General features: G+C 39.2%; 8 protein-coding genes across 9 annotated transcripts; 1 reads left to right on the top strand and 7 right to left on the bottom strand.

Annotated features, from left to right (window-relative positions):
* Positions 1-4,463: 4,463 nt before the first annotated feature.
* On the top strand, positions 4,464-7,907 carry LOC125227460. The gene is made up of 3 exons (XM_048131787.1): positions 4,464-4,775; positions 5,624-5,697; positions 7,515-7,907. Exons 1-3 carry the CDS (start codon positions 4,661-4,663, stop codon positions 7,725-7,727), a joined length of 402 nt encoding a protein of 133 aa, XP_047987744.1. The 5' UTR covers positions 4,464-4,660; the 3' UTR covers positions 7,728-7,907.
* Positions 7,908-26,196: 18,289 nt separating this feature from the next.
* On the bottom strand, positions 26,197-32,697 carry LOC125227329. 2 transcript variants are annotated; one of them, XM_048131620.1, is made up of 4 exons: positions 32,668-32,697; positions 28,525-28,736; positions 26,656-26,744; positions 26,197-26,409 (listed from the first exon to the last, which is right to left on the bottom strand). In XM_048131620.1, the coding sequence occupies exons 2-4, from the start codon at positions 28,604-28,606 to the stop codon at positions 26,203-26,205; spliced, it is 378 nt and encodes a 125-aa protein (XP_047987577.1). In that variant the 5' UTR covers positions 28,607-28,736; positions 32,668-32,697; the 3' UTR covers positions 26,197-26,202. The 2 variants fall into 2 exon arrangements, with proteins under 2 accessions (XP_047987577.1, XP_047987576.1); XM_048131619.1 differs by having other exon boundaries at positions 28,525-28,815; positions 32,668-32,687.
* Positions 31,448-33,376, bottom strand: LOC125227330. Its single transcript, XM_048131621.1, has 3 exons — positions 33,242-33,376; positions 33,036-33,112; positions 31,448-32,899 (listed from the first exon to the last, which is right to left on the bottom strand). The coding sequence occupies exons 1-3, from the start codon at positions 33,321-33,323 to the stop codon at positions 32,699-32,701; spliced, it is 360 nt and encodes a 119-aa protein (XP_047987578.1). The 5' UTR covers positions 33,324-33,376; the 3' UTR covers positions 31,448-32,698.
* A 7,201-nt stretch (positions 33,377-40,577) lies between these two features.
* Positions 40,578-41,616, bottom strand: LOC125227570. The gene is made up of 3 exons (XM_048131911.1): positions 41,454-41,616; positions 41,207-41,277; positions 40,578-40,880 (listed from the first exon to the last, which is right to left on the bottom strand). The coding sequence occupies exons 1-3, from the start codon at positions 41,554-41,556 to the stop codon at positions 40,659-40,661; spliced, it is 396 nt and encodes a 131-aa protein (XP_047987868.1). The 5' UTR covers positions 41,557-41,616; the 3' UTR covers positions 40,578-40,658.
* Positions 41,617-44,253: 2,637 nt separating this feature from the next.
* On the bottom strand, positions 44,254-46,291 carry LOC125227591. Its single transcript, XM_048131933.1, has 3 exons — positions 46,136-46,291; positions 45,524-45,594; positions 44,254-44,642 (listed from the first exon to the last, which is right to left on the bottom strand). The coding sequence occupies exons 1-3, from the start codon at positions 46,236-46,238 to the stop codon at positions 44,424-44,426; spliced, it is 393 nt and encodes a 130-aa protein (XP_047987890.1). The 5' UTR covers positions 46,239-46,291; the 3' UTR covers positions 44,254-44,423.
* A 1,461-nt stretch (positions 46,292-47,752) lies between these two features.
* LOC125227539 lies at positions 47,753-50,358 on the bottom strand. The gene is made up of 3 exons (XM_048131873.1): positions 50,202-50,358; positions 48,949-49,016; positions 47,753-47,988 (listed from the first exon to the last, which is right to left on the bottom strand). The coding sequence occupies exons 1-3, from the start codon at positions 50,296-50,298 to the stop codon at positions 47,794-47,796; spliced, it is 360 nt and encodes a 119-aa protein (XP_047987830.1). The 5' UTR covers positions 50,299-50,358; the 3' UTR covers positions 47,753-47,793.
* An 8,522-nt stretch (positions 50,359-58,880) lies between these two features.
* Positions 58,881-59,993, bottom strand: LOC125227536. Its single transcript, XM_048131872.1, has 3 exons — positions 59,872-59,993; positions 59,272-59,339; positions 58,881-59,153 (listed from the first exon to the last, which is right to left on the bottom strand). The coding sequence occupies exons 1-3, from the start codon at positions 59,966-59,968 to the stop codon at positions 58,959-58,961; spliced, it is 360 nt and encodes a 119-aa protein (XP_047987829.1). The 5' UTR covers positions 59,969-59,993; the 3' UTR covers positions 58,881-58,958.
* Positions 59,994-61,665: 1,672 nt separating this feature from the next.
* Positions 61,666-64,150, bottom strand: LOC125227620. Its single transcript, XM_048131975.1, has 3 exons — positions 63,999-64,150; positions 62,470-62,537; positions 61,666-61,912 (listed from the first exon to the last, which is right to left on the bottom strand). The coding sequence occupies exons 1-3, from the start codon at positions 64,090-64,092 to the stop codon at positions 61,694-61,696; spliced, it is 381 nt and encodes a 126-aa protein (XP_047987932.1). The 5' UTR covers positions 64,093-64,150; the 3' UTR covers positions 61,666-61,693.
* Between the last annotated feature and the right edge of the window lie 6,446 nt (positions 64,151-70,596).

The raw sequence follows: 70,596 nt of genomic DNA, 5'->3' as shown, positions 1-70,596 counted from the left end.
AAACATAATATCTTAAGTAAACAAATTGCTTTTTAAAATGGAGTATTTTTGTCACAACTTAATAAAAATCAGTACTGGAATTGGGCGGGGCATGTTGCCAGGCAGAGTGATGGCAGGTGGACCAAAATGTTCAATAGTGGTCGCTATCGGATGTAAGTAGCGCCTGGCATCCGTTGGCTCGTTGGGTGGACGCAATTCGAAAAACTGGATGAGATAACATACACTAGAGAAATTTCGTCGGATATCGCAGCGGGCGGGTTGTCTAGTGGTAAAGAAGTTAGCCGCGTAAGCTGAAGACCCGGGTTCGATTTCCGGCTGGGCCACCAGTGGGCCTTGTCGTTTTTTCTTTCGTGTATGATATCTATTTCAATTTAAAATTACTAATTAACATAATATTGCTCTATTAAAACTAACATTACTATAAAACTAAACCCTATTCACAAAACTCGTTCCGCGCCCTCTCAAGGTGCAAAGGTGCCCATCACACTCGATGCGTACGCTGAATTGCGATAGACAGTCTTTGCATCAAAAAAGACCCCGAACGAGAGTCATGGCCTCTCTCTCTAGTATGAAATGAGTCCAGTTGGGTGGTGCATCATGGTTTTTGTTTAACCTTTTTTTTTCTTTCTACCCATGTGTTTACAGAAGAAGTTTTTCTTAAAAAAATATGTGATAAAAAGTTGCTTTTCTGTTCCCATCTCTGTACAATGGGCGCCAGAGTGCAGTTAATGTAATTCTGCGCAGTAAATAAAAGAGATTGCATTAAGACCCCGCCGCGCCGCGCCGGTCAATCTCGGACATTTAATCCTTTGCAGTTAATGTACATTGTGTAACTACTTGATTGCGTCAATTGACTTTCAATACTTGTAATAGGTATTGTACAGTGAAACCTGGATAAGTGAGACTTCAATGGACGACAAACTTTATCTCACTTAAAGAGGTATTCCACTTATTCAGGGTCTCAGTTAGACAGGCATAATAAAATGTTTGTCTCATTTACAGAGGGTATCACTAATAGAGGCCAGAATAGAGGGTATGCCAGTTATAGAGGTGATAAATAAGGTGTTTTGCATATAGTTATTATTAATTGCATACTACTTAAAAGAAAAGGTAAATAAGCCTTGTATTTAAATAAAATATAATACTAACGTCATTGTGTCTTAAAACTTTTATAGAGGTATATTATGAAAGTATTTTTTTTTAATATTTTTATGTAAATTATCGAGATTTTAGTTTTAATTACTTAAAATAACCAAGAAAACCCTTAAACTCGTCTGAACACAAAAAGGATCAATCGCGTAATTTAAAGATAGGCTAAGAATTATAAAAAATATGGAAGTAGATTTTCAATGAAGTCCAAGTTACAGAGGTCATAGATTGACTGTGTCTCAGATACAGAGGTAATAATTTATATAATTCTTAACAAACAATTAAGTTCATATACATTTCAAATATAGTCTCAGTAACAGAGGTAAAATACACACTCTGTCTCACTAATAGCAAGGGCGGCTCACTCCGCGATTCTATCGCCGCGCTACAAGTACATGCCGGCGGCCGCGAGTTCGCGGCCTAGTCAGGGGTGGCGCGCGTTCTCACGGAACGCACGTTCGCACTTTCTAATGTTACTTTACGTCGCGAGTTTTTTTTAAGGTTCATATGCGATGTCCGCGTGTGGAATGGCTAATAATGCTTAGTTAAATAGATATCATGAATAAAATAAATACCATGGGACATGTTTACACAGATCTACTATTGATTAAGGCCCCGAAAAGATTCAATAAGGCTTGTGATATTGGAACTTAAACAAAAATTTATAAATACTATATATTTATACCTAGAAAGTACCCACGACTTGAATATAATAGTATAACATTTTATCTGAGTATTAAATCGTTTTAATCCGTAGGGAACCCTATCGCCGGGCGTCGCGCACGTGCGGCTCGTTTCTTTGTTAGAATTTTGTAGGCATTTAAAAAGGCGGCATGTCGTGAACATCAAAGCAGTGGGCCTTCTGTACTTGTACTATTATATATTCTGTGCTAATAGAGGGAAATGTGACCATAAAATCGAAAAGGCTAATCTCACTTATAGAGGTCTGTTTTGTCTCATTAATAGAGGTAAATCGGTGCGAAAGTGTCGGGACCACACCTTGGGTCCCAAATAAAGAGGTTTCTCACTTATCCAGGTCCCACTTAACCAGCCAGGCAATTATGGTCGCGCGATAAATGATAAAACATCTGGCCGTCCCTATCGCACATACTAATAGTGCGATAGGGACGGCCTGATATTTTATCGTCTATCGCGCGACCATGCTACCCGTGCAGGTTTCACTGTATTACAATATGGTTTTATAACAAGTCTCCTGTGTTGTTTGTAAACATGTCACTTGAAAATGTATTCCTCACCATGTTAACTATTTAGCGTTTTTAACAGTATAGTAGGTTCTCAACTTAAATAATAAATAATTAATAAATAAATATTATAGGACATTCTTACACAGATTGACTGAGAACCACGGTAAGCACAAGAAGGCTTGTATTGTGGGTACTCGGACAACGATATATATAATATACAAATACTTATATACAGAAAACGTCCATGACTCAGGAACAAATATCTGTGCTCATCACACAAATAAAAATACCCTTAGTCCGTTTTCGCATTATGCGATCCGATATCGGATGTCGGACGGATTTCAATAGAAAAAATCCAAGATGGCACCTGTAATGTATGGGATATCGGTCCGACATCCGATATCGGATCGGATAATGTGAAAACGCGCTTACCGGGATTCCAACCCAGGACCGCGGCTCAGCAGGCAGGGTCACTACAGAGTCTGTAGTACAGACTGAGCCATACCGTTCGTCTGGTATATGATATTAAAACTCCACTCATTCGGTCTTGCCACGCAAGCAGCTGTAACCATGCAAACAGGACCTCAAAAAGACTTTGCCACGGTAGACTTTATTATACATAAAATATGTACATGCGGAAGAAAAATAATATCAGACTATCATCAAAACAAAAATAAACATTCAAATTAGGATCGCCCATACATCAAAATTATCTCACCGTATAGTCTGTATAGTAGGCACTAAAAAGTTGTTTATTGAATAACAGATATCACCCAGACCCGAGGTAATGACCTCTTGATAGCATAACGACTTAAGGCCAGTACTTGTAGTAGTCAATTTACATTAGGAGCTCTAACCCCGTAGCCAAGTATACAAACTTTGACGCTCCATGGTAAACGATACGCTGTCTGTGTCCCATCAATAGGGAAGCGTGGAGCATGAAAGACTTTTTCATCACACCAACTGTTAAAGGCTCACTTTGCTATTCGAAAACAGATAGCAAAATTGCATTTTATCCACAAGAGTGCAAAGTAACTTCATACAAATTTTTATAGTTAGTATTTTGTTCGTGTTGGTGTGTTGAAAAATTTGTGTTTCACTCGGTGGCAAAATTTGTTTAAAATTCGTGCCTTGAAACCCTCGCAACGCTCAAGATTCCACTAATATTGGAATATTGGAATCTTTCGCTTGCTCGGGTATCAATATTGGCACGTGAGGTTGAATAACTACTTTGCCCCCTTGTATAACAAATAACTATTTTCTCTTGGGTGTGAGTCTTAGTTTCTAAATTAAACACACCTTGTCCCAAACACACATTGATCGCGGGGATCAGTTTAAGTGTCAGTTTAAGATCCATCAAATAAGTTTAGTATTCCTTCACATTTTAAATTCTCAATCGGAAAGCAGCACAAAACATTTCTAGTACATGACGTTACGAGTAAGTATTTTATTTTATCTAGCGATTATAAAATACCTACCATGCAAACATAATGCTAACCCTTAACATTGAATTTATACTTTGCAGTAGCTATTATTAGTTGCAAAATTTCGCAGTAGCACCAAGGGCGGCTCACTCCGCGATTCTATCGCCGCGCTACAAGTACATGCCGGCGGCCGCGAGTTCGCGGCCTAGTCAGGGGTGGCGCGCGTTCTCACGGAACGCACGTTCGCACTTTCTAATGTTACTTTACGTCGCGAGTTTTTTTTAAGGTTCATATGCGATGTCCGCGTGTGGAATGGCTAATAATGCTTAGTTAAATAGATATCATGAATAAAATAAATACCATGGGACATGTTTACACAGATCTACTATTGATTAAGGCCCCGAAAAGATTCAATAAGGCTTGTGATATTGGAACTTAAACAAAAATTTATAAATACTATATATTTATACCTAGAAAGTACCCACGACTTGAATATAATAGTATAACATTTTATCTGAGTATTAAATCGTTTTAATCCGTAGGGAACCCTATCGCCGGGCGTCGCGCACGTGCGGCTCGTTTCTTTGTTAGAATTTTGTAGGCATTTAAAAAGGCGGCATGTCGTGAACATCAAAGCAGTGGGCCTTCTGTACTTGTACTATTATATATTCTGTGGTAGCACCGGGGAGTGTCAACAGACAACATTTACTGCGTTAAGTGATTAAGATTGGCTTGAAAATATAAACAACATTTAAAAATAAAATCTATCAATCTACCATTATACAATTTTTTTAAAGTTCGTAATAGTGTATCTTCTCGTGTTGTGTGGTTCATCAACTGTCTTGTAGAAGCTTGTTGTTATAGATTTGAATAGGCCACAGTATGCAGGTCCTCGTCTCGCTTGCGTTACTCGCCGTCAGCTCGGCCGTCTACGTTCCTCGCATCGTCACGGCTCCCGCCACGAATACTGTGTATCACTGCTCAACGCTGATGCTTGGTGAGTTGCCCAGATATGAAGTTGCGAACGTGAACGTCCTCGGAAGTGAAACCTTCAAGAAAAGGTCCTAAGTACAGCCTGTGGCAAAAATAAGTAGAAAAATAGTGAGTGTCCACATTGTAGTGTAATACCGTTTTTAGGGTTTCGTAGTCAACTAGGAACCCTTACGCCGTGTCTTGCAAGACACGGCGTTACAGTTTCGCCATGTCTGTCTGTCCGTCCGTCCGTCCGCGGATAATCTCAGTGACCGTTAGCACTAGAAAGCTGAAATTCGGTACCAATTGTGTATATCAATCACGCCGACAAAGTGGTAAAATAAAAAGTGGAAAAAATGTTTTGTTAGGGTACCTAGTACCTACCCCACTCCTACATGTACCTAAAGTGGGGACTGATTTTTTTTTCATTCCAACTCCAACGTGTGATATATTGTTGGATAGGTATTTAAAAATGAATAGGGGTTTACTAAAATAGTTTTTTGATAATATTAGTATTTTCGGAAATAACCGCTCCTAAAGGCTCCTCTAACTTTTGAACCATAAGTTTAAAAAATAAGAAAAAAAAATCACTTTATAAAGACTTTCGAGGAAAGTTGTTTTGAACTTGATATGTTCAGTAGTTTTTGAGAAAAATACGGGAAACTACGGAATCCTACACTTAGCGAGGCCCGACACGCTCTTGGCCGGTTTTTTTTCACATGTATTTTGATTGATTTGAAGGAGATTATTTCTAATGTGTCACTGTTTTTTGTCAGACTATATATCTCGCAATACAAGGTGAACTGAGGCAATTTGGATAATTTTATATGTACAATATATCTAATCAAATCAAATTGTTTTTTGTTGTTTCAGGACGAAAAACAGAGGATCAGATTCAGCTACCAGAAAGAACTGTTGGATCACACGATTATCTCTACGTCGCTGATGTGAGTCCAAATGTTGAACTGCCTACACCAAATCTTGGGATTAGTTGTCATTTCCACATGTTATCCCGGCATTTCCTACGGCTCACGGGAGCCTGGGGTCCGGCTCCCGTGAGCCGTAGGAAATGCCGGGATAATGCAAGATTCAGAAATTGGGACCCAAAATGAGTGACAGTTGTTACCAAAAATTAACTCGATGTCAGTTTTGTTCATGTTATAAATCTAGATTATTGCTTAGTAGTTTATGTAATTGACACAATAGAAGTAATATTTGCATTGAAATTTCATGCTTAATTGTCGTCATAAAACATTAATTAATTAATCAATTATTAAGTGCCGAAATTTTGAAAAGTAATAAATACAAAAGTCTTGGCAAAGAATACCTTTTTGTACCTTTTGGCGTAGAAACTCTAGGTCCATGGGGTCCCAGTGCGAACAAGTTGTTCACAGAAATCGCGAAGCGTCTGGTTGAGGTAACTGGTGACCGAAGAGCTGGCGACTTCCTCGCACAACGTATCAGCATTGCGATACAGCGAGGAAATGTCGCCTGTGTCCTTGGTACAATGCCTCAAGGGCCTATTTTAGACATTAGCTAGCTTTTAAATTTAGTCTTAGTTTCTTATATAATTATGTAAATATTTTCATGTAAATGAAGATATATATGTCGCAGGGAAATGGCCAAAACAGAGATTTGATCAAATCTCTAAAGGATTTGATCAAATAACGCAGGATGTCAAAATGGCGAATCCATTTCATCATTTCTCTAGAAAATTTCAGTCATTTGACTAAATACCTGACTCTGCTTAGTGAGATCACAAAATCGGCCAATAGACACGCCACGTTTTGTCATTTTACTAGATTTGTTTAGGGATTTGATAAAATCCCTGAACCACGACAGTGACTTAACACAGCAAAAGGGAATGTACAAGTTTCTAATGGGTGGCAACGCGCATGTGACACTGTTTGAGTTGCAGGCGATACGGTGACCGCTTTCCATCAGGCGGACCGTATACTCACCGACGTAGTATAAAAAAAAAAAAAAAAAGTTGACGAAATGAACTCAAAAAGTCAACTAGTTTTAACATTTCCCTAAACAAATTTAGGGAAATGATGAAGTCTCAACTGGTGATTTGATCAAATGTCTGAACTGGTTTCGTGAAATGACAAAGGCAAGAATCTAATATATCCAATTAGATTTATTAGACTCTTGCCTTTGTCACTTGATTTGATTGAATCCTTGACTTGATTAGTGGAATGGTAAAATTGAATCCGTTTTTAAGAGTTTTTTTATTTTTAATAAAAAATAAAAGTGAAGAAACAAAGCTAAAAATGTTTCATTTTAAATTATATTCATATTTATTACAACATTTTGTCTTTTCACTGAACTTGTTTAGCGAAATGATAAAACTAGTTGACTTTATAAGCTCGTTTCGTCAACTTACTGACGTGGTTCAGGGATTTTATCAAATCCCTAAACAAATATAGTGAAATGACAAAACGTGGCATGTCTATTGGTCGATTTTGTGATTTCACTAAACAGAGTAAGGGATTTAGTCAAATGACTGAAATTTTCTAGAGAAATGATAAAACGGATTCGCTATTTTGACATCCTGCGTGATTTGATCATATCCCTTAGTGATTTGATGAAATCTCTGTTTTGGCCATTTCCCTGCGACATAAATATAGATAAATTGAAAATTAATTATTGTTAACATTTTTCACTAAGTTTGATCCCAATTTTTGAAAAATGCCCACGCATTACTAACGAGCGATGTTTGGGGAACTGCTCCTAATAACTGATATATATTTTTCTTCTACAGGCTTGCTTCAAGCAGCAGAAGCAGTGGGTAGGTGAGAATGTGACCGCCTGCGACTCGGTAGGGTCCTGGCCGCCCACCGTCATCCCTTTCGGCGCTGGCAGTTTCTCCCCCCTCTACATCAACTGCGCGCAAGAGAACCCCCACCCGTGCTACGAGCTCATCATTGTTCATGTCACCTTGTATTGCGAGGCCAAGAGCTTGAACAGCATTTAAGTACCTATAAGTACAACTACTTTTTCAATTATTTTTTTATCAATAGGCTTGACTCTTAAACTACATTGTATGAAATAACAACGCTAAATAAATTAGAGATTTACAGGATTAGAGAAATTGCCTCCTATTTATTTTTAACTGCCGCCTCAAATCTCTCAAGGAAGGAAGGTTCTCAATTCGTCTGTATGTTTTTTTTATTTTTTTTAATGTTTGTTCCACGATATCTCCGTCGTTACTGGACCGATTTTGAAAAATTTTTTTTGATCGAATGTATATGCGTACAGATTGGTCCCATTTTCACTTTGGTATTTTTATAAGAACAGCATGCACTTATGTCCAGGACATTTGGTGCAGTGGAAATGCTGATGATGGTCAGAACCAAACTCCTTAAATTTTAACGGCACACTTATAGTGACTTTGGTATTTTTATAAGAACAGCATGCACTTACGTCCAGAACAGTGACATTTGGTGCAGTGGAACTGCTGATGAAGATCAGAACGGAACTCCTTAAATCGGAACGGCACACTTATAGTGACTTTGGTATTTTTATAAGAATAGAATGCATTTAAGTTCAGAACAGGGACATTTATTTAGTTATGTTTGTTAAGAATATTGAGTTTTCAAGTAAAATTTTGTCAACCTTCGATTTCTTATAATCGGATTTATGAGGAAACTCCTCAAACCTTAACGGTATACGTATATTCATTTGTGTTCCCATCAAATAATTAAAGTATTAAAAGCAGTTTTTAAAAATATCTGCACATTTCTACATAATCCAACATTCGCAAGTAGCTTTCACCGGAACCCCAAAGGCGGTGGTTTTTTTTTCTTAAAAATTATATTTTTAGAATATAAGTTTAAGACCTTAAAAATCTGCACGGGAAGCATGGTCGCGCGATAGACGATAAAATATCAGGCCGTCCCTATCGCACTTACAAATAGTGCGATAGGGACGGCCTGCTATTTTATCGTCTATCGCACGACCATGCTTCCCGTGCTGCTTTTAAAGTAAGAAAAGTAGGGCAGGCTCCTAAACGTTATTCTTTATGTGACCCTGGTAGTGGGTAGGTACTGTAGGTAGCGTGAGAGTCGTATTATTCTTGTACCTACGTGTGATCATAGATTAAAATATTGTGTGATTAGCAGACATCGTAACTTTTCTAACGATTTCGGTGCAGAATAGTACAAAAAAAGGAATTCTACAAGTGTTTTCTAGGTAGATGATCAAGAATTAAGGGTCATTTTACTGTCATTACTCCTAATTAACTATTCCAGCTGGCTTCGGATATTATATTCGTCCTTTAACGCAACAATGCTGCACCAAAATTGCTGGAAAAGTTACGATATCTGGTGATTAGTCTTATATTTAGAGTATAGTCCCTTGTTTAAAAATGAAGTTTTCTACGTTAAACAACCAAAATAAAATTCCCAGCATGCAAGCAAAATAATTCTGTTCAAAGTGTACAATAAATAAGCTGGAGGGTGCGTCATAACGCGCTGTCAGTAAGATATACGGTGTGTCCTATTTTCCCCAGCTTCCCCTATCGCAGCAAATTGTCCATCTAATCGAACTGCGTCGTTCACAAGCGACAGCAAGGCGTGCTATGTAATGGTACTTCCAGACGCTGTTATAAAAAAAATACAACATACTTAGTGTGTCAAAGGCAACTTGATAGCAATGGAAGTTTTGAACCGTCAAAGGATCTTTTAAAATACAAATACATACTTAAACACATGAAATTGTTCAATTCTCAGTACCATTCTTAGCAATGAAAGGCTGCTAGTCCATCGCCCACACCACAATTGAGCACACATCCCACGAACGATTTCTACGACACCTACGATAGGAAAAGGTATGATGTAATTCTTAACCAATCACAACACGGGCACGGGCATGGGCAAAGCATCTTAATAGATGTCATTAACATAAGTTTTCTCTACTTTTGTTCTATGATATTATATAGGCCATTTACAATTACACATAAACGCCAAAACTTGATACTATTCATTCATAAAGTGGATCAATAAATCTGGCGCCATCTGTTTACCTTAATCGGCCAAGATCCTGATGGTGGTCTACTTAAAGTATTGGCAGTGAAGATTTGTGAATAGTCGTCCCGCTGCAAGACTATCTATTACAGTGACATTACCCATGCTTACCGAGTCAAAACTCGCAAGTGACTACTAGCTTAGTAGGTACTTGGCGCGACAACACTGCCACCCCGTTTTGGCCTGGGCTGCCACTCTGTGGTGATCTTGGCCCATAGCTCATTCGGCATTCGGCAGACATGACCAGCCCAGTCCCACTTCAGCTTAGCCGCTTTCCGAACTACGTCGACTATTTTTGTTTTGGAGCGCAGCGTGGTGTTCCGGATACGATCCGTTAACTTTATACCTAATATGCTGCGCTCCATTGCTCGCTGACAAACCCCGAGTTTGGACTTCTGACTCGCCGTCAAAGACCAAGTTTGGGCACCGTAGGTGAGAATTGGAAGTATGCACTTGTCCATGAGTCTCCGTTTGAGTGATAGTGGGAGGTCACCTTTCATGAGATGTTTCATGGACCAATAGCTTTTCCAGGCGTTTTCAGTTCGTCTTTCGACTTCCTTCTCTTGTCGCGCCTGGAAAGAAACTAATTGGCCCAAATAGATGTACTCCTGGACATATGCAATCGATTCTCCGTTTATCTCAATCCTACATGCGGTGCTGTTATTGGTCATTAACTTGGTCTTCGACATGTTCATCTGAAGTCCAACCTCGAGGCTTGCGTCGCTGAGGTCTTGAAGCATTGATTGTAGTTCGAATTATAAATAAATAAATAAATATTGGGGACACCTTACACAGATCAACTTAGCCCCAAACTAAGCAAAGCTTGTACTATGGGTGCTAAGCGACGATTTACATACCTAAAATAGATAAATACATACTTATATACATAGAAAACATCCATGACTCAGGAACAAATATCTGTGCTCATCACACAAATAAATGCCCTTACCGGGATTCGAACCCAGGACCGCGGCTCAACAGGCAGGGTCACTACTAACTGAGCCAGACCGGTTGTCAAAATTATTATATTAAATTATTCTCATAACCAAATATTTGACTTACAAAATAACATTTTATAAAGGATATTATTGACAAATTAATATTTAACAAATAACTTAACTAATAAACCTACGATTAGCCTAAAAATGTTTGCTGTAATGTATTATTTGACAAGTGAATCTGTAATAGTAATTTATAATATGCGTCAAACGAAACACATAATAGCGAATCAAATCATATTAATGATTCATAGAAAATCTTTACAATATTTTTTTACTCAGTCCCTGCTTTTTGGAATGCTACTACAAAGTAGATTTGCTTATAACTGTAAACCTCACAAAACCGAAGTAATACTAGAAAAGTGGGTTAGGTTAGGTTAGAACTTTGACCCTCACAAAACCGAAGTAATACTATAAAAGAGGGTTAGGTTAGGTTAGAACTGTGACTTGGATACGATTGGGTGCTGCGTGGCAGAAACCTTCCAGGAATTGCATTAACATGCTATGCTGATGACACTCTCGTTATAGTGAAGGCTGACACATTCAGAGAGGCGTCATTGTTAGCGACGGCGGGAGTAGCGCAAGTGGTAACAAGGATTCGTAGATTGGGGCTTGAGGTTGCTCTTCATAAATCAGAAGCCATCTGTTTTCACGGTCCTCGTAAATCACCTCCAGCTGGTGCTCAAATTATGGTAGGCGGAGTTACCATCGATATTCAGCCAACGATGAAATATCTGGGGCTCTTTCTTGATAGCCGGTGGAACTTCAAAGAGCACTTCAAGCGCCTGGCTCCAAAACTTCTGGGCGCAGCTGGAGCTTTAAGTCGTCTTTTACCAAATGTGGGAGGGCCAAACGTTGGTTGCCGTCGCCTTTATACGATGGTGGTGCGATCAATGGCGCTATACGGAGCGCCCATATGGGTAGATGCCCTTAATGCCGATAATAAAAGGCTTCTCCGGAGACCCCAAAGGATCATGGCGGTAAGAGTAATCAGGGGGTATCGCACCATCTCTTGTGAGGCGGCATGTGCATTGGCTGGGACCCCACCCTGGGACTTAGAGGCTGAAGCTCTAGCAGATATATATTGGCGAATCTCAGAGTCAAGAGCTAGTAATCAAGAGCCTATGTTCGAGGAAGTAAAACGTTGGAGAATGGATGCTCGCGATGCTGTTCTTCGTGAATGGAGTGACAGGCTGGAATTTCCCACTGCTGGCCACTGGACTGTGAACGCGATTCAGCCTGTTATTAAAGAATGGGTTGGGAGACAATTCGGGGTCGTATCGTTCCATCTCACACAGGTGCTTTCCGGTCACGGGTGTTTCGGCAAATACCTGTGTGAGCGATCTAAGAGGGAGCCCACGCCAGCGTGTCATCACTGCAATAGTATAGAAGATACGGCGCAGCACACGCTGGCGGAATGCCCAGGCTGGGAGGAGCACCGGAATGAATTGGTTGCGGTGGTTGGAGGAGATTTGTCGTTGCAAGCCATCATTAAGGCAATGACCCAAAATAAAACATGTTTTAAGGCCATGATCTCATTTTGCGAAGCTGTCATGGCCGAAAAAGAATTGGCAGAGCGCGCACGGGAAGAAGACATCGATGCTCACCCGTTGCGGCGTAAACGAGCTGGGCGGAGGCGGGTCGCCCATGACCGTCGCTTGCCGCCTTAACGAGGACCTCTGGGTGGCAGTCACGGGGACGACTGTCACCTGATAGAATGAAGGTTCTCGTGGTGAGGGTATTCTTCGATGCCCCTTTACTGGCGGATAATCTATATATCTTATGTCGGGGCTTAACAGCCGTTTGCTGGGGGGCATGGTAGCGTACAGCTGTATTTCCCATGTCCTCCAATACAGCACCGAGGTGTAAGACGGGGGGGTTGTTTAGTGGGTAAACTTGGGTAAAGGAGTCCCACATAACCACTCGGGTTTATCCCCGTACCCGAGTGGTATGCGTAACAGCATTTTTCCCCTCCGAGAGAAAAAAAAAAAAAAAAAAAAAAAAAAAAAAAAAAAAAAAAAAAAGGTTAGAACTGTGACCCTCACAAAACCAAAGTAATACTAGAAAAGTGGGTTAGGTTAGGTTAGAACTGTGACCCTCACAAAACCGGAGTAATACTAGGAATGTGGGTTAGGTTATGTTAGAACTGTGACCCTCACAAAACCGAAATAATACTAGAAAAGTGGGTTAGGTTAGGTTAGAACTGTGACCCTCACAAAACCAAAGTAATACTAGTAATACTAGAAAAGTGGATTAGGTTAGGTTAGAACTGTGACCCTCACAAAACCGAAGTAATACTAGAAAAGTGGGTTAGGTTAGGTTTGGGTCCCTACCATGGGATTTAGATGCAAAAGCCCTCGCAGTCGTTTACCGCTGGCGTGAGGAGGCGCATCTCAATGGAGACTCGCCAGCACCACGAGAAATCCTAGGATGGCGAGACGGAATCCGTGACGAAATGGTGGAAATTTGGGAACAGAGACTAGCGCAGCCCAGTGCAGGTCATCTCACCATTGAAGCGGTTCGTCCAGTCCTCAAGCAATGGCTTGACCGGACACATGGTGTGCTGACTTTCCGGCTCACACAGATCCTCTCGGGACATGGATGTTTCGGGAAGTATCTCAAGGACAGAGCCGGAAGGGAAGTAACTGCAGTGTGCCATCACTGCGACTGCCCGGAGGACACTGCACAGCACACTTTGGCAGTGTGCCCAGCATGGGAGGAAGAACGCAGCACTTTAAGCGCTGTGGTTGGTCATGACCTGTCTCTACCATTCGTCATCCGAAATATGGTGGACAGCGATAGGTCATGGAAAGCTGTGCTGGACTTCTGCGAAGGAGTCATGGCCCAGAAGGAGATGGCAGAGCGTGGCAGGGAAGATGATCCAGCTTCCCAACCAATACGCCGAAAGCGTGTGGGGCGGCGGCGACTGGCGTATGACCGCCGACTACCCCCTTAAAGGGTCCTGTGGGCGACAGACTCGGGGACGTCTGCCGCCTACATAAAGGTCCCTGGGGCGGCAAGCACGCTGCATCTGAGGCGCGCGATATGGTGATTGGGAGGGCAAAACACCCTCCACAGATGTTGTTAGTGGCTGACGAGGTTGCGGAGGAGTGCCGAAACGTGCCTGCGACCTCGTCCGGTAAGCCCTGAGGTGGCAATCGAGGGGTTTTAGTGGGTACACCATGGGTCTCATTAGCCTATATGGGAGTCCCACATAACCATCCCAGGCCGGTCCCTGCGCCTGGGATGGTATGCGTAATGCATTTCCCCTCGTTAAAAAAAAAAAAAAAAAAATAAAAAAAAAAAAAGGTTAGAACTGTGACCCTCACAAAACCGTAGTAATACTAGAAAAGTAGGTTAGGTTAGGTTAAAACTGTGATACACACAAAACCGCACTGATACTAGAAAAGTTGGTTAGGTTAGGTTAGAACTGTGACTATCACAAACCAAACTTATCTAAAAAAGTGGGTCGATCAGTATAGCCTAGGCTAGAAGAAAGGTCTGGAACCCCTTTATAACAATTTATTACATGACATTTGGTAAATGTATCAATTTGTCAAACATACTATTAGGTAACATGAAAAATATACAATTGATAGTTTATTAAGTAACACATTGTACTAATGTATTAGTTACTAAATGATTATTTGTCAAGTAAGTTTTTGTAAAATGATACATATGCGGAATAACATATTTGCCAATTACTATATTGATGAAACGTTTTTTGTAAAATGAACATTTGCTAAAATTGTTTTGGTCAAACATTAGTGAACCCACTGCCACAGTAGCACGCGGTAGCAAGTGTAGCAACTAGCACTACTGTTTCGTGGCTGCGCAGCCGCGCTCAAAATCCGACCGTATAATATACCGTGTTTCCGGTAACACTCAAAACCTCAGACACCCCAACTGATTTTTATTTTTTTAAACTCATCTAGAGTATTCATCTTTTAATCTGATGTTTACTTTTTTTTAATTGAATTTTGAGTTTTTTGTACAGCTCTACTTGACTTTTAACTCTACACTCAATAAAATAATTGCTAACTTCCACCATAAACCACAAAACTATTTATTTGTTTACGTGACTGCAACGACATAAGGTTTACCAATAGACAGCTAAGATGTCACTGTAAAACACTTTAAAGCTTTGTCACAGTAAACTTCAAATTGGACAGGTAATCTCAGTAAGCAAATTTAAACCCAATGTTTAAAATAACAAGGTTGTAATTAGGTACGAGTTCAATTTGTTATGACTTATGATAAACATTAAGATTAAACTGACAAACAACGTCAAACTCGTAGCGAAAAAATAATCGTCCAAGTACCAGCCAGTATTATTACCCCTAAATACTGAAAAAGGTAAACAACCTCTAGCAATGCGATATACACAATGTTGTCTTACGAGTACAATAGAATAGGCACGTAAAAAATAACTAATAATACAAATTTAAATAAAAATATTACCCCCATCAAGATATAGCTCAATCGATTCTACTCTCGATTCTGAAGAAACTGTTTTCAGGTTTTTAGTGTAAAGTGAAACACGGTGTATAACAACCATCCCTCGCATGCGTGACTCCTTGTAAATATTAGCCAGCCTAGTTAATGTGACAGCTAACTGACAATCGTTAACAACACTACGTGGTGATTGAAACACGTCTGGCTCTTTCGCGCCACTAGATATCTGTAGATATCCGAGATATTTTGTCGCCTAAAATGCACTTATGCTCGTACAGAAGAGAGATAGTAAGTACTATTAGTAAGTGGTCTGTAACCAGTATACGGGGCTTAGGACACTATCAATGAACGTAAGCATCTATAAGTTCAAGTGTCACTGGTTGGCTCCACATCTCGACCACTCGCGGCGATTTTAACACTGCAATTTACGAACTGACGTGTGTCTCGTACAGTCGAACGGAGCTTGTCGGGACGTCTTATGACGTGCATTACAGCGGGGCTTTATGTTTCGGATAACTGGTACTTCGATGCTATTGATAAATTGCTTCTGTGATGATTAGGTCATACCGAAAGTTTTTGTCATCTCAAAAACTGTAGCCTTAATCCCATTATTTGTGGTCTGCCCTCCTCGTTCTTCAAACATATACTATTAAATATTTCATAAAAATCTAACAATACAAAAATTTGCTTCTTAGTACTTTTAACAAGCCAAGAATACCAATATATGTAGATAAAACATGTTCACCGGATCATGGATATTGATAGCAGCCGACATTTCGATCAACCCCATCGCATATTTCACCCTCGTATCGCAGAATCTATTATGTTGCGAACATTTATCATATTCTGTGAAAGCTGCTTTTATGCGACTCCAAAAAAAGGGAATTGTTTTTATTAATTCATATGTTTGTACGTCCCTCTGATCATAATAAAAAATGAGGTCAGTCAGCCAAGATTTTTAATGAAACAGCTAATTTCTTGGTCGATGTCTTTGCCGATGTGAAATACTAACCTGAATTTAGGTAGTTTTTTAAAGTACACACTAAATACAGATTAATTTAATACCTACCTAAGAATAAAACCTTGTAATTTATCGTCGGTGAGATTGCCAATTCCGCTATGTGCAATTTAGCTACTTTTCAGGAGAGACAAGAAAGCGATTTACTAAAGAATTTGGTACTAAACATAACTTCCATTTATATCAAAAATCAAAAAATCAAAATAATTTATTCAGCAAATAGGCCACAGAGGCACTTTTACACGTCACATGTACATAGGTATTTAAAAAAATATTTAAAATTGAGTTGAAATTACAATTGATACTATTATATACTAATTCTAAGTTCTAACTAAAGTTAACTCTATACAATTAATTAGAGATGTAGAAGGTCTCTAAATGTCGAATTACAACCAAGAACTACACTAAATTTTAATATAAAAAGTACAAATACAAAAAAAAAAAAAGTCTAAAATTACTTTAGAGGTGCAAATGACTCTAAATGTCACAACTAAAAATAAAATGTATATCTACTTAATCTAATTCTCCTTAGAGATGTATATGGTCTCCATTATATATCCAAAATGTGTCAAAAATAGCAAGAAATATGTTGTCTGGGAAAAAATGGGAAATAATAAATCACAAATCAAGATATACTTAAAAACAATGTGATGTCGTGGCTAGCGTTGACGACGCGACCATCGCGCGACCGCCGCCGTTGCATCGCATTGCATCGCTTATCATCGACGTCACCCATCTAAGACACTTCTAGAGATCGAAGGTTCGATTTTGTCTCTCCGCGTCGTGGCGTCGAAACCACAGCGTAACATTAGATAATCGTAAGTGTTTGTGCATTTGGTAATGTACCCTAAATAGGGAGAGCTAGCCAAGATACGCTTACGTAGCGTAGGCGGTTATGACGTTGGCTAGCATCAACCTCTGGAGCCTTTTCTTCGGCGACATAAAAGTGACAACACAGTAAAATTAGGCATAAAAACATAAAATTGGCAGGTACTTACATAAACGTTAAGCCATTTGGGTAAGACAAGTGAAACCTAGTACTAAAAACGGTGCCTTTACCTCTAATGCGGAAAGTTTTCACATTACGTTCACGAGGACTTCGAGTAGTGACTTAACGTGAGATGAAACGATATTACTGCTTTTTATTTTTATATATTTTTACGTGCCGAATGCACAAACGCTCACGATAATATCTCTTTCGTAGTTCCTCTATCGCTCTTGCGTATTGGCGCGGCCAGCCTACATTTCTGCGGCTTTTCGGTGGCGTTTCGCGTCGTAGAAATGTCATTTGGCTACGGGGCCTGGACTCTAGAATCAGACCAAGTTTAAAAGAAATTGATACAAGTTGCTCAAGGATTATATTTTAATCTACAGACTTCTATAAAATTATGACGTTTACTGGACTCTTCCAAAGTCTTCCCTATCAAAATTGCTGACAGCTTATGTTTGCCTGACTCTAGCTAAGATGGATACCTAAGATATCGACGAATTAATGGTAAATAACAAGTCGCAATAATATATAAATAAAATAAAAAATAAAAAAGCCATTTATTCCTTAATATCAATTTAAAAATAGATACAAAGTTTGTGGATAATGCATGCATTATTATAACATTTCAATTGTTCAATTTCTTAATAAATTATTTATAAATGAATTTTAATTTTAATTTTGTACTTTTTTAATTTCATCTGACCACCTTTCTAATGGTTTTCCTTGTCCTCGTTTTCCCACTGGCCCCGGCCATCTTGTCACTATCTTTGTCCACTTGTTGTCATCCATTCTTGTAACATGACCGGCCCATCGCCATTTCAATTTTTTGCAGTATGTCAGAGCATCAATTACCTTAGTTTTTTGCCTTATATGTGTTTTTCTGTCTATCAATTCGTCTTATATTTAGAATGCTCCGCTCCATGCTTCTTTGGCACGTGTTTATTTTATTTCTTGTGTATGTGTTGAACAACCACGTCTGGCAGCCATAAGAAAGGCAAGGTAAGATGCAGGAATCCAGAATTTTCTTTTTCAGTTTCAGTGGCAGGTTTGATTTTAGAGGTTCTCGGTATGTCCAGTATTTATTCCAGGATATTTTAACACGTCTATCTATTTCATCCAGATGTCGGGTTTTTTTGAAGGATATCTGTTTACCAAGGTAAATGTAGTTTTCTACATAGTCGAGACTTTTATTATTCACTATGATAGAATCCCGATGGTGGTTTGTCATCACTTTTGTTTCAGAAGTGTTCAGTTCTAAACCAATATTTTTACTAACCAGGTAAATATCTTCGATCATTGATTGTAGTTGTGCGGCTGATTTCGAGAAAAATACAATGTCATCCGCAAATCGTAAGTTACTCAAATATTTTCCTTCAATGTTTATGCCTTTGTTAGCCCAACTTAAGTTCTTCATTATACTTTGCAAGACCGTTATAAATATTCTCGGCGACAAGGGATCACCTTGTCTCACGCCTCTGCTGATATTTATGTCCGTGCCGAATTTATCTAGCTTGACTCTACTTAAAACAAGTAGCAATAGATTACCTAAATTTAAATGCAGAAAAAAACTGAAATTCTTAAAAGTGGGAATTATATTTCTGCAGTTTTGTTTGTTCTGCCTACCGCTTTTGGGAATACACGTGAGTTTATAGACAAATGGATAAGTAAAAATCTGTGCCGATAAAACTAACAAATGAATTTCAGCGTCACCTTTCGGCAGGGCCGGATTAAGGGTAGAGCGAGTGGAGCGGCCGCTCTAGGCGCCGCATGGTAAGGGGGCGCCAAAATCGAGAATGTGGAAAAATTCATACAAAAAATTATACGTTGCGTGGGCGCGCACATATCACAAAATGGCGAGAGAAGTCGAAAATTACCCCACCTATTGAAAATCTAGATTTGTAATTCAGATTAAGTGGAAAGTTGCACCACATTGCCAACATATACCAACATTCATAAGGGCGCTGTTGCTAGGGCGCCGTAAAAGGAGGATTCTAGCCCTTGACGAACCACGTTGTTGTGCGGCGAACGGCAAAGTTACGTCGCTATCCGATAGTCCAAAGCGGAGTTCCTCATAAAGCCAAAGGCGCAAAACGTCTCAGAGAAGCGCAATTTTGTGAGTTACAGTCACAGCGGATGGTGAGCGAATTTCAAAGCACTCAGATAACTTAGTGGCAAAATACCGAAATGGGCATCCCGACGGTGACGATCGAGTCCGCAGTTAATCTCTTAATTAACTCTTAGTATAATGCTAAGTGGTTGTCCTCTTCAAACAGTCACTAAATTTAAATACCTGGGACATTGGGTCACAGATACTCTAAGAGATGACGCAGACATAGAAAGGGAGCGCAGAGCGCTGTCGGTGAGGTGTAATATGCTCTCTCACAGGTTTGCACGTTGTTCTACACAGGTAAAAATAACTTTGTTTAAAACATACTGCCAAACTTTATACACGTGCAACCTGTGGAGTGATTACACTAAAAAAGCCTACAGTGCTCTGCGCGTCCAGTACAATAACGCCTTCAGGGGGATGTTGGGCCTGCCCTGGCGCTGCAGTGCGTCAGGAATGTTCGCCGCCTGGAGGACGGACGGCTTCCACGCCGTGATGCGGAAGCGGGTGGCGGGTGGCGTCTCTGTGCGAGCGCGTGCGAGGCAGTACCAAGTGTACCAACACTCTCCTGAAGGTGATTGCTGAGAGGGTGGACAGCCCTCTCCTCATGCACTGGATGTCCTTGCATCAGTCTAATTGTAGCTATACTTTCTACTAACGTATATTTAGTTTAGTTTTTAAGTTATTACTAACATAATATGGATGTGTGTCCGAAATAAATGCTTTCATTTCATTTTCATTTCATTATAAAAATAATAGTGATGGCGAAATATAATAATAATAATAATAATTTATTTATTATATCAGACAACAAAGGGCCCATAATGGTTAGTACTTATACATTATTGGATATTTTAAAAACTACCTGTTAGTATAACATAAACAAAAAGTCGACACAATAATACAACAATAAAACAATAAAACACTCACCTAGTGGCGGTCATGACACACTCAAAATGCCGCGCTATAGGTGAGTCATATCGGCGGGAAATATAAGGCCTAAAAGTCGGGAACATAGGCGCCCTGTGAAGTCAAAATACCCCCAAATATGTCAAAGACCGCAGCTCTGCAGACGATAAAAGCTTGAAAGTTTGCGGATTTCCCGCTGGCGGATTGTATTAATTAATCGAGTCAATAGGAAAAAAAATCGCGCTCGCTTCGCTCGCGCTTACTATTTATATTTATCAATCTATAAATTCTGTATGGCGTCAATCTTCAAATTACGGCATTACTATGAAAAAAATTTCGCGCTCGCTGCGCTCGATTTATTTTCCTACTTAGTGAAATTTCTTCCCAAGGGCGCCGAAACTCAAACTCGCTCTACCCTGATCGAGTGCACGGGCCGGCGCTGCCTTTCGGTTTCCAATGACGCAAAGTTTTTTTTTGCTAGAGCTTCCGTAATATGATTCTATTGCTAGCGTCCTGCCGGCTGCAACAGTTAATTCCTTTTAAGTTGTTTATTCACCTCGGTAGAGCTGAATACTCACCTCGGTAGAGCCGAATAACAAGATTCATAAGATTAATGCAGTTTGGAGGCACTAAACAAATCCTTAAAGGGTATAATTTACTTTGAATGTTGGGTTCTGAACTGCAATGGCCATTCGTAATAACACTGGCTTGTTAGATGGCTAATATAACGTTGAACTGTACTGTACATGTACAGAAAGTACAACTAAAATAAAATGGAATGGAATAAACAACGCGTGATACTAAAACCACTCTTTAAAAATATAATAATATATAACATTTCCATCTGCATCATTTAGATGGCTGTCAGTCCTCAAATGTGTGGTTCTCCAGAATCTTCCTGCCCCGAACAGCTAAACTGTGGAATGAATTGTCGCCTGCGGTATTTCCGGACCGATACGACCTTCAAATCTTCAAGAAAGGAGCGTACACCCATCTTAAAGGCCGGCAACGTACCTCCAACACTTCTGGTGTTTCGGGTGTCCATGGGCGGCAGTGATCGCTTACCATCAGGCGACCTGTCTGCTCGTTTGCCTCCGATCCCATAAAAAATATAATCATATATATATACATAAATATATACCTAGTTCAGTAGTCGAAATTGCAGGCAAAGCAAACTGCATGACAGGTTATTGACAGGTAAGTTTTCCTATACTTACATACATACATTCACGCCTGTATTCCATAAAGGGGTAGGCAGAGCACATGGAACTACTAAAAGTCTCAGTTTCTTATCAATCAACGAGTGGAATGAACCGAAATTTTGATATTGCACTGACAGGTTATTAGCCCATAGTCCACAACCCAAGTACGAGTACACCCAAATTTCATAGAGGATTTCTACGACACCCACGAGAAGAAAACGGGTAATGAATTATTTGCTTAAAAACTTTGTTGATCACTATTGACAGTGGAACTGATCATCACAAATACATTCTGGGATTTCTGGCCGAATGGCAATTCTGCGACGCCAAACGCCGCAGAAAGGCAATCTGGCTCTGTCGCGCCAATACGCAAGAGCGATAGAGATAGATAGCATTTCTGCCAGAAATGCCATTCAACTACGGGGCCTGGGCAAGTCCAACGTTAATCAGCGGCTGTTGTGTAATTAATTTGGTTTAGGAGGAGGTAGGGCATAGCGAATGATATTCCGCTTTGTGTGGTAGGGCACAGCACAGCGGATATCGTCTCGTTCGAATCTAGACTCATTGGCGACGTTCCGGCAGGCAAGGCAGGATTACAAAGCCTCGAGCATCGCCGTCGAGTTGCGTCCTTGTCCGTCTTCTACCGGATACATTCTGGAGAGTGTGCACAGGAACTGCATGACCTGGTTCCTCCTTCGCCGTTCCATCACCGGACAACCAGGCGCGGGGAGCGGTTTCACCCTTACGTTGTCGACCTACCTTTCATTCGCACGAAGAGGTTTGCCTCTTCTTTCCTAATGCGAACTGCTAAGGAATGGAACATGCTCCCCTCATCTGTATTCCCGGGCGAATACAATCTGGGTGAATTCAAGTCAAGAGTGAATAGGCTGTTACTGAACCAGTGAGCTACAACCTCGGCCTTGTCGTCACTTTCCATCAGGTGCGACTAAGGTCAATCACTGGCCAGTTTATAATTAAAAAAAAAAAAAAAAAATAGAGCAGAGCCCAACTGGGGTAGTACCTCCGCCTTACAGAAGACCGCAGCCAAATAGCACTAGACCCTACTCATAGTGTTGTGTTCCTGCCGGTGAGTAAGGTTGCCAGAGCTCAACGAGGGTGCGGTGTGCTGATGACGGGAGGACTTACGGAACTAACTTGTTCCGTTTATTGTCCTTTGAGTCGTCGGCAACCCGAACCCTCCTTGGAACTTGTACACTCCTTTTTGCTGTGTACTTAACGCAGCAAAAGGGAATGTACAAGTTTCTAATGGGGTGGCAACGCGCATGTGACACTGTTTGAGTTGCAGGCGTCCATAGGTTACGGTGACCGCTTTAAATCAGGCGGGCCGTATACTTGTTTGCCACCGACGTAGTATAAAAAAAAAAAAAAAAAATTTGACACTACAGTTTGATAAGCAAAACCTGACAAAATTGAGGGCAGCGTCAGTCGTGCAAGTCGGGTTTCATTTAAACTGGATATAGTTTTAAAATTTCTGAAGCAGTTTGTGAATATCTTCAGCTAAAGATACTTAAGATGATTAAATGCAGCACTAGGATGTTTAAGTGCTTAGGTACTTCTAGAATACTGAAATATGAAAGATTGAAGGAACTTACAGAAATCTGAAAGGTTTATTCACAAAAACGGCCATGATTTAGATATTATAATTTAAGCTGCTATGCTTATTACAACCTTGTATTATAAGCGAATAAACTCTGCCTGTTTTGTCCTTTACCTTCTTACGCTTAAACCACTGAACCGAGTAAGATGAAATTTAGTATGAACACATTTTTTAGGCCGAAAGAAAAGGAAAGGAAAGCGTTCATAAATAAAATGATTACCTAATGCAATTCTTAATAATTTCAAATTAGTAATATTACGAGTACCTAAGTACTTAGGTACTAAATCGTAAAAACACAAATTAAAAGTAGAATGTTACATTATTTCTTATACATACTTAAATACTAATATTGTAATAACTATCTGTTTTGCCCAATGGTTGACTGGTAGAGAATGCCTTAAGGCGTTAAGTCCGCCATTTGTACTTTTTATTAATAATTTGTGCAATAAAATTTCAATAAATAAATAATGGGTAAGTGTGTGTGTCTGTCTGTTTGTTTGCCCGTCTTTCACGGCAGAACGGAGCGACGAAGTGACGTGATTTTTTAGGTGGAGATAATTGAAGCGATGGAGAGTGACATAGGTTACTTCTTGTCTCTTTCTAACGCGAGCGAAGTCGAAATTTCCCGGATGTCATCCATTTCAGTCCGTTTGAAACCAGTATCTGCCAATTAAAATTAATCAATATTTCACTAATAAAACTTATCTTTCTTATCGAGTCTCAATCACAAGTTCCTACACCCGACACGGGACCAATTCCAACTCAATATTTTCACTTCCACCATTCACTTCACATTGCAATACTAACTAATTGAAGACCGACAAGCCATATTCAACCTGCAGGTAAAGGGATAAAGTTGATATCGGTTGGTTTCTGAACTCTAGTATTGAAACAATCCCTCTTTCTTAACGGAAATATTTTTAATTGCCTCCTGGACTATCTAGAGGACCGTGGTCCTCAAACTTGAATAGGGTGATCTAAAATAACATGACGTAAACTATAATTAATGGCTACTGAAGTGTAAAAGTAGTTGTGAAAGATTTCAATCTTTCAGTGTCTAAATTGACGTTTCTTCGAACAAAAACTTCATTTGTTGACGGATCCAAATCGTATCCAGATCCAGATTTGGCCTATGTTAAAATTCGAAACGGGCCATTTCTTTTGCTTTTTAGTTTTGAAACTCGGCTGCCTATCATCATTTATCAGGAGGTGATTCGATCCCGACGATAAAAAAATGGGCCATTTCTTTGACGTAAAGGAAAAAAAACTGAGGACACATTTTTTTATTGTCAGGATCGCTTTTCTAGTTTTGAATTTGGTAACTAACACCAAAACGAGCCAAGCATAGAATATAATAATTAGATAGCATAATTGATTACAAATAGGTTTAAGTACTAATATTTTAAACGTAAGTCTACTAACAAGTTGTATGAGACATTAGTTACTCGAAATAAATAAAACATTTCATTTCATTTCAGCGCAAGGATACTACAGGCCCCGTAGCCGAATGTCATTTCTGCGACACGAAACGAAAACGAAACGCCGCGAAAAGTAGTCTGGCTCTGTCTCGCCAATACGCAAGAGCGATAGAGATAGATATCTACTGAGCGTTTCGTATCGTGAGCGTTTCGTGAGCGTTTGTGCCATTCGGCTACGTACCCTGGTCTACCTTTTCTGAAAGAGTAAGTCAGTTTTTTTGGATTTTGATATTTTGGGAAAGCTAATTAGGGTAGATACCTATTTCCTAAAATGGAAGGGGGGGAGCCCCGTTGGTGTCGTAGAAGTCGACTGTGGGATATGGGTTAAATTGTGGCGTATGTGGGAGGCTGGCAACCTGTCACTGCAATGTCACAGTTTCGTTTTCTTTCAGCCCCTTATTTGCCAAGAGTGGCACTGAAGCTTGAGTAGTTCATGTGCTCTGCCTACCCCGTTATGGGATACAGGCGTGATTGCATGTATGTATGTATTTCCTAAAAGATTGGAGTGAATTTTGTTACTATCCACGTTGAACTACTACTATCTTGTTACTACCACGTCACATCACCGACTCAATTGTCATCCACCATTCCCTTAGACCTACAGTTTGAGCACCGCAGCCGTAGACTAATTGTGCCTGCGAGATTGTCGGAGATGGCCGTTTGACCAATTACTGTCTCGGCCATCGCTCCGGTGAACTGGTTATTTCTCGATTGTTCCATCTCGATTTGTGGCCTAGCGAAGGGAGAAGAGTAGTTCATATTTCATTTGTATGATTCATATTTTTATTAAGTTTCTGTTTGATCCAATGGTTGATTGGGAGAGAATGCCTTAAGGCATTTAAGTCCGCTATTTGTACAATTTTGTGTCGTGCAATTTATTTAAACTTTATTTAAATAAATAAATTACAAAGAGAATAACGCTATGTGGAATATAAAAAAGCTAGCAAGTGTAAAGCCTATATGGCAGTGCAAACTTATAGTAAGAAACATTGTTAGGTAGTGTACCTATCGTATATGTCATCATCCACCCACGGAGATAATATAAATACGCACTGAAACTGACAAAGTGCCCTCTGGTCCCTTATTTTAACCCTGTATTGAATCCTATCTATGACCGTTTCAATTTTAATAATTAACACAAATTCCATTATCAATTTATTTATCCATCCAGAGAAAATAACAGAGTCGGCGGTGTCAGCTCATGCCGACTTCGCTGCCGTCGATACAACCGCCGCCGACGCCGCCGAAATAGTATTTTAACGTCAATGATTAAAAAAAACATTCATAGGAATCTTGCTGGGTTATGTACAAATCTATAGCAAACCCAGACTCCCACAATCTGTGACAAAAACTAATATTATTTAAGAAGAGGAAACTCATCCATACTCATTTGGGAAACTGTGTGTGTCTATTTTTCCCTCTTTCACGGCAAAACGGAGCGATGAATTGACGTGATTTATTTATATAGAGATAGTTGAAGGAATTAAGGGCGACAAAGGCTACTTTTTGTCTCTTTCCGAACCCCCAGTTCCCTTAAATGGGGAGTCGAAGTTTTGTACGAAAAATTCCGCAATTTTCAAATTTCACCAAGGGATAAAGCTAGAGTATGTAACCAATAAAATAAAACATTTTAACCAGTTGAATAACGTTTATGGTCTAGTAATATATTTCCCAGAATCACAATACTGTATAATCTGCACGTGGACCCCGGCGGGGCACGCTCGAGGCTCGCACTGCACTGTCGCTTGCGTCATGTTGGAGCTGAGCCGCGGCGGCGGCCCGTCGGAGAACCTTCGGCTGGAGTGGCTGTTGCACGCGTTTATTGTCACGCCTACTGGTTTACCGAAGCTGCACGACTGCGTATAAAATAAAAATTAACGATAAACTTAATTGCGTATAAATAAGCTTGAAAAGGACTACTTATGATACATAAACACGATAGTATAGCAATAATATTATATAATATTACAGCATTAAACTTAGCAGTCCCCTTATTCATAAGGTTTCAATAAATTTTGGGAAAATTAAAAGAACAGAGTCTCACTATCAAGGCTTTTCATAAAATACAAAAAAAACTACAGAAGAAATTATGTGATACTTACGTCTTGAATGTCAATAACTTTTCCCTTTTCAGAATCTAAACTAGAAACTTCAAATGGTCCTAAAAGTTCCACATGGTCCGTGTCATTTCCTGTGAACAAATCAGTTTAAATTAAATAAGTTACAGTAGGCATTGAATAATAAAAATATATTATTCAATTATCATACACAACTACACAGTACTAATCAAAACAAGTAGATATATAAAACTGAAACAAAATTAAGTTGGATTATTTTAATGTGTACATATGAAGTTTCAGCTTATTCGAATAGGAAGTGAACCTGGTTTAGCTTGCAAGCTCTGACTGACAAATAACACCAATCTTCACTCATATTATTAAACTAAAACGGGACTTAACCGCGTAAAACTTACGTTTATATTTAACCCGACGTTTCGGACATGACATTACGTCCGTGGTCACTGGGTAGACTGGCTGGGAGTTGTATCAACATCTTCTAGCTATACGAGTTTTTCGAACTAACCCGCACTTGATTGTCATCAGTCACTTTTACGCTAGGGTTGCCACTATGCAGATACAACACTCACGACATCCGATGGTAATGGGACGGAAAGTTTTCTCACGTTTACACTTGCTAATCACTGGATTCCACGAAGATGAAATCCCTTGCCCTTCATTTTGATTGAAATTACGATGTTTCCTGATTTCAATCGCTTCACGTACTTTCCTGCTATAGTAAAAACGTTCAGTTGAAAGGACTTTGGGATTATGCAGTTCAATCCAGTGGTTTGGTCCTGACTCTAGCAAATGCTCAGCAGCCGCAGACTTATTTATTTGTCGTTTTTTGACCACCGCGATATGTTCTTTGACCCTTTCCGCTATGGTGCGTTTGGTTTCTCCAATATAAGAATCTTATAAACAATCTTATAAACGCCGGCGTCTGATATGGAATAACATCCTTTGCTGACCTTAGTTGCCCCGCCACCTTCGACAACGGCATGTACACAGTCTGTATCGAATACTTCTTTAGTATGGTACCAACTTTGTCTGTCACTCCCTTGATATAGGGCATAAATGCCGGTCGTCTTGCAACATTCGGATGCTTCTTCGCAGGCTTTCGTCTCGGTTGCCGACAATCCACCCTGTGCCCATAACGAGGGTGGTGGTGACAGGTACCTCAATGCTCAGTCTCACCACCACCCTCGTCACCTACTGTCCGTCGTTAATTCCCTAAAGAACAGAGCACATGACCTTTGTGACCCTGAATTTTTAGAGAGTGAGATGTCACACATTCAGGAGATTCTTAGGAAGAATGGGTACAGGGTGGATTGTCGGCAACCGAGACGAAAGCCTGCGAAGAAGCATCCGAATGTTGCAAGACGACCATATCAGACGCCGGCGTTTATAAGATTGATTGGTATATTGCCCATATCGTCAAAAAACGACAAATTTGTGCTGCCGAGCATTAGTCAGGACCAAACCACTGGATTGAACTGCATAATCCCAAAATCCTTTCAACTGAACGTCTTTACTATAGCAGGAAAGTACGTGAAGCGATTGAAATCAGGAAACATCGTAATTTCAATCAAAATGAAGGGCAAAGGATTTCATCTTCGTGGAATCCAGTGATTAGCAACTGTAAACGTGAGAAAACTTCCCGTCCCATTACCATCGGATGTCGTGAGTGTTGTAGGCATAGTGGCAACCCTAGCGTAAAAGTGACTGATGACAATCAAGTGCGGGTAGTTCGAAAAACTCGTATAGCTAGAAGATGTTGATACAACTCCCAGCCAGTCTACCCGTGACCATGGATGTAATGTCATGTCCGAAACGTCGGGTTAAATATAAACGTAAGTTTTACGCGATTAAGTCCCGTTTTAATTTAATAATATAAATAACACCAAGACTTACCATGTACGTTTGAAGTGCAAACGGCGTCGGCGGCGGCGAGCAGCGCGGCGAGCGCGAGCAGCGAGCGGGCGAGCGGCGACATGGCGGCGGCGGCGGCGGCGGTGGCGGCGACGGCGGCAGCGGTAATGGCGCGAATAATACGCGTCAGTTAGTGAGTACCGTAATCTCGAAATATAATTGGTATTAATAGTACCAAGCTTATTGCGCACATCCTGTTACGAGTAATCCGACGTAACACTTAACACCAATTTACTCAAGATGATTCAGAAGATGTGACTCGACGACTAGCTCCTTAACACTCGGTATAAAGAAATAGCCAAAGAATGCAGGTAATTCAATTTGAATAGTGAAAATAATATATGGTTCCTTAATTACAACATTAGAAAAGTACATGGTTTGTTTGGAAAGTCAGTTAAAGTATTGTCGAAATGGTTTAATAGAATTAAATTGAGGCGGCAAACGAATCTGTGTATCCTATGACTCAGGTTGCCACGTTATGAATTGAATACCAAGACGCATAGAAATATACCTCAGATGTACCACCGACCTAGAATACAAAGATTTAACAACTATGAAAAGCCCTGGTGATATCTCGAATGCCGTCAAAGCTATCAAATTTTGCAATGTGTTTGATAGATAATAAAGTAAAAGTGTATGCATAACGTCTTATTTCTAAAATTATAACTTTTATTGACAGTATAATAAAATTAATATACCTCTAGACACACGACCATCGACAGAAATCTAGATACCTAGGTATACATCGTACTCTTTAAAGAACTAAATTGCAATGTCTCAAGAACAGCTACTCTTCTGGCAGTTGTGTAACAAAGGCAGTAGGTAATAAAAACAGTTCTCTAACATAAAACATTAGTCTATTTAAACGACGAACACTGAGTTGGCAGTGTTCGCGCGGTAAATCTGCGGCGCAGGGCCGGTTATTGCCTGGAACTGCGCTAAGTGCACCGCGGCGGCGGAGGCGCAGAATAATGGCGACGGCGAGATGGGCGAACTGCGTTGTCTTTGTGGGATCTAACTTGTGTTTGTTTTCAAAGAGACAACATTTCAGGGACGACGGACCTGTGACCCGTCGGAACGACATGGCCTAATATTCCGGCGTCCAATTATTTACCAGCTTGCTACTATATTAGTTCGTATAACCTACCTATCAAAACCTTACTAAAAAAGATCACTTTGCTAAACCGCGGTTATACATATAACGTGCTATTCAGTCAGTGCTCATCCGATAACGGGTAAGTACGAGTATAAAGTTACGGGTTCTGTTGTAGGACCTCGCACCGTTAACGTCTCCTGAGGATGCCTCGTACAGAGGTGAAATACGCGTCTTGTTTTGTATTTTTGATGGTGGTTTGTGACATTTATTTGCGTTTTTATTTTTTGCGGTGGGAGGGTGATAACATTAAAAATACGCAAGTGTGTAACGGGTTAGCACTAATTAATTATTCAATTATTTGTCCGGGGATTCATTAATTAATCTTTGTGTTTTTTTTTAGCATGGATTTTCGCAAAGTAACGCTTGATGATTCCACCGATTATTTGGGTTTTATGCTTGAAAACAAAAATAGAAGCTAAAAACAATGTTCACTGCTAAACTCGAATTACAAAAGACTTAAGCAATCAAATTAAACTTAAACTGTAAAAAGCGCTAATACAATAAATTACTCCAAAGTACTGAAACGCGTACATTAAGAATATTTACCGCATGAAGTTAGGGTAAAGACGAGATATATGGGCGGGTAACGGCGCTGATTTAGTGCCGCTTGACGGTGGGCAGGAATAGGTGGGTTTACCCTAGGGGGCTTCTTGATTTAAGGTACATTTCTATGTACCTTAAATCAAGATTATCTGTTGGGTATTCATTTTAATTTAATTACTAATGTATGTATGCTTACATTGATTTTTGTTTTGATATATGAGGAAAAAGAACAGATGAATAATTTGGTGGTAGGTGAGTTATTTTCTTGAGTCATGGACGCGAAAGTATTTTTCGTTTACTCCATAATCAGTTTCCTACACATACAGCTTGATTCAAACGTCGAAATATATAGTATCATATCAACAGCAAAATTTTTACACATTTTAAAGTTCGAATTTCGGAGCTCAAACAACATGAATTAGCAAAAAAACTATCGAAATCGCTCCATTGTTATTTTAAATCTCAATGAAATTCCATTTTTATCGACTTCACATTTATTTCAGTACTCCATGAATATGACGTGAACATGTTAATTTTTTCATCAAACGCCGTCCCCGCATTTTTTCAATTTCCCGCAAATTTAAAAGTTGTAACAGGACAACGTTAACTGTTGCAGATTCAATGAAAACCAATTTAGTTGGTTGTGGAAGTATTTTGTTTTAAATTGCTTTGTTCGCCGCTCGGCGTGTGTCAGTTTTTAACACGTTTTATTTTATGAAATTGTTGGTGTTTTTTGGGGAAAAATTGGGACAGGCGCGATGGGTATATATTTTTTTAAATAATTGTTTCACTAGTAAAGTTTTCCTTTTACGTCCAGAGGTTAAAATCAATATTAGAGATGGGCCGAATATGGACTTTGCCGAATACGAATATTCGGCCGAACATTCGGTTCAGTTCTTACCGAACCGAACATTCGGCCGAATATTCGGTTACGCTATATTTTTAAAGCGAAGGTTGAAATTAAAACTATTAAATGATTGATAATGGTTACATTATGTTCTTATGATTTTGTGGATAACTAAAACTTAGTTAAAACATCTCTGAACTCTTCTCAACTCTTAAACTACGGTTTTTTAACTTTTATACAAAACAATTGTTTTATATTTTGACGCATAATTATCTCTTTTTAGTAGTTCCTTAGAAAGCTACTAAAATAGGAGCTTATTATCCAATGGAATACGTAAGATTTTCATTAGTTATTTACTTTGTTTATTCGGTAAATATTCGGCAATGCAACCGAATTATTCGGCCGAATACGAACATTGAAAAACTTGCCGAATATGCCGAATACCGAATATTTACCGAATATTCGGCCCATCTCTAATCAATATTAAGAGGTAGGTAGAACGAATCAAAATTAATGAGATCAAATTTTTCTTCTAATTATACAAACAATATAATCAGACAATGAGAATACAGATAAAGATTATTCGATGAGACGCGTAGTGTCAAAAGAAACCCATCGTTAATTACGTTTATTATACGTACAATAATATAACTTTGGGTACAGCGGGGCAAATCTCGACTGGGGGGCCATTGTAACTGATCCATTTTTTCCATTATTATACTATGATGTTGAGTTCTACATGTATCCACTGAACACTCTATTTAATAATGCAAGCATTGTAGAACATGGAATGAATGGACCAGTTACATTTGTCTCCCAGTGGAGATTTGCCCCGCTGTACCTTATAGTACTTTTCATTTCGTTTATTACAATATTGGGTATTGGTATTTCGGGTAGGTACTAGCTAGTAATTGATCATCCATAAACTTTAATATCTTTAAAGGCTTAAGAACAATTGAGCTATATAGTTTTGTTCACAATACTTGAGATTTATTACTGGAACCTAGTCCTATCAAGATCCCTTCAATACAGTTGAAAATAGGACAATTTATTGTGTCATTGCTGGAGACACGAGACCGGAAAGTTGGCAACAAACAGTACGTTTTATGTGTCTTCGCGAAACTGTTAACGAGTTTCTCACGGGTTTCAGGTTGGTATTGGCTTCAAGTGATTTTGGGTAGGGTTGTTATCTTTAAAGACTTTTTTAGTGCTTTGTAGTAGGTAACAATCGTTATTGTTCTAGAATGTAGTACTTACTTTATATTTACATACATTTAAGAAAATTTACCCTTATGTTTTCAAAGTAGCATACGCTTTGACGCAGATTTCACAAGCTGAAATAACAGAACCAACTTGTAAAATTTGAGCCGGAAATCGAACCCGGGTCTTCAGCTTACGCGGTTAACGTCTTAACCACTAGACTACACGCCTGCCCGCGTGCGTGAAAAAGAACAAATCAAAAATATTCAATAAAATAATTTGATATGTTCCCTAGTTGCAACTTGTAAAATGTTTGATTTTTTTATCCGGTCACATTAAACGTTGCTTATTACTGATCTGCATAACACACAATGGTTACTTGTTTGAACTGCAACGGCGTTGTCTTTTGCCTAAGGCCACACCACCCAATAGTCTTCAATATACTTGGTCACATTAACAGTGGCTCCCTCTGGACACTCATCTTCATAGCAGGCGATAGTAACTTTTGAGAATTGAGTCGGCGTGGCCACTTCTATTACCGGCGGCGGCGCGCTCGGATCCTTGTTGCAAGCGATTATCTTCGCGCCGACTGTGTCCGTTATGTAGTAAGTCTAAGCGTATGGAACAAAAAGGATTAGGAGTAATATTAAGTGATGAATCGTGAATTTTTTTAGCCAGCGTTGTGTAGTAAATATTAAAACAAAACTTTCTATTATTTAACCGTCATGAAGGTAACATACATCTTACCTTAGGAAGGTAAATAACGTCTCCTCCTGGAGCAGCTTCATACAAGTTCCAGCCGGCGTCCGTCTTTGTTACATGACCTAAAAGAAACAAACATCCATAAAACCGATGTGTAAGTATTACAATACAACTACTTATGATATAGCTTCGAAGCTTGGCACTTGACATCAGTTAACTTCTTTGTAAAATGATGTATTTGCATTGTTTACCTATCATTTCTGTGCTGCAATCGGCGTCGGCGGCGGCGAGCAGCGCAGCGAGCGCGAGCAGCGAGCGGGCAAGCGGCGACATGGCGGCGGCGACGGCGGCGGTGTCGGCGGCGGCGGCGGCGGTGTCGGTGTCGGCGGCGGCGGTGTCGGTGTCGGCGGCGGCGGCGGTAGCGACCAAACTAGTACTATCAAAACATTACCTTTGCTTCTTGCTAATTAACGCATTTATATTTCGTTTTACGTTGATTAGTCACAAATAATCGATCTTGTAGTTGCCTAGTTAATTACTTGTTAATAACAACTTGCAACCAAAACAATGCAACATACGCGCAGTAAATAACTAACACATAATGCCGTTAAAATCTAGTTTTATATATAGTGTGGCACTGAAACTTGTGTAGTTAATGTGCTCTGCCTACCCCTTCATGGGATACAGGCGTGATTGTATGTATGTATGTATGTAAATATAGTTTGGGGCGCTATTTACTTTATTCATACAATCAATATAAATTCTCATGACGTTTCCGCTATTGAATAGCGTATTCAAAACCGTCAAAAATGTACGGTTAAGGCACAGCTCTCTTCTGCTTTACATCGTTTGCCATCTTGTATTTCCGAGACGCACAAACACTTTATTAGGCTTCCCCCACACAAGATAGCACCTTAATAACTCACAAGAGAACTTCATTCTGCAGAACCTTTCATAAAAAGAGTGCATCAATTTGCTTTCACACTCAATAACCGTTCGAAGTCTTTTTCCTCTTCAAAACATGTAGCACACACTAAAAGTGCCTTAATTCCTTTTTATTAAAGACTTGATCAACCGCAAAAAAATCTGTAAAGACTTCTCATATTTACCAAGTTTTTACTACACTTATTTCAAGCTATTTTCAACTCTGTATCCTTTTTTTAAAAGTGTTAAAGTGTGTAAAAGTGTTGGTGAGAGTGAAGAGCCAAATCACTGTCGCGTCATAAATCTCGGGGACACTTCGTTACTGCAGTGTAGGGTGACTACGAGGCGGGATTATAGGAGACAGGATACAGTGCGTGATTGACGGGATTCCGATGTTTAAAAAATGGTATCGACGAATATGAACATGATTTTAGCCGACGCGCGCGAATGAGGATAGATCGCACGCTGTCTACGCAACTTTGACATCCACCCGCCGTCTTCAGTTTCCAGTGATCATGATGCAAGGAACTGCGTCGCAATATCAGGACCTCAATAAAAATCAAAAAGGTATTCACGGTCTATATCCCGGTCTAGTTTTCGTAGAATGTTACATAATTAACGAAACGCTAATATCTTTGTACGCATTTTAACTTGTTGCGCCACGTAGCGGATTATACGAGTACCTAGCTCGGAGATAGTATAGCCATCTACGTCACAGATTGGGTGCTACGACTTAATTCGTAGCAAATGCTACGAGACCTTCGAGTGTCAGGCATTCATGGAGGCGTTAACATTATGAGTGCTTGGAACCCGCTCTGTGAGTTCTTTCACCGTATACACATTCAACTACAAACAGTTCTACAAATGTTGACTTATTTTTTTATCATGCAGAAATGAATATATTACAAATATTCACACCTTAGGCAGGGCGAACCCTACGGTTTTAGTAACTCCGAATCAGCATTCTGATTGACCGAGTAATGAGGCTTTTGGAGGGAGAGCTCAAGATTGAAGTTGCCCACCTCCAAAAAACCTTAATTCTTATCTCTAGCACAGCATAATAAAGAGTACTATCGTACAATATGGCCACTCCCGCTCCCCGCTGAAAGTGCCGCCCACCCCCTCTCGGTCAAAAATACGAACAGTCGACCTGTCATATCTCACTCATACAAGCATAGTACGCATTCACCTACACGAGCTAAGACTGTGTGCTAGGAATGCGCCTCTTTCAATATATTTGATCGCCAGTGTCCGAGGTGTGTCTCCAGAGAGATATTGATCTATTTATTAATTAAAATAACCCTTAATTAGCGCAGAAAATCCCACCAGCGCCCCAACTCATAGCCACCCTCGGCCCGACGCTCCATCAACCTGTCAACTTTTACGAGAAATTGCATTTTTTGCCGTTGTTTGCCGATGTTACCTGTTACTGGTCCAATATCCGCCCATTGGTCATAAATCATGGCTGTAACGTCACTGAGCCAGATTCTGCATTAAAAACTTGATGTATTGTTTATTTTAGACTGTGCTATGAGTTTTTTACTGGTTAACATAGCTATAAATAGCGTAAAGGACACAGAAAATGATATTTCAGTACAGATGCAGAATCTGGAGCAGAGAGCAACTGAGGAGTACCTCTACCTTACAGAAGACCGCAGCCAAATAGCACTAGAACCTACTCATGGTTGTGTTCCTGCCGTTGAGTAAGGCTGCCAGAGCTCAACGAGGGTGCGGTGTGCTCCTGACGGAAGGACCTACGGAACTAAATTTGTTCCGTCTATTGTCCTTTGAGTCGTCGGCAACCCGAACCCTCCTTGGAACTTGTACACTCCTTTTTGATGTGTACTTAACACAGCAAAAGGGAGTGTACACGTTTCTAAGGGTTGGCAACGCGCATGTGATACTTCTTGAGTTGCAGGCGTCCATAGGTTACGGTGACCGCTTTCCATCAGGCGGACTGTATGCTTGTTTGCCACCGACGTAGTATTAAAAAAAGATGGTGCTTTTGGCTACACTCCGCAACCCACGCAAAATGGTTAATTTCTAGTCAGGTTGAAACTTCACAGGGCCATCTTGTACTGAAAAACGTCGTACGATACACGTACGAAAAGGAAATTTGTAACTCATTTATTTTTCGACCCTCTTGTATAACGCAAACCCTCTTATAGAAAGTTAATAACGCCCCCAATAAGTTGCTAGAAATATTAAGTTCATAAAATTAATTTCCTATACGCTATGAGAAACGTGCTAACTTTAACTCATGGTAGTACGATAGACCAGTTACAATACAGACTTACAAGAGCACCGTCTTGAAGTTCATTGTTCCGTCAACATCAGAAGCTGCCGCGATAACATCTCGGAGACAGTCTAGAGTTCTAGACGATGGCCGCAAGACTGGTTAAGGCGACGTTCATTTAGAATATTTACCGCTATTGTATATTTACGAGGATTACATGAATTCGATACATTTTCTTATTTATTAAAGATTTAAAAACAGAAATCAATCAAAGACTTAAGCTAAAAGTACAAGTGATCTACGCACTAATTCCCAATAGGTGACTGATGATTACCTGTTGTGCTGCAGAGGGATGTATTTTCAATCAGTTTTTGATTCCGTTGGATCTTACAAATACATCCCCTGCCGTAACAACTCATAGAGGCGTCTGGTGACCAGAGGGCTGGCCAATATTTCGCTCAGCGGATCAGCATTGCTATCCAGCGGGGCAATGTGGCCAGCCTTTTATAAGTTTTTAGCATAAGTGTTCATTTGTTAGGTTTTAGTATAAATAACACTTATTTTATACTAAAACATATTATTGTGTTTTAATATTTTATTGAATGTTTTAATAAATTTATTAAAACTTAAAAGTCTTAAAACTCTGAATACAAATTTAATCGTCTTCAGAAATATTGTGTCCTTCAGAAAATAATGTACAAAGGTTAGTCGCAAGTATGCCCCTTAATTCCCAAGACGCGACGATAAGCCTCCGCTCCGTCCAATTGTCGGCGATGCTCCGCGATAGATCAATTTACGTCGAGCCGCTGCAGACGGTTCCCGATGTTCATATGTTTCGTCTCCAAGAGTCTAGAAACAGCTGTGATAACATGGTTTAACGTTCGATTGTAAATGAAACCATGTTATAAGTAAGTACGGTTAAATTTGTTTTTTATCATGCAGAAACGTCTGCGAGCGATATTACATATTTTTAAATTAAAGGAAAAATTGAAACATTCACACCTCCGGCAGGACTCGAACCTGCGACCTTTGGCCTTGCCGGGGCCAAAGCCAAAGCTAAGCAAAGGGGGCAAGGCCTAAGGTCGCAGGTTCGAGTCCTGCCGGAGGTGTGAATTTTTCCATTTTTCCTTTAATTTAAAAATAAGTACCTACGGTTATTTCATTAGACGCACATTGACTGAGATATTGTATGTATATACCATGATTTAGGTAACGGTCTATATAATAACATACACCTTGTTAGTTTTTGTTGAGCTCTCGATATTTTTATGCAGTTGCTTCTTATGTATCCATGTGTAAATGATGATATTATGTTTTATATATTGTTACATGCACCATGGTCACGGGCATCTCAACAAAAACATAAACTGAGGTTTAACCCCTCTCAATTGTATAGATCTAGTCCAAAAATATTTTAAAAAGTCGTCTTGGGAACAATTTACAATTTTGACACATTGATGGACACTATCACCACTGAGACAGACATAAAAACACATAAAAACCTACAAAACACTAAATCATCAATCACAATCACTAAAGCGCATTACCTCTAACCATTTCCAATCGCTTGTCAGCTAAGCCCCAATTGTCCTAAAATCAACAAAGCTTTGAACTCTCGCCCCGGCTCTAATAAACTCGGGAATATTCAGAACCTAAATTCAATCCAAACTTCCACGTGGAAAATCTACGCTCCATTTTTGTACGGAGCAATTGTCTGTGCCTACTGTGTACAAGCGAGTTGACGTCTCAAAGTACAGTCAAGTTAATCATCATCCTCCTTGCCTTATCCCGGCATTTGCCACGGTTCATGTGAGCCTGGGGTCCGCTTTGACAACTGATCCCAAGATTTGGCGTAGGCACTAGTTTTTACGAAAGCGACTGCCATCTGACCTATCAACCCGAAGGGTAAACTAGACCTTATTGGAATTAGTCCGGTTTCCTCACGATGTTTTCCTTCACCGAACACACAGCAGTCAAGTTAATAGTAGTAAAATATTGCAGGGTACTTAGCTAAATGCGCAAACGCTTACTATCGTAGCTAGCTATTACCTATCGCTCTTCCGTATTGGTGCGACAGAGCCAGACTGCGTTACGATCGGCGTCTAGCGTCAACGATTGTCATTTGGTTGGCCGGCAGGGATTCTAGCGAGCACAATGGAAAGTGGCGTGCCTCATGGATCCCATGCCGTCTCAGGTCAGGTCAAGCCGGAGGCCTTGCCTTCGTTGACCGGCTGTAGTGAACATTGAGCAGGGGCAAGACTCACCTCTGGCTTGCCTTAAGCGGCCGTCCAGAGTGGCTTGCCAGAGCTAATGCTCTAAGACGCGAGTTGGCACAGTGGCTGTTTATGTGTCGTATATAAATATGTCATATCAGTCAGTCATATCAGCCCTTATCGCCCACTGCTGAGCATAGGTCTCTCTTCTAGTACGCCACTTCTCCCGGTCCTGGGCTAATCTCATCCAGTTGTGACCCGCAGTTCTTCGGATCTCGTCGACCCAACGAGCTAACGGATGCCAGGCACTTCTTACATTTGTTAGCGGCCACCATTCCGTTAACATTTTGATCCACCTGCCATCACCCTAGCAACATGTCCCGTCCAACTCCATATTAATTTGGCGGGACATTGAGTCACTTATATGAACTACATTATCTTTTGTAGCTTTTAAGGACCACGATAAATTGGCCAGCCTAACTGAACCTATAACACGATAGATAGGAATACAGAACTAGGCTATATTTTCAATCCGGCCCCGTTGAACGTGGTAGTTTATGTACGCTTTTTAACAGGTATTTTGTATGAACTACCGTTTTTCATTGGAGTATAAATAACAGAGAAAAAAGAGTATTTTCATCATAAATGTTTATTGGACTCGTGCATCAACCGTGAGTTCTAATATACTTAATTTGTTACTATTGTGTAATAGTGTATAGTTATGAGCTTTTGGGGCACAGTTCTCCATAGATTTCTTTTTGTGACTTCCTGCCTAGTGACGTACCTATTCATGTAACGAGGTTTAGCTTGGCGGTGACATGGCGTCGGCGGCGGCGGCAGCGTCGGCAGCGGCTGGTCAGCGCGGCGGCGGCGGCGGCTGATCAGCGGGGCGATGGCGGCGGCGGCGAGTAATTTTCTGATTAACACGTGACACACACGCGTAACACATGACAAGTGATATCCGTGCCAATTACGCAAGTCTTCTTGAATTTGTTAGAGTTTAGCCGTAACTCATCGTAGTACTTTACACTTCGATGATAAAATTTAATTTAAAAATATTATTTTCCATGTATTGTTGGATTTGATCCACTCTGTACGCTGGCAGTTCAATAACAATTTTAGCTCGAGTGGTGAAACAACAACTATGTCTCTTTGCAAAACAAGATTACCTACAGGTTAAAATTCCAAAGAAACGTAAGATGTATTATTTGCCTCCAATATTTAGTCTTGCCTCCGTAAGTCTGTAAGTATAGTTACGCAGTTATATCCATATCAAATGGATTTGCATCACTTAATGATATGTACAAACACAAGGCCGATTAATGGTAGTTATAAAAGATTTCGATATACTACTCATTAATACATATTAATTTAAACAGTACTATTTATAATTTTACATACATGTAAATTTATAATAACGTATATTGTAAAGTACATAAACATAAGCACTTAGTAAATATAATTTTCTATTAAGAAAAGAGTTCCTTTTTCGATTATTTTGAGTACATATATAATACATTAAAATTAAAGAATAGTCTTGGATGAAACTTGAACTCACAACTACATCGGAAGATAATTAGGGTACTTCTTGTTACAATAATACAATTTTCTTACACTACACGCGCAGGAAAAAGATTAAATAAATAAACTTAAGTACTTATTTACCGTATTCTTTAAAGAAAGAATACGCTTATCCGAAAGAAAACAAAGGTCAAGGATGCCCTAATTTTCTCACTGAGACGAAAATGGGCGTGGGCGGGCCATGTAGCCAGATACACAGATGACAGATGGACCATTAGAGCAATAAAATGGTCTGGACCACTGGGCAAACGTGCTCAAGCCCGTCCGCGCGCCAGGTGGGCAGACGAGATAGTAGCGACAGCAGGACAAGGATGGCTTGTTACAGCCACAGACAGAGACACATGGAACACTTTGGGGGAGGCTTTTACCCAGAAGGGGTCCACACATATTTGATTTTTAGTCTATAGTTTCTTTTATATTTAATTTAACTAAAAAAAAAACATATTTTAAAGTTCCTTAATAATTTTTGTTACTTACTGTATATATTTGTGTGTGGAATTAAATAAAGCTTTTTTATTATTATTTATTATTTATACTTATTTACCTAATAGTAATTTGTCCACCAATGTGCTGTGCAACGCTAAGTGAAAAAATATTTTATGAAATGTTACCTAATAAAATAAAACACTGATAACAGTTGTTACAATTTAATTTTAACGATTTTAATCCTCAAGAACTTCATTCACATTAGTCACATCACATCGCGATGTCCTCTCAAATAAATGAATGAGGTGCAACCACCATTTGACAGTACTGCGTTATCTCAAGCTTGAGACTATCACAGCCGGTGATATTGCTAGGACAGTCAATATAAATTTCACTGTCGTAGTATCGTCTGTGGGTCTTCAAGATATGTCTGATTTTGGGCTGATAATTAGGAATATTACATACGCTCTTATACTCGCCGATCATTTTGTTTCCTGGTCTGGTACATTTCTGTAAATTAAACGGGAATACATATTGAACAAAAGGGGCTAAGAGGGACGGGGAATAGAAGTAACTCAATACAAATAATGTAGGTATTCAATTCACCAAATAGGCCACAAGCGCACTTTTAATGAAACTTCACGGGTGCGCTTCTTGGGGTCTGCGCAGCATGTTTTTAAATTCTGCGATATTTCTCTAATCTATCCATCATCGTCTCACATTCACTTTTATTCGTTTCATATAATTTTTCAGAGTACATTCACGTTTTCGTGGGTTCGGATAATTGGGATGATTTTCTTGTTCGAAACGATAAAAAAAATGAATATAAATCTTACATCGGGAATACGGACAAGGCCTCCGGAAACGGTCAACGTGAATTTTTCAACGTTGTCTGCTGGAATGCCCACTGGGAATTAAATGAAATGATGAAAGTAAGTATTAGTAAAAAATAGATATTTCTGTTTTTATCTTTCATAGTACCCATATGCATCCTATTTCCATTATCATGTGTTTCTTGTTATGTTCTATAATGTAATTCAATTACAACTAGAGGCGAAAATATGGTACACAAATGATATTTACCCTGTTTACCCGTTCGCTCGTTGCTGCAATAGTTGGGTAGCTCGGCGTCGGCGGCGGCGATCAGCGCGGCGAGCGCGAGCAGCGAGCGGGCGAGCGGCGACATGGCGGCGGCGGCGGCGGCGGCGGCGAGGACGGCGGCGGCGGGAATAACGTGCTATGGATGCCGACTCACTTATATATTACGATTGCTATTGTAAGTACATTAAATTATAATTGTGTCCAATTTATATAAACTACTATAAATTGTTAACAATAATTCGATTATTAACTATTAAAAATAATAAACATTAAAATGTTTCCTTACCCGTTGATAATTCGTATGTGAACTCAATTATGTTTTAAATATATTAAACATTGGATCAGTCGCTATATATTTATTACTCAACTAGTAGTCTGGCCGCGAAGCTGACGGCTTACTATGATAAGACTATTTTTAATTATGTAATAACACCAAAAGAAACTTAAACATAATTTAAACTTTCGTTGAATTATTTACTGCAGATCGTGACTTTGAGTTGCCGGTAAGTTTGTTCATGATTTCTATAATATTAAATCAACTATATTTCGGCTATTATTTAAATGAGCACCAAAAAAAGTTTTGGTGCCGCAAACTTGCAACCAAAAAATGTAGTTGAGCACCAAAATAATGTTACTTAAAATTATACAACTGCCACCAGTTTAAAGTAAACCGTTCACATTAAATTGTAAACAAGCACCAAAAATAGTAAATGAGCCCCAAATTTAAGCACCAAATTAATGCGCTCATTGTAACTTAATAAATAATTGATTACCAAAAAATATACAAATATATTACCGAATATAATGACCAAATTTAGTAGCCCCTCCGCTAAACCCATGTACACCGCACCTCATGCACAGCGCGTTTCGACCAGTCTCATTAGACAGCGAAGCGATCCACACACAGACGAACTGCTACCAAAAAGTGGGTTAGGTTAGGTTATAACTCCGACCCGCACACACACGAACTGCTATCAAAAAGTGGGTTAGGTTAAGTTAGAATTGCGACCCGCACACACGAACTGCTACCAAAAGTGGGTTAGGTTAGGTTAGAACTGCGACCCACACACAGACGAACTGCTACCAAAAAGTGGGTTAGGTTAGGTTATAACTCCGATCCGCACACACACGAACTGCTACCAAAAAGTGGGTTGGGTTAAGTTAGAACTGCGACCCATACACAAACGAACTGCTACCAAAAGTGGGTTAGGTTAGGTTAGAACTGCGACCCACACACAGACGAACTGCTACCAAAAAGTGGATTAGGTTAGAATTGCGACCTACAACAAACTAACTGCTGCCAAAAAGTGGGTTAGGTTAGAACTGCGACCCACACACAAACGAACTGCTACCAAAAGTGGGTTAGGTTAGGTTAGAACTGCGACCCACATACAAACGAACTGCTACCAAAAGTGGGTTTGGTTAGGTTAGAACTGCGACCCACACACAAACGAACTGCTACAAAAAAGTGGGTTAGGTTAGGTTAGGTTAGAACTGCGACCCACACACAAACGAACTGCTACAAAAAAGTGGTTAGGTTAGGTTAGGTTAGAACTGCAAATGAACTGCTACCAAAAAGTGGTTAGGTTAGGTTAGAATTGTGAGGTACACACAAACGAACTGCTACCAAAAAGTGGTTAGGTTAGGTTAGAACTGTGACCCACACACAAATGAACTGCTACCAAAAAGTGGATTAGGTTGTAACGTAGCAGATTTTTTGATAGTCGTAATTAAATATTTTGGATAAATTTAATTTTTGAATGAAACACTTTCTTCTCGTTCATTGCATTATCTGTTGCACTTCAAATGCACATATTTATGTTTATCTGTTGCAGGTTTGCCATACAACAAGTATTATTCGAAATTGTAGGTATTTTGGCTGTCATTCCAGAAAAACTTTGTATTATTTTGATATAGTTTAGGTATTGATTTTTGGAAAATATAATATTTTAGAAACATGATAACAAATGTTATCATAGGTTTTTTAAGGCTGTTCTGGAATGACATTTGTTGGGTTTTGTTTACTTCAAGGTCTGATACAGAAACTGGAGTAATTTTCATTTAATTAATTAGAGATTTTTATTGTTTATTCGTTTGCCACCCGGCTTTTGTTTTGGGTCCTTTAATTCGAGATCATTCAGTGCGGCGTTCTTTTTGTGACGAGATCCTCTTGATAGTGATCGGACGGTCGTATAAGGGCCTGGAGCCCGGCATGCCACGTGCTGCCGTGGCGTTCCATATTTTGTGTGGTGCGTTCTGCACTTGATAATATTTTTTCCCCAGCAAGATAATGAAAAGTACTCTGATGTTTCTGATATATGTATGTAAATAAATTGAAGTTATCAATGTTTGTTTTAGTAACAAAAACAGATATTAGTAAACATTGGATTTTAATTATTTTATAATTAATTTTCTCCGTGATAAAAAGTTTCATGTGTAATAACAATATTGTACAACCAAGTTAGCACTGATGTCTAGTTATAAGATCTATTGTAAACCTACAAAAGTAAGAAATAAATGTACTTATTATAAATTACGTATATCATTATGTAAACCTCTTGACAGTGTCGATAGAAATATCTCAAGTACCTGCACCTATTTAAAAAAGTTTAATCTAACTTTAAAACTGTAGTTTCAGCGTCCAAAAATTGTACGTTATATATAACTGTTATTAGTTGCGTGCCGTCTACATTTATTTAATAAGTAGTATAAGTACTGACAAATATTCACAACTTCATATGCAGATTAATTATGTATTTTTGTGAGTGCAATAAAAAAATGATTTATTATTTAATTTATTGATTAAGAACCCTCTAACACACCACCTTAAAAAATTTTCTTATTACAATCGACAGGTTACAAATCTGCAAGGGCGAAATAAAAATTAAGGAAATAGTACACGGGAGTGTGAATAGGAAAATATTAGGTGGTTAGACGGAAGGATTTCCGTGCTCATTGAGGTGCTGTCACCATTTCGCAAAACTGCCAGATTTCAACCTTGAGCCGATCGCAGCCAGCGACATCGCGTGGGCACCTGATATCCACCAGAGCGAAGTTCGGTTTGAAATGATACTGTGTCTGCAACGCTGGCATGATTATGGGCTTTGAGTTTGGCGTGTTACATACGCTGATAGACTCGCCGACTATTTTGTTTCCTGGTCTGGAACATTTCTATAGAATAATAAAAGGCTGAATTAGTTTATATTAAGTATTACTGAAAGAAAATGAAAGAAAAACACATAAATTATCTCTTGTATTATTATCGTAATTGGCGACTTGTGTCAAAAATTAGTTGAGTGATCGTCAGGCCATGACATGAGGACTCGTTGTGGTAACACTCCGTGTACTCCGTATATTCCGACGTACTTCTACCGTTTTTTAATATTGAAAAGATGTCTCATGAAAGTTTTAAGTCTCTAAATGAATGCTTGAATGATACAATAAAGAGTTATTTTAAATATCTATCGAATTTCGAAAAAAAAAAACAATAAAGTATCTCTGTATTTAAACTTCTTGTGAACCACTACCTTAGCTATCTACAGATCTATTGTATTATGTTAGGAGCGATATAATTTTTTTTACAAACGAATCATTACACAGTCAACGTGGGAAACAGATAAAATGCTTCAAATCTATTTCTTTTCAAAATTAAAATGAAAAACTTTCTCTTAGAAAAACTAAAGTTGAAATTACTGTAAAATGTAAATCAAAGCTGTACCTAGAATTTATCCACTTAGATAGTTATTTTCATAGATAATTTGAAGTTAAAACTTTCTGTAAGCAATACATCAAAACTGTACCTAGCGTAAACATACTTAGATAGTTCTACTCACTTAGATTATGTAAGGGAGTCCCCTCTGCCAACAAACTGTCCTGCAGTTTGGCAGAAGATCTAATGTTATTAAAAAAGGGTTTATTTTGAGAATAAACGATTTATTTATTATTTTTTTTTTTTTTATATTTATATCCCTTCTAATACATTTCCTTAAAACTCAAGCATAGTTTTCAATACTATTTAAGTATAGGTACAAAAACAGTCATAAAAATCTTACATCAGGAATGACGACTTTGCCACCGGCAACAGTTAGCGTAAATTTCTGGTAGTTACTCAATGGAAAGCCATCTGAAAATATACAGCACGAAAATATGAAAATATACAGATATTATTTAAATACAAACCTACACCGCATAGTTGTTAATGAGGTTCAGAAAAGGGGACGGACTGAAAATCAGCGTTGCGCCGTCAATTTGTAATAAAATGGCTGCGCAGCATAACATGCTGAGCCCGTTCCTTTTGACATGCATGCTAATTGTCTATTTTATTTTTTAATATTTTTGTGTAAATGTTCAATTTTTATATGCGTGTCAATAAATGTTTTCTTATTTAATACCACAAGACGTAATGGTCATGTCCGAAACGTCGGGTTAAATTAAATCCTAAGTTTTCTGCAATTATTACATATATTAAAAAAATAATATTATAATGACTCGATAGCTCAGGGTCGGCACTTTCCACGACAAGCGATAGGTGGTCATGTAATGCCAATTTAAAAAAAAAACGAGCCCCAGAAGTCTCGCGTTACTTGATTCACCCTTCAATTTACCTTGTTATTTTTCATATGAATTGACTAATAACAGATCTGAATATAAAAATAGATATTCACAATCTCTTCCCAAATCCAGGCTATCACAAAAAGGGTTTGGCTCGGCGTCGGCGGCGGCGAGCAGCGCGGCGAGCGCGAGCAGCGAGCGGGCGAGCGGCGACATGGCGGCGGCGGCGGCGGCGGCGGCGGCGGTGACGGCGGGAATGGCGCGTTAAAAACGTCGATTACATTATTTGACACTGCCTACTTTATACCAAAATACCTGCGTGCCCAATTGATTTATTACTACGAAACAACATTTCCATTATTGTTGGAAATAATAACTCGATATTTGTATCGTAAGCACCTACTTATGTCGCGTTAATAAGTTATATTGATTATTTAAATGAAAAAGTTTTGTTTTAAAACAACAGAAACAAAACTTGTTATCAGTCAGGGGTAAAATAAAATAAGTATCTTGGCGTTGGTCTCATTTTTAATCACTCGTACAATTTAATTTTTATCTCATGATTATTAATTTTTACCATTTATTTTTAATTTTTACCATTAAAGTGACATTATTTACTCCAGGCTATAATTTGAACTGATAGTGTTATGTTCCCGCAAATGAATAAGGAACTAGAGCTAAACGAGGGTGCAGCGGATCATTAAGGTTGGTGGAAGTAGGTAAGAAGTAGGTTTCAAGCATCACTACAAGCACAAGCAACCTAAAGGTTTAGGTTAGGTACGGAAACCGTTTATCTCCCACTTTCCACGAACCTAGTAAAAAAAAGAGCATGGCTTAAATTGTATTAGCATTGTATTCATTATGGTTATCACTCGAATCAAAATCTAGTGACCATTTCGCAATAGTGCCATACCTCGATCTGCACTCGGTCGGGACTCGGGACAACGCGTATCAGAGCAAAGTTTGGCTAGAAACGGAACTTTTTTCGAGTCTTCATCATGGGCCCCTCTTCCTGAGGGTGATGGTGGCCTTTCCATCCTTTGGTGAGGATATTTGGCTGTTGCTTTTGCCCACGACTGTGGGCGGGTCTTTTCGTTGTCCTTGTTTAGCGCTCAGGTGTCCTTAAGACGTGTCTGGCCGGAGTTGGCCTGTCATAGCGTGTCACAATATGAATGTATCTTACTAGTTATGGCTGGTGTCTTCGTACCTTTTAATTATTTTTTTTTAAACAATAAAAATTATGCGTAGGTACGGCAAACAATAAACTACCCCCCCCCCCTCGTGTGGTGACGTTAACAATTTCACCACCCCCTTTCTTCCCGTGGGTGTCGTAGAAGTCGACTGTAGGATATAATTATGTTAAATTGTGGCGTAGACGAAAGGCTGGCAACCTGTCACTGCAATGTCATAATTTGGATTACTTTCAACCCTTTTTTGCCAAGAGTGGCACTGAAACAGTAGTTCATGTGCTCTGCCTACCCCTTTATGGGATACAGGCGTTATTATATGTATGTATGTATGTACAATAAACTAAAAAGTTTCTACTTAAGCTCTTCAATGCTGGAAATGTTCCTGACCGCGAGAGTATGTCGCCGCGAGATAGACTACCCGTCCTTATGTAATTAATACAGTTAGAAGCAGACATGTCATCTATCTCGCGGCGACATACTCTCGCGGCAATCAGGTAAGAATGATATAGGTAATAAATTTTACGGGATAAAATAAAATACTTCTTAATTTATTATATTTTTCATTGACAAGAATCAGTTTCTTATGGTGCAGTAACCATTTCTCCATATTGCTCAACACTGACTACAATTTTATCGACCGCGATTTTGAATAGAGAGAAGTTCGGTGAGATATCGGACGGGGTCAGCAATACTGGCATTATTTTAAGTTTGCTTTCTGGCGAAAGGCAAGCCTCGATTTTCACCCCCACTTGTTTTCGGCCCGGTCTAGTGCATTTCTGCAAAATAAAAATAAAAAAGTTAGTTCGACTGGTACAAGGACCGCGCCCGAAATACGGTTATTTATGTATTTATTACTATACTATTGTTGTAGACGTTTCTACAGCAAAAGGAGAACTTTTCACATGTGCGTGTCGAAAATCTGCTGATTATTATAATCAGGGAGCGTACTTTTCATGCCGATGACATTAATCTGACGTCACGCTCCGTATAGGGTGATCCCAAATAGTTTTATTGTAAATTATTAATCATTAGTCGTCAATCATTTTAATCGTATACCTACAAATTACTTCAAATACAGTAGTCCATTTACATGTGGCATAAATAATACCTACTTGAAATGTGAAACGTGAATAAAATTATTTGATTTGTTTTTATAAATAAATTTAATTAAATAGTATTGTTAACAACACATGACAATAAATACGTAGAAAAGAGAATTTCTCTCTAACGTAAAGCACACCATCTTTCTTGCATTCATTACCATGCAAAGAAATTCATAACTTAAAATGATTGATGACTAATGATTAATAATTAACAATAAAACAATTTGTGATCCCCCTATATGGAGCGTGACGTCAAATTGACGTCATCGGCACGAAAAGTACGCTCCCTGATTATAATAAATAGACGACGAAATATGCTACGCTCTTGACATGGGACTGCCTTATTTGCTTAGGTACCTGTAAGCATATTGTTTCATTAAAACTGCAACAACAAATCTACAAACTGATACCTAAGAAATGAAAACGAAAAATGCTTAATAGTATTTTGTATAGCAAAAATGCTGGTTTTAACCTAGTTACGAGACGGCGCGAATTCCTCATACATTTTATTGCCACGGCAACCGTTGAAACTATTTTTACAATATAAGATTTTACATAGAGAAATCAGAGAAAATGTAGGCAGCACCAGTCGTGTCGTGCACCCATGATAATATGCGTAACTGAAATTCTTACATCAGGAATTCGGACGGCGCCACCACCAACATCTACACTAAATGTAGTTACGTCACCTGTGACCTCGCCTGTAATAAGAAAGAAATTTTAATCATACTTGCCTACTGTCTCATGTTCAAGGCATGTTTAGTGAAACCGCTCAATTCCGAATATTTTAATGTTGAATTTGTGTTCACAAATCGAATAAAGTGTCAAGAACAGCTTGTAACAATATATTCTAGATTAAAAATACATAAAGGAAACAGTCGAGTTCATTTATATTAAACTAGCTTGTTCCCACGGCTTCGCTCGCGTTAGAGAGGGACAAAAAGTAGCCTATGTCACTCTCCATCATCCCTTCTACTATCTCTACCTAATAACCACAAAATTAAAATTTTGAAAAAAACCCCGACCGCGACCTAGTGGACCGATTTTCATGAAACATGTCTAAGAACACTCCCGACTAACACAGCTTTCAAATAAAAAAAACTAAATCGAAAGCGGTTCATCCGTTCGGGAGCTACGATGCCACAGACAGACACACACACAGACAAACAGACAGACAGACAGACAGACAGACAGACAGACAGACAGACAGACAGACAGACAGACAGACAGACAGACAGACGGACAGACAGACAGACACGTCAAACTTATAACACCCCGTCGTTTTTGCGTCGGGGGTTAAAAAATCGCGTCAATTCGTCGCTCCGTTTTGCCGTGAAAGACGGACAAACAAACAGACACTACTCGTAACACCTTCCCATTTATAATATTATTAGTATATGTAGATGAATTACTGCTTTTGTCGACCCTTAATTTTAGCGACAAGTTTTATTAATAAATTTATTGCTATGTCACAGTTTCGTTTTCTTTCAACCCCTTATTTGCCAAGAGTGGCACTGAAGCTTTAGTAGTTTCATGTGTTCTGCCTACCCCTTTATGGGATACAGGCGTGATTGTATGTATGATTGTATGTATTGCTATATGATAAACATGTAATAAATGACACTATCGGGTTACGAGTCACTAATTCTAAAAATGAGTCACTTATTTTTTATGTATTACCAGATTACTGGTACTTTTGTCTCAGAAAGAAGTAAGTTGTTAAACAAATTACAATTAAGGTGTACTCGGGTAATTCCGAACGTCGAAAACCGTCGGCAAATTCCGAAAAGGGACCCTTATTACTATGGAATCACGGGTGATTATCATTTGAATTTCGGAATTTTCCGACGGTTTTCGACGTTCGGAATTACCCGAGTACACCTTACCCAACTTGGCGGAGGTACAATCGGGTTGCGGCATGACTGCTTCGGCAGCGGCGAGCAGCGCGGTGAGAACGAGCAGCGAGCAGGCGAGTGGCGACATGGCGGCAGCGGCGGCGGCGTCGGCGGCGGGAATACCGCGCCTTTCACGCCGACTCCGTTATATCTATCTTGCGAGCTCATCTGAGTACCAAGTAACATGTAGATCGAATCGATTCATTCTATTTCATTAATATTACATGAGATCAATTTTATTGACAGTGATAAACGTTTACAAGTATTCTTATCATTTGAAAATCAGGTTACAATTTCAATAAATAATTATTTGCTTTTCATATTATTATTATTATTATTCTCAGTATTTATTTTCTTTCTTAGGCTAGGTATTTTTATAAAAGTAAAATAGAAAACCACATACAAAACAATACAAAATATATAAACACATTATAAAAAACCTAACCTAGGGTGCCGCCAGCAGCGGGGCAGGGACCAAGCCGCCGGTGGTTAGGGCTGCAGAGAGAGGAACCTTCGGACTATCCGCGCCGTGTCCAAGATCACCGCCTTCTGCATCTGACCCTTGATCCAACCACCTAGCGAGAGTCTCTCGAGATGTTGGTCGAGACTCTTCGCTATGAGACCGTTCGCTGAAACGACTATCGGAGCAATGATCGTCGAATCAACATCCCACATGGCGGTTATCTCGTAAGCCAAGTCCAGGTACTTACTGGACTTGTCCTTCTCGGTTTTCACGAGATTCTCATCATGGGGAACGGTGATGTCGACGAGCACGGCCCGGCGTTGCGATCGATCTATTATGACAATGTCAGGCTTATTGGCTACAATAGTCCTGTCAGTGATAATAGATCGATCCCAATGGAGCGTGGCACGACCATTTTCGGGAACTGGCGCAGGTAAGTACTTGTAGTACGGTACTTCGCGGTCCACAAGGCCGTATTGAAGAGCTAGTTGCTGGTGAATGATCCTGGCTACGAGATTATGCCTGTGCAAGTACTCACCGTTAGCTAGATGAGAACAACGATATGCCTGAGTGACTCTCCGGCACGGCGGCATGCCCGACAAATGTCGACCGTACCGTCTTTCAGGCTATATTTCCGGTAGTTGTTCGTCATCATAACTTCGTCGGCAATTGCACAGGCAAAACCCTCGGTTTCTCCGAAGAGGTCCCCGAATCGTAACCAGTTCACCGATGCGAGCAGGCCCCGTAGCCGAATGGCATTTCTCCGACGCCAAACGAAAGCGATACGCCGCTGGCTCTGTCGCGCCAATACGCAAGCGCGATAGAGATAGATATCTACTAGCGCTTCGTTTCGTGAGCATTTCGTGAGCGATTGTGCCATTCGGCTAGCCACCCTGGTCTACATCGGGTCCCGTGAGGACCTTGTAGAACCGCCCGTGTAGCTGCTTACTCTCCCATACCGTCTTGCGGTCCGCAGCACTTAGTACCACAGGTTTGCGCCAGTTATCTTTCGCCAAGGAGAGCGGCGTGAGGTTTCCGTCTACTGCCACCACATCACGATGCATCCGACACTCGTTGTTAAGGAAGTAATTCCTGAGATTGTACACCTCACGGTTGTGGAGATCTTTGGCGTTTAGGAAGCCTCGACCACCGCACTTTTTTTTTTTATACTACGTCGGTGGCAAACAAGCATACGGTCCGCCTGATGGAAAGCGGTCACCGTAACCTATGAACGCATGCAACGCAAACAGTGTCACATGCGCGTTGCCACCCCATTAGAAACTTGTACATTCCCTTTTGCTGTGTTAAGTACACAGCAAAAAGGAGTGTACAAGTTCCAAGGAGGGTTCGGGTTGCCGACGACTCTAAAGGACAATATATGGAACAAGTTAGTTCCGTAAGTCCTCCCGTCATCAGCACCGCACCCTCGTTGAGCTCTGGCAGCCTTACTCACCGGCAGGAACACAACACTATGAGTAGGGTCTAGTGCTATTTGGCTGCGGTCTTCTGTAAGGCGGAGGTACTACCCCAGTTGGGCTCTGCTCTAGATTCGAGCGAGACGATATCCGCTGTGCTGTGCCCTACCACACAAAGCAGAATATCATTCGCTATGCCCTACCTCCTACAAAACTTCCGTGGGATGTACAATGTCATAACAGACGAGCGCGGGTGTAACATACGGTGTGTGGTAAGCAGTAACCGGACCCTCCGAACCAGGGCGTCCAGCTCAGTCTGGGTCCACCTTAGTATGCCAAAGGAGTATGTGAGTAGAGGCATTACCCAGGCGTTAAAGGCGCGCACTTTGTTGCCTCCTGACAAAAGACTGTTAAGGACTTTTGTGAGCCGACCGAAAAAGCGCTCCTTCACCGACTGTCTAATGCTAACATCCTCAATACCCAACGACTGTGACATACCAAGGTACTTATAGGTTTCTGATTCAGAGATAGATCTGAACGACATCGTCTCAGAAAGTAGTAAATTTTCTGAATTTACAACCTCCCCCCGCTGTACATGCATAACCGCACACTTATCGACACCAAGCTCCATTCTGATGGCGGTACTGAAAACTTCTGTGGTTTTCAATAGCACCATCAGATCTTGGGTGTTCGGTGCAAATAGTTTGAGATCGTCCATGCACAGAAGGTGAGATATGACTTCACCCTCTCTCCGAAGCCGGCAACCTAGCCCTGAATCCTTCAGAAGGGTGCTGAGGGGATTCAGAGCTAGGCAGAACCATAAAGGACTCAGACTATCACCCTGCAATATTCCTCGCTCAATCCTTATGAAGTCCTGCGGACCAGGGGGAGCATCCCTACCTCCTGGTTGACAAAGGACTGTGGTCCACTGCCTCATACATGCGGCCAGGAAGGATATTAGAGCTGCATTAAGTTTATACAACTCCAATATCCGCCTCACCCATGAGTGAGGCACCGAATAATAGGCCTTCTTATAGTCAATCCAAGCGGCCGAGATGGCCCCCTTGTTCCGCCGAACTTGTCATGGTCATGTCTATTAGGAGGAGCTCTTTAGTACCACGGGACCCAACCCTACATCCATTTTGAGCGGTGACCAAAATGTTGTTAGCGACAATATGCGCATTAATTTTTGCTCTCAAAATGGATGTAAGGAGCTTGTACAGTGTAGGCAAGCATGTAATGGGTCAATAGTTTTTTGCTTCCGTGGTACTACCGGACTTATGGAGTAGAAAGATAACACCAGTTGTTAAGGAAGGTGGGGGAGAACCAAGCTCGAGGGTTTGTTGGAATTGCGTTGCCAACCGCGAGTGCGAGCATCGAAATCATTTTAGCCAGAAGTTGTGCAATCCGTCCGGCCCAGGGCTTTTCCAGTTCTGGGCTTTACGGATGGCTCAACTTAAGTCGTCGGGGCTGATGGTGATAGCCCCCATAGGTTCGATGTTCTCGCACTCACGTTCGACAACGGTCATCCACTCGCCCTCCGTATGCTCGACGGGCACCGACCATATGCTACGCCAGAAATCAGACATGGCAGTAGCATCCGGCAGCCGCACGTCGGACACACGATCGTCGGTTTCCTCCCACCTTCGGTATACCTTCCTTTGGTCGCTTTGGAAAAGACGATTCTGCTGGAATCAGTCCACACGCTTTCTGTAGCGGTTATTATTATTATTATTATTCAGAGCCTACTGTGTCCCACTGCTGGGCAAAGGCCTCCCCCCTCTTTTTCCAATCTTCTCTGTCTAGTGCTATTTCTGGCCAGCCAATCAAAAATGAGTCAAGGTTATCCCGCCATCGCCGGTGTGGTCTGCCGGATCCCCGGTTTGACTCGTGGGGCTCCCACTCCGTGGTTATCTTGGCCCACAAGTCGTCCGGCATTCGGGAGACATGGCCAGCCCAGTCCCACTTCAACTTAGCCGCTTTCCGAGCTACGTCTATTATTTGAGTCTTAGAGCGCAGCGTGGTGTTCCGGATCCTATCCCTTAATTTTACACCTAATATGCTGCGCTCCATAGCTCTCTGGCAAACCCCGAGTTTGGACTTCTGAGCTTTCGTCAAAGACCAGGTTTGAGCACCGTAGGTGAGAACTGGAAGTACGCACATGTCCATGAGCCTACGTTTGAGTGACAGAGGTAGGTCTCCTTTCATTAGGTGTTTCATTGACCAATAGCTCTTCCAGGCGTTTTCAGTGCGTCTTTGAACTTCTTTGTCTTGTCGCGCCTGGAAAGAGACTATTTGGCCTAAGTAAAGGTATTCATTCATGGACATATGCGATGTGTTCTCCGTTTATCTCAATCCTACGATTTGTGCTGTTAGTCATGACCTTAGTTTTTGACATATTCATCTTCAGTCCAACCTCGAGGCTTGCGTTGCTAAGGTCTTCTAGCATGTGACGTAACTCGGATGAAGTTGAGGAAAACAAGACTATATCGTCGGCAAACCGAAGGTTGGTTAGCCTCTTTTCGCCGACAGATAAGCCCTTCTCCTCCCAACGCGGCATAAGTTTTTGGTTTTTGGTTTTCATATTAGCATATCAAATTATGGATTTCATGGTTTTAATGAATAAGATGTGAAATAAATAAATAAAATAAAATAAAATAAAATAAAAATAAAATATCTTTATTTCAGACCAAAGTCCATACAGTGAGCAAAATACATTTTTAAAAAACTTATTCTAATTCTAATTAAGGTGCCTTGGTAACAGCCACATACACTCAGTTATATGTGTAGGTGGCCACCACCGAGTGCATTCTAGTCCAGTGTATGAGGAGCTGACTATCCCAGCGATCAGCTAAGACGGCCAGAAGGCTGTTCCGGCTGCCACGCAGGCGGCACAAAGATGCCGCGCACCGCGCGCGCAGCATGGCCTGGAAACCATCTACGCGCGCATGCGCGAACATTCCCGATGCACTACACCAGCGCGGCAGCCGCAACAGCGCCCTGAACGCATTGTTATACTGGACGCGGAGGTCACCCAGCGCCCTCTGCGTACAGCTGGCCCATAGTGCACATGTGTATAGTGATGTGCAAAAAGCTTTAAACAAAGTTATCTTGACAGGCACTGTGCATCGCCCGAACCTATGTGCCAGCATGTTCGCCCTGGTCGCCAGCGCCCTCCGCTCCCTCTTTATATCCTCATCGTCACACATATCATCACATAATACATGGCCAAGGTACTTAAATACATACACTCTTTTTAATGGCACTCCATTAAGCAACACTGGAGGAACCTCTTCAGGACACTTATTACCAGATTTAAAAATCATTAATTCACTTTTAATGCAATTATATTTAAGACCATGACTGTTAGCATATTGCTCACAGACTAGTAACAGTTTCCTAAGCCCGCCTACCGAGGGGCTCAGCAGCACCATGTCGTCTGCGTAACTAATGTTATTGAAACTTGTGTCCTGTATGCGACAGCCGACATGCATGCTACTGAGCTCCTCGATAAGTGCATTTATATACAAGTTAAACAATTTAGGGAAGTCAAGCCCCCTGTCTAACCCCACATTCAAGGCCATACTCATCAGACATTGCATCACCCCATTTAACAACATTAGTTTGACTAGTATACCAATGCCTAAAAACATAGATTATTTCTCTAGGTACATTTGCCTCAAAAAGCTTTTTCCACAGAAGCTCATAATTAACTAGATCAAAAGCTTTTGATAAATCAAGATAGCATGCAAAAACAGGTGTATTTTTATTAGTATAATACTTAACAGTCTCCTTCATGCATATGATAGCACTTTCGGTGGACATGCCGGGCCTAAACCCGAACTGTGCATCATGAAGTTGCAAATACTTATCAAGCTCAGCATTAAGTAAACTGTCAAATATTTTAGACACAACAGTAGCTAGTGAGATAGGTCTGTAGTTATTTATACAAGATACATCTCCCGTTCTATTTTTAACGATAGGTACAACAATTGTTTTAGTCATCTCACTTGGCATAAAGGAGTGACTCATACAAAAGGAAAAAAGCATAGCCAAAACCCTAGGCAGATGAGCACCTGCATACTGGAGATGCTCGATGCTCAAGCCGTCATGCCCGGGAGACTTACCCCTCTTCATGCTATTAATAATCTGAGAAATTCTCGTAGCAGAAAATTTGGTAACATTCACCCTGGCCATGGCTGCCCCAGCATCAGGCACCGCAGCACTGCAGTTCAATGGTGACTTCACAGAAAAATGTTCCTCAAACTTATTCGCTATCACCTTCGGCTCAGTACTGTTTTCGATACTCACAGGAAGTCCAGGTCTTATGTTAAGTTTATTAGTTTGTTTCCAAAATGCACGGAAGTCTTTATCGGAATGACATGAAGCAAGCCTATCAAGTTTTATCTGTTCTTGGTTTAACTTACACCACTTTAGTTTGGCCTTGAACCTGCGTCGACTACTACACATTTCTTCATACACTGGACCCGCTGAGGGCTCATTACAAAGTTGCCACATCTGAAATTTACTCCTAGACTCCCTGTGGGCATCAGCCACATATTTATTCCAACCCATGATCTGCCTACCTCTATGCCTTCTACACAGTTTACTTTTAGAAGTTATAGAAGCTAAACTTAGAGCACTAATAATATCACAGTACAATTTGGTAATTATATTTCTATGTTCCAAGTTATGACACATACCATCGCAGCATTGGGACAGAGACTGGGGAAAGTCAATATTCTTTAGTAACAAGTTACATTTATTTTTATACAGCTCAATTTCCTCTATATCTCTCTCTCCCCACAGAACACTATTTTTACTTTGATTATAGATAAATTGTTTTGGCTGTACGGAGCCCAAATTACACTTCACTATGAGTGGAAAATGGTCTGACCAGTAAACATCATACTTAATATATACATCAATAATGGTAGGCCAAGCTGCACTTGTAACAATACAATGATCAAGCCACCTCTTACACCCGTGAGATTCACTAATGTAAGTATAACAACTGGAATACATGCCAAGTTTATCAAAATCAGCACAGATCCACGATTGGTCCGTCCATATTAGCATATCAAATTATGGATTTCATGGTTTTAATGAATAAGATGTGAAATAAAAATAGAAATATAAATAGAAACATTGTATTCATGGCAAAGTGGAAAAAACACATACATCACAAAAAGGTAGGTAGGTGTTAGTATGGTGTTAGCCTGAGGGGGCCAACGCTGATCTTCCGTCAGTACCATACCATACCAAATGATGCCATGAAAAGTAGGTATACAATACACATTACAAAGGAAATTATAGCATAAATTTATGAATAAAATAACGGAACGATGACAAAAAATTTAAGCGTAAAAGCAACCAAATATGACGTCAGCGGTTAGTAGTAGTTACAACAAAATTATGAATAAAATAGAATTTCCATGTCGCGGGTTGTTAGGGTTGACAATGCGCAAGTGACACTTCTGGAAAGGCAAGCGTCCAGGTTGCGAAAATTGTTTGTTTCCCACCAACGTAGTATTAATTAAGGCTTTATTTCCGGGAATGTCGACAGCTCGACAGTGCCGCTCCCATGAGCGGTGAACGAAAAATACACAAAAATATATAGCCAAATGGATAGCCATCTGAATGGATGTGGGAATGGCACACTGTCGATGCCGACTCCGTTTACACTAGAGATGTGTCGTTCGCGAGTGAGTGATTTAAAAGAACTATGTCTTTTGGCTGAACTCGTTCACTCTTCAACTCAGTAGCGATTCAATTTTCTTATTTAGCTCAGTAAGGGCCACTTGCACCAACGAAAATGGAGAGTTAACCCGAGGGTTAACCCACTATTTTATATGGAATTTGACAGTTGACAGCCCACTAACCCTGAGTTAAGTGGTTGGTGCAAGTAGGCCTTACTCACCTATCTCAGAGTTACTTGCGCAGTGCGCACTCTTTTCCACTCATGATTCGAATGGCCGAACTAAAAGAGCGAAACGATGCAAATGTTTCAAATGACAGCTTCGGAGCGATTCGGAAGGATTCGCGGTTTGCCAATATGCCGGGATCGTATCTCACGATTCGCCATCTTGCTCCAATTAGTCTGACAGATTCACTGAGTGAAATGAGCGGAATGAGCAAAATGAGTGATATCACCGCGAGCGAAAGATATGAATCAATCTTTTCATCTCAGTGAAGCGTTTTGCGCATCTCTAGTTTACACGCGCTTCTGCTTATACCAGTTTCAAGATACCAATTAATGGTAGAAATTATTAGCATTGACGAGTTTTCATGTTCACTTTTTAGTTTACTGTTTCGTATTTCACAAAATATTATTATTAATAAAAAAGTTAACACAAAGAAACTAGCTACATGTTACTACCTATATTCATCCTAAATTCATTCTTATTTCTTAGCTACATTTGTTTTTTCTAGATAGGAGGCAAATGATCAGACTGATGGTAAGCGATCACTACCGCCCATGGATACCCGAAACACCAGAAGTGTTAGAGGTGCGTTGCCGGCCTTATACGACATTTTCCTATGTAAAAGGTGCAAACACCCCATAGCTAATGATCATAACCTTTTAGCATGACTTCTGCTTTTAGCATGATCACTATTTTAGATGTTATAATATGAAAATAAGGACATTACAGAAAGATTGAGTTGTTTTTCTGTTCTTATTCTCATATGTCCGAGATAATAAGGTTTTATACCGCAGCCAATGTGAAGACTATATTCCTCAGCTAAAGAAGGGAATGATTTAATAAGTTTTTGTGGGTAAAATAAAAAACATTTTAATTCATATTTTTTATTGACAAGAATCAGTTTCTTATCACATAATTTCCCTGTTCATACAATGTTTATGACGACTCAAGGTGGAGTGACCATTTCTCCATACTGCTGAACACTGACTACAATTGTATCGACCTCAATATTGAACAGAGAGAAGTTCGGTGGGAAATCGGGCGCGGTCTGCAATGCCTGCGTTATTTTAATTTTTTTTTCTGGCGAAAGGCAAGCCTCGATTTTCACCCCCACTAGTTTTCGGCCCGGTCTAGTGCATTTCTGAAAAATAAAAAATAAAAAAGTAAGTTTGACTTATACTAGGATCGCACCCGAATTACTGTAATTATGTATTTATTACTATTGTTGTAGACGTCGCTACAAACGTTTGAAATCTTACATCAGGAATTCTGACGTCGCCACCACCAACATTTAAACTAAATGTAGTTACGTCCTCTGTGACCTTGCCTGTAATAAAAAACAAAATCATTTTAATCATAACTATCTACTCACTCTCAATGATGCTATGCAAAACGTGGTGAAACTGCTTAGTTTCAAATATTTTAATGTTGAAATTTTGGTTCAAAAAGTCGTAATGCTTTAGTTTGACAAACTCGTCCAACTAAAATATTGTCTATATAACTCCCCGTCATTCTGCCTTTGACGTAGTCACGTCTTAAACGTAGAGCCAAATAAAAACGTAATTATTACTTGACTAAGCTCTGATATACTTTAAGTATGAATGTTAATAATTTATGTTAAATAAGTTTATAATTTTATTCTAGCTTAAAAAACCACAAAAAGAAAACAGTCGAATACATTAATATTAATGAATTACTGCTTTGTCAACTTTTCATTTTAGCGACAAGTTAATAAATTGATAGCTATATCTTTATGATAAACATGTAATAAATATGTAAAAATTAGTCACTTAGTTTTTTATATACTAGTGGTACTTTTCTCTCAGTACGAAAGAAGTTGTTAAAACAATTCCTATTACCTAACGTGACGGAGGTACAATCGGGTGGCGGCATGACTGCGTCGGCGGCGGCGAGCAGCGCGGTGAGGGCGAGCAGCGAGCAGGCGAGGGGCGACATGGCGGCGGCGGCGTCGGCGGCGGGAATACCGCGCCTTTCACGCCAACTCCGTTATATCTATTTTGCTAGCTCATTTGAGTACCAAGTAACATTTATTTCATTACGATTACATGAGATCAATTATTGACAGTGATAAACGCTTACAAGTATTCTTATCCTTTGAAAATCAGGTTACAATTTAAATAAATAACTATTTGCTTTTAACACTAGCGCATAAAATTATGAATTTCACGGTTTTAATGAATACCATGTACATAATGTATACTCGCAAGCGACTTCTTAACTTAAAATGATTACGCCAAAACTTTTACATGACGTAAACGTGTAGAAAAATATACCTACTACCATATTTATAAACAGGTAAGATACATTAGGGTAATTCCGAATGTTGGAAATGCTCTGGTAATTCCGAAAGGGGAATCTGGATATGATGGAATTAATGGTGATTTTTGTGCGACTTTCGAAATTAGACGACTTTCGGAATTACCCAAGTGTACCTTAATAAGTACTTGAATATTAAAAAACAAAATAGGTACAAGTATGAGGAGTAAAGTATGTAAGATTAAAAGTTAGGCGTTTTAATTTTAGTTACCTACCCTTCAAAAGGAGGTGATTTCTATCAAAAGTCATAGTGATTTTTTCTCATTTGATTTCCAAATTTCGTCTTAACTAAGTTTATATCAAAACCTTCGTCTAAATCTACCTTAATATGGTAATCAAAATTATAATAATTCATAATAATATATTTCCAATACTCACTGTGCCAAAATTTGAATTTCAAAATATTGATTTAGTTGTGATTTTTTTTCTTAAGTGAAAAAAAAAACGTGTCGTTGTAATATTTAGGGGTAAATGAATACCTACATACTTATATATCTCGACTCTTTTCTCTTTGAGCACTGACTCAAACGTCTCAAACGATTAAAATATGTTGTGTGAGGTTGTTTATCTTACGACTGTTGTGTATCATTTTGTTTTAATTCATTTCATAGCCATACAAACTTACAAGCTTAGAACGCAATTAATGTAGGTATTAAGTAATAATCACAATTCAACAAAATCAACTATTTCATAATGCTAGTACGAATGTTACAGATAGTGGTAAGGTGAAAAATTTTATTTGTCTTGCAATCCACCATAATCGTTGTAATTTTATTCCACATCGTTATAATTAGGTATGCGTAATTTTGACACGTCTAAGTGAATATCATAATTATTATAATATTCTTTATTTAAATAGACTTAGCTATTATCATCTTATCAAAATAACTTTCTTGATATTTTAAAAAGAGATGAGAAGATAGCTCTACCGACAGATTCCTAAAACACCAGAAACTGAACTGCGAGTGGAAGTGAACTGTCGCAACTGTTTTTAGAATACATTGAATTAAATATCAGAACTAGAATTAATAATAAAGTCTGCTAGTACAAGCACCTAAATGTACCTACAGTACCAGTCATATTTTTGCAGAGTCAGTAAACTGATGAAGATGAAGTTCGAATGTGAGCGGTACCTGCAGTGATGTGTGCAGATTCTTCGGCACCGATTCTTAAAATTTTGATTTTGTTCTGGCTTTTTATCTAAAAACAAACGTTTACAAACGTTTTATTCAAATAATCGTTGTTTTACTTTGATCCTTTAACGTCCAATGCAAATAATCGTTTTAATAAGTATTTTGGGTAAAATAAAATGTACCTTTCATACATTATAATATTTATTCATACTCAATGAGGGCTAGTGACCATTTCGCAATACTGCTCTACTTTAAGGGCAAGTTGATTGCATCCGGTGAAATTACTAGGACATTCGATGTCAACCATTGCGAAGTTCGGTGTCTTATCATTCGGGGGCTTATATGCTTGCCTTATTGTAGGCGTGTAATTAGGCTCGTTGCAAGCTGTGAAATCCTCCCCCACTAGTCTCCGTCCTGGTAAAGAGCATTTCTGAAAAATAAAAGTTATTGTTATTAACAGTTAAAAAGACTAAACGTGCCTAAAAGTACATAAATATTGTACATACCATGACGGCGTCCAAATTACCGTCATTCAATTCTAAGTACATAGTTTTTATTTTATTTATGTCTATTTTGTGGTAGATGCCACTATAAGCAAAAGGGAAACGGTTGGCAAAGGTGCGTGGAGAAGTGGTGAGCATTAAATAATTCATGTATTATTTTTCAGTGAATTTGGAAAAATGTTTGTACAAAAATGGCAAATTTATTAAAAATTATCAAACTTAAAGAGTAATTCAGACAGAAATTTCAAATTAAGTAAATATAAAAATTACTAAGCTATTAAAACGTCCATTTGTATGAGCCACTATTTGCAGGTATTTTTAAACACTGAATAGGATAACATCTATGCAACGTGCTTTATCGTAATACTACGATAAAGATATCACAATTGGCCAACATGGAATGCCGAGACGTTTACCTAACCAGCCATGTGAAGTCGAGTGTAAGAACTTTGCTGTGTTTGCTTGTTTGATAAAAATGTCTTACATCAGGAATGTTGACGACTCCACCAGAAACAGTTAGCACAAACTCAATTTTGTCGATTGTTCTGCGGCCTGTAAAAAAAAACAATCGTGCTTTAGTACCTTCAAAGTTCATATTAAGTGTACTTAATATACTTAATATGAACTTTGAAGGTATTAAAGCACGAGCTAAAATTCCTATGTAGAGAGAATTGAGCTAAATCTCACAAAATCAGTGCACTAAAGACAACTCAGGTGACAAAACAAAATAACGTATTTGGCTTTTCCTCTAAGGCTGTTTTCATAGTTTTGGCCACTTTTAAAGGACGTTATGACCTTAAAAAAAGAAACATTTAAAAATATACAGGGTGATAAATTGAAATAGATATCATACACGAAAGAAAAAAACGGCCAGGCCCACTGGTGGCCAAGCCGGAAATCGAACCCGACTCGATTCCCGACTCGGCCACCAGTGGCCTTGCCGTTTTTTCTTTTATGTATGATATCTATTTCAATTTATAATTTATATATAGTAATGTGACTACTTGAAAGAATAACAAATCAAAAAATATTCAATAAAATAATTTGATTTGCTCCCTAGTTGAATATACAGGGTGAAATTGAAATCGTGAATGGTAACATTTTTTTATTTCTCTATCAACAATTTCCGATCGAATGTCCCGGGTGTCACAAACACAGACAATTTTTTTTACTGTTTTTTGTGGTTAATTTTTAATTTAGTTGTAGTTTTAAGACATTGAAACAATTTTTAAACAACAACTACCAAAAGAAAAACAGTCACGCATACTTAAGAGTTAAAAATGTTACTCAATGTTGAAAACAAAATAGCTGGAGCTTCAAAAACCAAGCACATTATACAGATGAGAACATTTGAAAAGAAAACTTAATAAATGCATTTCCCTAATTCCTGACTTGAAAACTTCTACTACAATACATTTATAATGATATCATATATCAATCAACCAATGAAATTACATTCAAATTAAAACCAGATCATGAAATCATCGATCACTGGCACTGTGTGATTATTTCCTTTTACAAAGGTATAGGCAGCATACTGAATTTTAATAGTTACATTTCAGTTAGTAACAGTAGGCCTAGCACATGATGGCCGCGAGAGTATGTCGCCGCGAGATAGACTACCCGTCCTTATGTCATTAATACAGTTAGAAGAAGACGTGTCATCTATCTCGCGGCGACATACTCCCGCGGCCATCATGTGCTAGGCCTACAGTAGTAATATAAAAATGATAAGTGAGAAAATTTAATATCCTGGGTAGGACTTGACATACATATAATGATATCATATACCCATACCCATGCTCGAGCGTTGAACTAACACCAGGTAGCTATTACACCCGAATGCTACATCATCAAAGCTACCAATACGTCATACATCTACCATAAGAATGTTTAAACTTCTTGAACGGCACCCGACATTTTTCACTTTAAATTTCTAAAACTTTCATGAATTACACACGTTTCTGGTTAACGCAAAATGTAAAAAGAAAGACTTGTTTATGTTGTGATTACCTAACCAGAGATGGCCACAAAAAGGTGGCATCACTCCATCGGCGGCGGCGAGCAGCGCGGCGAGAGCGAGCAGCGAGCAAGCGAGTGGCGACATGGCGGCGGCGGCGGCGGCGGCGGTGGCGGCGGCGGCGGTGGCGGCGGCGGGAATAACGCGCCCTTTACGCCGACTCCGTTATATCTATTTTCGAGCTCGTCTGCTATCTGGATCGAACCGATTTATTACACTATTATTAATATTACATGAGATCAATTATAGAAAGTGGTAAAAGTTGAGAAGTATTTTTACCCGTTGATAAGATTATTATTAGTGGCTAGATTGCTATTGAAAACATATTTATTACATTTTCACTTTAGTATACCTATTAAACTATTATATAAATACTTAGGTTGTCTATTGTTTGCCCGACAGTCATTTAACATAATATTCATTTGCCCGAATCTAACTTGCCTGAATTTCATTTGCCCGAATGATTTGTTTACCATAAAAATCATATGACATACTCGTTGTTTATCCGAATATTACCTTCCATAATCATACAATGCCATACTATTTGTTAGCCATATTATTAAGTGCAATAATATGGTTTCATAGAATATTCAAACGCCATAAGCAATTATTGCCATATTAATTGTTGCCCATATTATTACCTAACCTAACCTACTTTCTGATAGCAGTTTCATTTTCCAGGGGTCACAGTTCTAACCTAACCTAACCTACTTTTCCAGCAGTTTCATTCTCCAGGGGTCACAGTTCTAACCTAACCTAACCTACTTTCTGATAGCAGTTTCATTTTCCAGGGGGTCGCAGTTCTAACCTAACCTAACCTACTGTCTGATAGTATTTTCATTTTCCGGGGGGTCACAGTTCTAACCTAACCTACTTTTCAAGCAGTTTCCTTTTCCAGAGGTTCACAGTTCTAACCTAACCTAACCTACTTTCTGATAGCAGTTTCATTCTCTAGTCTTTCTAGTACCTAATATAGTAGTTTTCGATTCTGCCAAAGCACATTATGGAAATTGACTTTTCTGGACGCTAATTTGTATGACAAATGATGGTATGGAATGTGGTAATTACGGATTTCGATGATTCTGACAAATGAAATTATGGAAACTGACTTTATGGGAAACAAAGTTTCTGGCACTAGATTAATATAGTAAACAATGATTATGGCATAAGATGTTATGAGAAACAATATTATGATTGTTGAATAGGATGGCAAATAAAATTATGGCAAATGAAATTCTGGCAAATGGGGGTATCCCAAATACTTAGATAGGTAACAAATATAATGGAACATAATCGTTTAGCTTACGACTCCTTTAGAAAGGAATTTTAAAAAAAATTTCTAATGGAAGGTACCTACTTAATAGGTACACCCGGCTAAGATCCGATCTAAGGTAAGATCGGATGACCGCAATAACTACTGAAATAATAGTATTTTTTCATCACTGGCAATACTATGCATGACGCCGTTTTATCCCACCCCCCTCGCCAGGATGCAGCAACCGTTCAGCCGCATCAGTCGTGTGCTACGAACGTTTACAAAAAAACTGCATTTTTTCTAGAATTTTTGGAGATCCGATTTTTAACATAAAAAATAAAATCAGTTTTTGGGTTATTTGAGTTTGGCGTAGGAAGGCTATAAACGGAGATCCGGCGTTTAACCTGTCAGCCAAAGATCGGACTACGAAACTGGTACTCAAACTTTTTTATATGGCACATTGTTGACCGAACATTAGCATAGTTCTCCATTTCAGCTTGGACAAAAATGCGTCCATTTATTAAGCGGTCTACCTGCTTGTTTTCAACTCAACCACTGTCATAAATAAGTATGCAAGTCCTATAAATCGTAAATTATTTATGTTGTTTTGTTTTTTCTTAATATTTTTTTATCATATTACAGTGTATAAAAAAAATAGGACGTTCTTACACAGATTGACCTAGTCCCACGGTTAGCTCAAGAAAGCTTGTGTTGTGGGTACTCCAACAACGATATATATAAAATACAAACACTTATATACCACAGAAAACATCCATGACTCAGGAACAAATATCTGTGCTCCACACAAATAACAGCCCTTACCGGGATCTGAACTCGGGACCGCGACTTAACAGTCAGGGTCACTGCACGCTACGCCAGACCAGCCGTCAAACACACCGTATACCGTGTGTTTGTGGTACGAGTTACATTGAATGTACTAAGTAATTATATTTTTCTTTTTGAGTTGTTCATGTTGTAAAGTTTGTCTGTGAGTAGTAAGTGTAAGTAGGTACTGCTGATTACTTAGTAAGTACAACTAGCCTGTTGATTATTTTAATTTTGTAAAAAGTAAACAATTGTTGCTGATTCCTAAACTGCAAACTATTTAATTAATTTACAGTAAAATTATAATAAAAGCCGAGTACAAGACTTATTCATTGATACATAATTATATTCCTGCATTCGTATAGCCACATCTTCACACCCCATGTATCTGCACTGTAGGATCCGGACTTACATCATTTACCACAGACACTTTGAGAAGCACAAAAAGTGCATATTTTGTAGACAAGTATAACATCGGACTAAAAAACGACATTTTTTTTTAAAACTTGGTTCCTGCCTAAATATTATGAAAATAAATGTATTTCCGTAGTATATTTTTTAATAACTAAAGTTTGGATTTTTTACATGTATTCACTTTATTCTTCTAACTTTAGAATTTAAATTAGACACTAGTCCGATCTTAAGCCGAGAAGGTTTTTGGTTGGGTGTCTTGAAAAAAAAATAGAGCAAGTTTGAGTGTCGATTACTCCTAAACTATTTAGTTGAGTTTCATGAAGTAAATTTATATTGAAAGCTTGATTTCTTTTTATTCATGTACATCACAAATCTGCAGGTAAAAGTTAGTGAGAATGAATTTATGATTTTTTGTGACGTCTTTCCAACTCACCGAAAAATAGTCCGGTCTTATTTACCCGAGTGCACTCTAACTATTAACAACTATTTACATGTTATTTACTTGAGGTTTCAGACTAAAATATCAGACGCACGTGTGAAAAAACGCAAAACATCAATTTTGATTTGTTTTTTTTTTATTTATTTTTATAATCATAATAATATTTTACCCAATCCATACTAAATAATGTCACAATTTCATTTTCTTTCAAACCAATAATTTCCTAAAATGGCTCTGAAACTTGAGTAGCTTCATGTGCTCTACCTACCCCGTCTGGGATTATATGCATAACTAGCTTTTACCCGCGGCTTCGCCCGCGTAATAAAAGTATTCTTATTGAAACGTTTACAAAAAATAAGATTTTCATTTGGATCCGTAGGTTTCTTTGTAGGTAGGTTCGACTCTATTGATCTAAAAGTGGTAAACCACTTTTTTGGCTGACTGTACCTTACACATATTACTATTGTTTTAAAAGAAATTCTTGCAATGATTGTAGAATTGTTACACAGCGACCACAGCGTAGGTAGTAGGTACGAATATGTATGTATTTTACCTATATAAATATTTATAGTGGGGAAACTTCATACAACCCACATAGCCAGTATCTCGAATCTCAACGCTATGGTCGGTAAGGTAAAAAATACTTCATTGCATTATCGCTTACAATTTTTTCCATTTTGCTTATATTAATTGCAATCGTAAACATATAAAAGGCAAGCAAACAACGATCCTCTTACAGCACATTGAATGTAAAAGTTATTACGGATGCAGGATACTCACCGATGCCTACTTACATACTAATCCCTTCCCCCTGAGCCACCTGCATTTTACACTGCCTAGATATTGATTGCCGACCGATTATTCCGACCCCATTCCCTATTCTTATCCCCGTCCTTATCTCTATCCTTGTCCCCGTCCCCGTCCCCGTCCCGTCCCCGTCCCCGTCCCTCCCCTATCCCTATCCCTATCCCTATCCCTATACCTATACCTATACCTATCCCTATCCCTATCCCTATCCCTATCCCTATCCTTATCCCTATCCCTATCCCCGTCCCTATCCCTATCTGTCCCTGTCCCCGTCCCCGTCCCCGTCCCTAACCCTAACCCTATCCCGTTCCTGTCCCTGTCAAATTATCAAGCTAGGAGGTGAACTTTGAATAATCCTTTCTTAGTGCTCCTCTAAGGAACTTCCGTGTCAATTTGAAATCTCTTGAACCAGAAGTAAAGATAAAAACTAAACCTATACTTATGGCTATATGGACATTTTAACCCTATTGCACAACAACAGGGGAGAAAATTTATTTTCCACCTCATTAAATTTTAAAATCGTTGTATTTATCGTGATCAGCGACCCGATAAACCATAAAAACGATACCCATATTGTGATTTTGACTTACCCCCTTTTGCATCCCTTTAGGGGTCAAATTTTCAAAAACCTGAAACATGTATTTAGTCATATGTCTTTAGGAATCCTCTTGTGAAGTTTCGAATAAAATAGTCAAACTAATGTTATTTCCCCATACAAACTTTGAACCCCCATTTCACCCTTTTAAGAGAAGAATTTTGAAAAATCCTTTCTTAGTGCTCCTCTACGCCATATAAGGAACCGATGTGCCAAATTTGAAATCTCTAGGACCAGCGGTTTCGGCTGTGTGTTGATATATTACGTCAGTTAGTCAGTCAGTCAGTTTCTTCTTTTATATATTTTTTGATATTTAAACCCCATTGCACTACAATAGGGGAGAAGGTATTTCACTTCTGCCTTGTTAGATTTTAAAAACGTTGTATTTATCGTGATCAGCGACCCAATAAACCATAAAAACGATACCCATATTAGTTTTTTGACTTTATCACCCCCTTTCACCCTTTTAGGGGTTAAATTTTCAAAAAACCTGAAACACGTCTTTAGTCATATGTTTTAAGGATCCCTCCTGTGAAGTTTCGAATAAACCAGTGAAGCTAACATTGTTTCCCCATACAAACTTTGAACCCCCATTTGACCCCCTTAAGAGGCGAATTTTGAAAAATACTTTCTTAGTGCTCCTCTACACTATATAAGGAACCTACGTGCCAAATTTGACATCTCTAGGACCAGCGGTTTCGGCTGTGCGTTGATATGTCTGTCAGTCAGTCAATATCTTCTTTTATATATTTTTTTGATATTTAAACCCCATTGCACCACAACAGGGGAGAAGGTATTTCACTTCCGCCTCGTTAGATTTTAAAAATGTTGTATTTATCGTAATCAGCGACCCGATAAACCATAAAAACGATACCCATATTGATTTTTTGACTTTATCACCCCCTTTTCACCCTTTTAGGGGTTAAATTTTCAAAAAACCTGAAACACGTCTTTAGTCATATGTTTTAAGGATCCCTCCTGTGAAGTTTCGAATAAACCAGTGAAGCTAACATTGTTTCCCCATACAAACTTTGAACCCCCATTTGACCCCCTTAAGAGGCGAATTTTGAAAAATACTTTCTTAGTGCTCCTCTACACTATATAAGGAACCTACGTGCCAAATTTGACATCTCTAGGACCAGCGGTTTCGGCTGTGCGTTGATATGTCTGTCAGTCAGTCAATATCTTCTTTTATATATTTTTTTGATATTTAAACCCCATTGCACCACAACAGGGGAGAAGGTATTTCACTTCCGCCTCGTTAGATTTTAAAAATGTTGTATTTATCGTAATCAGCGACCCGATAAACCATAAAAACGATACCCATATTGATTTTTTGACTTTATCACCCCCTTTTCACCCTTTTAGGGGTTAAATTTTCAAAAAACCTGAAACACGTATTCAGTCATATGTCTTAAAGAATCTTCCTGTGAAGTTTCGAATAAAATAGTCAAACTAATCTTGTTTCCCCATACAAACTTTGAACCCCCATTTGACCCCCTTAGAAGGTGAATTTTGGAAAATCCTTTCTTAGTGCTCCTCTACACTATATAAGGAACCTACGTGCCAAATTTTAAATCTCTAGGACCAGCGGTTTCGGCTGTGCGTTGATATGTCAGTCAGTCAGTCAGCTTCTTCTTTTATATATTTAGATGTTTGTATTATCATTCATTCTATATTTAAATTAAAAACTTTCAGTTAGTCGTGGAATGTTTGTGGGTAATTAAGAGTAATTATAATTAAACATTCCACGACTAACTGAAAGTTTTTCATTCAAATATATAATGAAAGATATACAAACATTATGCATATAATCCCATACGGGGTAGGTAGAGCAAATGAAGCTAATCAAGTTAAATATATGCAACATTTGCAATTTGGTTGGCATACAACAATTATTTAAAAATTTCAATTAAAATTAATAATAGTGTCTGCTAGTACAAGCACCTAAATGTACCTACTGCTGCGAGTACCAGTCATATCCTGCAGAGTCAGTAACCTGATGAAGATGAAGTTCGAATATGAGCGGTACCTGCAGTGATGTGTGCAGATTCTTCGGCACTGATTCTTAAAATTTTTATTTTGTTCTGGCTTTTTATCTTAAAACAAACTTAACAAATCAAATTATTTTATTAAATATTTTTTGATTTGTTTTTTTTTAACACTAACACACAATAGTAACACTACTATATATAAATAAATACTGCTACTAAATAACTAAAGTAATATAAATAAATAATACAAATAATATATAAA

Source organism: Leguminivora glycinivorella, chromosome 6, assembly GCF_023078275.1.
Source record: "Leguminivora glycinivorella isolate SPB_JAAS2020 chromosome 6, LegGlyc_1.1, whole genome shotgun sequence".
In the NCBI taxonomy this organism is placed as follows: Eukaryota; Metazoa; Arthropoda; class Insecta; order Lepidoptera; family Tortricidae; genus Leguminivora; species Leguminivora glycinivorella.
The sequence above is the reverse complement of the archived record's forward strand: the minus strand, read 5'-3'. Positions and strand labels throughout refer to the sequence as shown.

Bases quoted from the DNA above. Each gene is read 5' to 3' on its own strand.
- LOC125227460 (XM_048131787.1), top strand. From the start codon at position 4,661: ATGCAGGTCCTCGTCTCGCTTGCGTTACTCGCCGTCAGCTCGGCCGTC. The intron at 4,776-5,623 runs GTGAGTTGCCCA...TTGTTGTTTCAG, and splicing joins CTGCTCAACGCTGATGCTTG to GACGAAAAACAGAGGATCAG. The intron at 5,698-7,514 runs GTGAGTCCAAAT...TTTCTTCTACAG, and splicing joins ATTATCTCTACGTCGCTGAT to GCTTGCTTCAAGCAGCAGAA.
- LOC125227329 (XM_048131620.1), bottom strand. From the start codon at position 28,606: ATGTCGCCGCTCGCCCGCTCGCTGCTCGCGCTCGCCGCGCTGCTCGCC. The intron at 26,745-28,524 runs GTAAGTCTTGGT...ATTTGTTCACAG, and splicing joins TTGCACTTCAAACGTACATG to GAAATGACACGGACCATGTG. The intron at 26,410-26,655 runs GTAAGTATCACA...TTTTATACGCAG, and splicing joins AAGTTATTGACATTCAAGAC to TCGTGCAGCTTCGGTAAACC.
- LOC125227330 (XM_048131621.1), bottom strand. From the start codon at position 33,323: ATGTCGCCGCTTGCCCGCTCGCTGCTCGCGCTCGCTGCGCTGCTCGCC. The intron at 33,113-33,241 runs GTAAACAATGCA...TGTTTCTTTTAG, and splicing joins TTGCAGCACAGAAATGATAG to GTCATGTAACAAAGACGGAC. The intron at 32,900-33,035 runs GTAAGATGTATG...CCATACGCTTAG, and splicing joins ACGTTATTTACCTTCCTAAG to ACTTACTACATAACGGACAC.
- LOC125227570 (XM_048131911.1), bottom strand. From the start codon at position 41,556: ATGTCGCCGCTCGCCCGCTCGCTGCTCGCGCTCGCCGCGCTGATCGCC. The intron at 41,278-41,453 runs GTAAATATCATT...TTTAATTCCCAG, and splicing joins CGAGCGAACGGGTAAACAGG to TGGGCATTCCAGCAGACAAC. The intron at 40,881-41,206 runs GTAAGATTTATA...TTTAATTTACAG, and splicing joins GCCTTGTCCGTATTCCCGAT to AAATGTACCAGACCAGGAAA.
- LOC125227591 (XM_048131933.1), bottom strand. From the start codon at position 46,238: ATGTCGCCGCTCGCCCGCTCGCTGCTCGCGCTCGCCGCGCTGCTCGCC. The intron at 45,595-46,135 runs GTGAATATCTAT...GTATATTTTCAG, and splicing joins CCTGGATTTGGGAAGAGATT to ATGGCTTTCCATTGAGTAAC. The intron at 44,643-45,523 runs GTAAGATTTTTA...ATTATTCTATAG, and splicing joins GCAAAGTCGTCATTCCTGAT to AAATGTTCCAGACCAGGAAA.
- LOC125227539 (XM_048131873.1), bottom strand. From the start codon at position 50,298: ATGTCGCCACTCGCCTGCTCGCTGCTCGTTCTCACCGCGCTGCTCGCC. The intron at 49,017-50,201 runs GTAAGGTGTACT...TTCTTATTACAG, and splicing joins TTGTACCTCCGCCAAGTTGG to GCGAGGTCACAGGTGACGTA. The intron at 47,989-48,948 runs GTAAGAATTTCA...TTTATTTTGCAG, and splicing joins GCGCCGTCCGAATTCCTGAT to AAATGCACTAGACCGGGCCG.
- LOC125227536 (XM_048131872.1), bottom strand. From the start codon at position 59,968: ATGTCGCCCCTCGCCTGCTCGCTGCTCGCCCTCACCGCGCTGCTCGCC. The intron at 59,340-59,871 runs GTAATAGGAATT...TTTTTATTACAG, and splicing joins TTGTACCTCCGTCACGTTAG to GCAAGGTCACAGAGGACGTA. The intron at 59,154-59,271 runs GTAAGATTTCAA...TTTATTTTTCAG, and splicing joins GCGACGTCAGAATTCCTGAT to AAATGCACTAGACCGGGCCG.
- LOC125227620 (XM_048131975.1), bottom strand. From the start codon at position 64,092: ATGTCGCCACTCGCTTGCTCGCTGCTCGCTCTCGCCGCGCTGCTCGCC. The intron at 62,538-63,998 runs GTAATCACAACA...TTTTTTTTACAG, and splicing joins TTGTGGCCATCTCTGGTTAG to GCCGCAGAACAATCGACAAA. The intron at 61,913-62,469 runs GTAAGACATTTT...TTTATTTTTCAG, and splicing joins GAGTCGTCAACATTCCTGAT to AAATGCTCTTTACCAGGACG.